Source organism: Bubalus kerabau, chromosome 11 (assembly GCF_029407905.1).
Source record: "Bubalus kerabau isolate K-KA32 ecotype Philippines breed swamp buffalo chromosome 11, PCC_UOA_SB_1v2, whole genome shotgun sequence".
Classification (NCBI taxonomy): Eukaryota; Metazoa; Chordata; class Mammalia; order Artiodactyla; family Bovidae; genus Bubalus; species Bubalus kerabau.
The window spans coordinates 94,863,227-94,935,315 of NC_073634.1; the positions used below are offsets into that span (position 1 = coordinate 94,863,227).

General features: G+C 44.9%; 1 long non-coding RNA gene across 1 annotated transcript; it reads right to left on the reverse strand.

The window, feature by feature from the left end:
• Positions 1–18,260: 18,260 nt before the first annotated feature.
• LOC129622569 (uncharacterized) lies at positions 18,261–58,745 on the reverse strand. The gene is made up of 3 exons (XR_008700070.1): positions 58,645–58,745; positions 57,823–57,975; positions 18,261–18,672 (listed from the first exon to the last, which is right to left on the reverse strand). It is a non-coding gene; the product is annotated as an uncharacterized LOC129622569 (long non-coding RNA).
• Between the last annotated feature and the right edge of the window lie 13,344 nt (positions 58,746–72,089).

The window sequence follows — 72,089 nt, forward strand, 5'->3', positions numbered from 1 at the left end:
GGATCTCACTGAATGAAAGGAAGGATCAGAGAAAAGCAAGCTGGTGAGTGTGTACTTGCCGTGGGAAGACGCCAGGAGGACAGCCAACAAGTGCATCTCATCTGGTGGAGTAGGAAACCCCAGAAGTGTGCATACACACGCGCACACACACGAACACTGGAGACCCCAGAGCTCACAGTCTGCTCTCCCCGCCCATGCATTCAACTTCTCGCAACACCACCAGTGGAAATGTTTATGTAAAACAGAACGTATTATGTCAGTCATATCAACCAAAAGAACGAGTTTTAAAGGTGAAAAGAGAGAAACAGAACCCCTCTTAGGGACAAGATGGAGCTGACATGTTTGGGGGGGAACCCCTATTGAGAACCCCCTTTTTCATCATGAATGACTTCTGTGCAACAGAAAGACTAGATTACAGAAGCATCATCATTATAAGCCAACAGTTCTCTGCCCACCTGAGGAAAACCTCCCCTGCTCCCACATGGAGACTGTACAGAACATTAGCAAACAATTCAAACAGAATAAATACCCAGGTGGCTCAGTCCTCTGAGAGCAAAAGCCCAGAAAATGCAGAAACAGAATGAAACAAATCAATCCTGAAACCTGGTGAAGAAGTTCCACAACAGAACATCTTCACAAAGCATTTTTCTGGGTTGGTCTCCGCCCCGAGTAGAGCTTCGGTAGGTGGTCAGCAAGGCAGCTCTGAAACCCGGCGGCTGGACAGTCTGCGCGAGATGTGAGATGTTTCCATGGGAGCAAGCAGTCACGGAGGAGCTGTTCTGAAAGTGCTTTCAACGTGCATCCTGAGCTGGCATCAGACCCCACCAGGCCTTAGTTTCCCTGTGTGAAAAACTGGGCGATACAGTACCTGCCTCCTAGGTTTGTTGTAAGAACTGTATCAATGTCTGTAAAACACTGAGAACAGCGCTTGGTGCAGAGAACGCACTCCTGTCTCTAGCATATTCTTCCCGTGTCGGAAAGACTCTTTCTTCAAGGACAAGTTGAGAAGTTTTGAGAAGACTGAAGCATAAGTCAAGAAAGCACTCTGTGTGACACTGTAACGGTGGATCCGTGTCGTTAACATTAGTCCAGACTCGGAGAACACACACCATACAGCAACACCAAGGGTGAACGTGATGTAGACGGTGGACGCGGGGTGCATGTCAGTGCAGGTTCACTGACTGTGGCAAGTGTACATCTGGTGATCCCCAGATGGAGAGTGAGGGGAAGCTGGGCGTTTATGGACTCAGGTAGATGGGAAATCTGTATTTTCTTCTCAGTTTTGCTATGAACCCAAAATTGCTCTAAAAAGTTAAGTTAAAAACCAAAAGTCACCTCTACTAAATTACCTTGACCAAATCAGAATATATTGCCTAGAATTAAGAAAAAGTAAGGAGACTGGTGTGTGTGTGTGTGTGTGTGTGTGTGTGTGTGTTTAAGAGACAGAGAGAGAGACAAACTCATGAATGGACTCAGATATTTCAAAAGACGGGCTCCCACATCCTGAGCTGTGGTACCTTCACTGGTGTGGTTCCTGCAAAACAATGACAACTCTGAGAAGTCCAGAAGGACAGGGTTATTTTACAGTCATGGTGGAACAGAGGGCCATGAGATGTGTCTTTGGGATGCATTCACTTAGTTAATGCTGTTCATTTGCTTAGATGCTCATCTGGCTTCCTGGATGCTACTTCAACTGAAGTCTTTGGGGACAGGAAAGCGGATGAGGATGAAGGATGGCTTCAGCAGCCTTTGACTGCAGCCCTTGGAGAGAACTTGTTACATTCATTCATTAACCAGCATTTCAGGCATTTCATATGACTGCTGCTAAGTCACTTCAGTCGTGTCCAACTCTGTTGGACCCCATAGACGGCAGCCCACCAGGCTCCCCCTTCCCTAGGATTCTCCAGGCAAGAACACTGGAGTGGGTTGCCATTTCCTTCTCCAATTTCATATGACTGGGCACTACCCATGGAAATGAAAAATGTACGACCATGTCTTCAGAGAGACCTAATGGAGGAGACGGACATTAAAAACCCATGTTCTGTGGATCAAAAGGACAACCACAGAGGCATATAACATGTGCAGAAAGACAGAGGACTGGACTGGAGGTGTGGGCAGGGAAGGCAGCAAGCCAGCAAGCCGGGCCTGAAATACTCTCAGTGAAGTAACAACTCAGGGAGTTTAGGGACGTGAGAAAAGCAGTGGTGTGTGTATCAATATGTAGCAATCACAGTGGATGGAATGGCCAGAGAACAGCCCAGGGAGAGACAAACAGCCTGAAGAAAGGAACAGGCAAGGGCTGCAGGGAGGGGAGAACTCTGAGTGACGGGGGCCAGCTCAGAGAGACAGAGAGGAGGGAAGGCAGCCCCGAGGAGGTAGCAAGTTGGCTGTGCTTGTTTCAAAATAATTGGCTTTGTATTGTTGGAGTCACATCTTTTTTGTCAGTAAATTATTGAAAAGCTTGCTCTCCTACGTTACTGTTGAGAACAGTACTAGCCAAAGTTTGGCTCCTTTTCAGATGCTATCCTGGCAGACATAAGTTTGCTTTGTTATTAAAATGCCTTCCCCCTTCTCCAGTGTTCCATAATAATCTAGACCATTTACGGGGCACTTACCTCCACGTTAACATATGACATCAAATACCTTTTGGTCAGCTTTCCATTCTGCCTCCAAACTGAAAAGTCACTTCTGCTAATAATGAACAACAATGAACCCATTTTTGTATGCATCTTTGCTAACTGGTTTATAGCATTCATGGTTTAATAAAACACTTCTGACATGTGCAGCTTATTAAGATGCTTAAATCCTTAGATACCACACAAGGAGGAAAAATTGCCACAGAGTTTCAAGAAAATAATTTCATCCGTTTAAACACCAAATTCTCAATGACTTTACTCATTTCTCCTGTCATTCTTTATTTGATCCGTAAACAGCTCAGGTTAGGGGCACCGACCCCCATGTCTGCTAAGCCGCTTCAGTCGTGTCTAAATCTTTGAGAGCCCCTGGACTGTACCCTGCCAGGTTCCTCTGTCCATGGGATTTCCCAGGCAAGAATACTGGAGTGGGTTGCCATTTCCTCCTCCAGAGGATCTTCAAGACCCAGGGATCTAACCCATGTCTCCTGCATCTCCTGCATTGGCAGGCTGATTCTTTACTGCTGACCCACCAGAGAAGTCCCATATAGATAAAAATTCCAATTCTACTATTTCTGCCTCAAAAAGAAAAGAATTGGCACATGACTCACTAGAGGGCAGGAAACTGAAACAATCAGGACTCAGACCTTAGCGCTTTAGATCCCTCAGTTTGTAGCCTCTAATAGAACACAAGTTTTCCCCCACACTTAGGTAAGTTAAGATTTATAAAATGAAAATAAAGAGACTATATTTATTGAAAAAATATGCATAGAAGTGGACTCATGCAATTCAAAACTCTTGTTGTTCAAGGAGCAACTGTATTCTTATCACTGGAGTTATTGATAAAAATAAGTACTTCTCATAGGACCCAAGATGGCTGAAAAAGCAAATGTTAGCCAATGGGGTGAGTGGAAAGGTCCAGAGAGAACTGTAGTGGTTGTTGTTCAGTCACTCAGTCATATCTGACTCTTTGCTACCCCATGGATGGCAACACGCCAGGCTTCCCTGTCCTTTACCATCTCCCAGAGTATGCTCAAACTCGTGTACGTTTAATTGGTGATGCCATCCTACCATCTCATCCTCTGTTATTCCCTTCTCCTCCTGCCTTCAATCCTTCCCAGCATCAGGGACTTTTCCAGTGACGCAGTTCTTCCCATCAGGTGGCCAAAGCATTGGACCTTCAGCTTCAGCATCAGTCCTTCCAATGAATATTCAGGATTAATTTCCTTTGGGATTGACAGGTTTGATCTCCTTGCCATCCAAGGGACTCTCAAGAGTCTTCTCCAGGACCACAGTTCAAAAACATCAATTCTTCAGCTTTCTTTATGGTCCAACCCTCACATCCATACATGACTACTGGAAAAACCATAGCTTTGACTAGACAGACGATTGTCGGCAAAGTAATGTTTCTGCTCTTAACACACTGTCTAGGTTTGTCATAGCTTTTCTTACAAGGAGCAAGCAACTTTTAATTTCATGTTCAGTCACCATTAGCTGTGAATTTGGAGCCCATGAAGATAAAGTCTGTCACTGTTTCCACGGTTTCTCCATCTATTTGCCATGAAGTGATGGGACCAGACACCATGATCTTCATATTATTTGAACGTTGAGTTTTAAGCCAGCTTTTTTCACTCTCCTCTTTCACTTTCATCAAGAGAGTCTTCAGTTATTCTTCGCTTTCTGCCGTAAGAATGGTGTCATCTGCATATCTGAGGTTATTGATATTTCTCCTGGCAATCTTGATTAAGAAGAAGTGGCAAGAATACACAGAAGAACTGTACAAAAAAGATCTTCATGACCCAGATAACCACAATGCTGTGATCACTCACCTAGAGACAGACATCCTGCAATGTGAAGTCAAGTGGGCCTTCATAGGAAACATCACTATGAACAAAGCTAGTGGAGGTGATGGAATTCCAGTAGAGCTATTCCAAATCCTAAAAGATGATGGTGTGAAAGTGCTGCACTCAATATGCCAGCAAATTTGGAATTCAGCAGTGGCCACTGGACTGGAAAAGGTCAGTTTTCATTCTAATCCCAAAGAAAGGCAATGCCAAAGAATCCTCAAACTACCACACAATTGTACTCATCTCACGTGCTAGCAAAGTAATACTCAAAATTCTCCAAGCAAGGCTTCAACAGTACATAAGCTGTGAAATTCCAGATGTTCAAGCTGAATTTAGGAAAGGCAGAGGAACCAGAGATCAAATTGCCAACATCCACTGGATCATGGAAAAAGCAAGAGAGTTCCAGAAAAACATCTACTTCTGCTTTATTGACTACTCCAAAGCTTTTAACTGTGTGGATCACAGCAAACTGTGGGAAATTCTTCAAGAGATGAGAATACCATATGACCTGACTTCCCTCCCGAGAGATCTGTATGCAGGTCAAGAAGCAACAGTTAGAACTGGACATGGAACAACAGACTGGTTCCAAATGAAGAAAGGAGTACATCAAGGCTGTATATTGTCACCCTGCTTATTTAACTTGTCTGCAAAGTACATCATGTGAAATGCCAGGCTGGCTGAAGCAAAAGCTGGAATCAAGAATGCCTGGAGAAATATCAATAACCTCAGATACACAGATTACACCATCCTTACGGCACAAATTGAAGAGGAACTGAAGAGCCTCTTGATGAAAGTGAAAGAGAAAAGTGGGAAAAGTTGGCTTAAAACTTTTCATTCAGAAAACTAAGATCATGGCGTCTGGTCCCATCACTTCATGGCAAATAGATGGGGAAAGAATGGAAACAGTGAGAGACTTCATTTTCTTGGGCTCCAAAATCACTGCAGATGGTGACTGCAGCCATGAAATTAAAAGACACTTGCTCTTTAGAAGAAAAGCTATTACCAACATAGACAGCATATTAATAGCAGAGACATTACTTTGCCAACAAAGTTCCATCTAGTCAAAGCTATGGTTTTTCCAGTAGTCATGTATGGATATGAGAGTTGGACCATAAAGAAAGTTGAGCACTGAAAAACTGATGCTTTTGAACTGTGGTATTGGAGAAGACCCTTAAGAGTCCCTTGGACTGCAAGGAGATCCAACCAGTCCATCCTAAAGGAAATCAGTCCTGAATATTCATTGGAAGGACTGATGTTGAAGCTGAAACTCCAATACTTTGGCCACCTGATGCAAAGAACTGACTCATTGGAAAAGACCCTGATGCTGGGAAAGATTGAACACAGGATGAAAAAGGGACAACAGAGGATGAGATGGTTGGATGGCATCACCAACTCAATGGACATGAGTTTGAGCAAGCTCTGAGAATTGGTGATGGAAGGGAAGAAAAGATGTTGCAGTCCATGGGTTCACAAAGAGTCAGACACGACTGAGCAACTGAACTGAACTGATGGGACCAGATGCCATGATCTTCACATTTTTTGAATGTTACATTTTAAGTCAGCTTTTTCACTTTCTTTCACTTTCATCAAGAGGCTCTTCAGTTCCTCTTCTATTTCTGCCATAAGGGCGGTGTCATCTGCATATCTGAGGTTATTGATATTTCTTCCTCCAATCTTAATTCCAGCTTGTGCTTCATCCAGCCCACCATTTTGCATGATGTACTCTGCAGACAAGTTAAATAAGCACGGTGACAATATACAGCCTTCATGTACTCATTTCCCAATTTGAAACCAGTCTGTTGTTCCATGTCTAGTTCCAACTATTGCTTCTTGAGCTGCATACAGATTTCTCAAGAGGCAGGTCAAGTGGTCTGGTATTCCTACCTCTTAAAGAATTTTCCACAGTTTGATTCACACAGTGAAGGTTTTAACATAGTCAATAAAGCAGAAGTAGATGTTTCTCTGGAGTTTTGAGCATTAATTTGCTAGTGTGTGAAATGAATGCAATTATACGGTAGTTTGAACATTCTTTGACATTGCCTTTCTTTGGGATTGGAATGAAGACTGACCATTTCCAGTCCTGTGGCCACTGCTGAGTTTTCCAAATCTGCTGGCATATAAAGTGCAGCACTTTCACAGTATCATATTTTGGAAAGTGTGGGTACACACCCAAATAACTGTGGGCAACCACTCCTGACAGATGGGTTAGAAGACATTACTCAGGCCTTTTAACTGACAGTCAACTTAACAGTAAAGTACTCCTAAAGCAGATTAAAGGGCTCCCAGAGATGAGAAGAGGCAAGAATTGTGGACAAAATAGAAATGACAGCAGAAAGCTTAGGAAAAAGTAGATACAGAGCATAGTACCAAAAGGTGGGTTTTAATCATCTAGCAAAAGCACCTACTTTGAGAACCACCTTCATCAGCATTGCAGAGTACCAGGGGGCCACTCAACCTGCTGGTGTACAAATGCATACACATGAGCAGCAAAAGGTAAACGTAGCTCCATGTCCACAGGGAGGAGACCAACTGGGCACACGACAGAGCCCTGTTGATTTACCCTGGTGAGTGTTCATTATCTGTTTGTATTCATCTCTTGCTGACATTTGTCTGCATTCATTTCAGCATTTGTCATCACAAGGACCATTAAGAGTCAATACGTTCATAGACTTCCACTTGCAAATATGGTGATCTTTGTGTTTAAACTAAGAAATACCTTCCTAATTCAGTTGGCCTGGAATACAATGTTGGGATGAAAGACCAGTGCCAAGGAGACCAAGCAGATAATGGAAGGGAGCAGAAAGGGGAGGTAAATCCACTCTGAGAGGGAGAGCTGGAATTTGAAGAGATGGCCAGGAGATGATCTGGTGCCAACTGAGAGTCTGTGTGTAGGGGTCAGCTATGGGCTGAGTGCTGTGTCCCCCCCGCAACAAAAAAAAGTTATATGTTGGAAGCCTAACCCCATATGCAGATACCAGGAGGTGGGATGTTTGGGGGGTGATTATGTCATCACAAGGGGCACCCATGATAAGATTAGTGCCCTTGTAGAAGAAGAGGAGACATGAGATCTGCTTCTCCACAAGGTGAGGACACAACAGGAAGGCTGCCAACTGCAAACCAGGAAAACATGCCTCCCCCATCACGGGAGCTGCCCACACCTGCATCTTGGGCTTCCAGACTCCTGAACTGTGAGGGCTACATTTCTGTCAATTAAGTCGTTCGGTCTGCAGCATTTGTCACATCTGCCTGAATGGACTAAGGCAGTGCCAGTGCCCACCAAGTCTACAGATTTAGATGGAAAAGGTATGTGAGACCATTAAGATGATTTGAACAGATAGATTATATATGGGTATCTTTTTCTTTTAAATTTGTTTGTTGCTGCTCAGTCATGCTGTTTTTTGTTGTTCACTAAGTCATGTCCAAACTCTTTGCAACCCAATGGACTACAACATATCAGCCTCCTCTGTCCTCCACTATCTCTCGGAGTTTTCTCAAATTCATGTCCATTTGTTAGTTGATTGATTTTTGTTTAAATCCTTACTTTATTCCATAGAAGCTTTTGAAACAGCTTAAAAGAAAAAAGTGTTGGTCACTCATTCATGTCCAATGCTTTGCAGCCTGACAGACTGTAGCCCACCAGGCCCCTCTGTCCATGGAATTATCTAGTCAAAAATACTGGAGTGGGCTGCCATTTCCTACTCCAGGAGATCTTCTCTATCCAGGGGTCAAATCTGGGTCTCCTGCATTGTAGGCAGATTCTTTACCATATGAGTCACGAGGGAAGTAGGTGGCTTGAAACAGCTTGCATGTATGCATCCCCAGTCACTTCAGTCACATCCAACTCTTTGCAACCCAGTGGACTATAGCCCACCAGGCTCCTCTGCCCATGAGATTCTCCAGGGAAAAATATTGGAGTGCCCTCTTCCAGAGGATTTTCCCAACCCAGGCATCAAACCTGTGTCTAGGTGTGTCTCCTACAAGGCAGGCAGAATATTTACCACTGAGCCACCAGGGAAGCCCAGTGAAAAGTGAAACAGTTCTTAAGAAATACAAAATAATGAGATTTTATTTGGCAAAGAAGCTTCGCTAACTGCACATGTATTTACCATAGTCAGTTTAGAGGGAAAGATTGATGTACTAAAATGTATGTTTATGATGCCTCACAATTACTAAAATGGGGCAGTTCTGAACCTCCCCAGTAACAAGTGAAGAAAAACACATTTACGTCTTAGAGGATGTTCATCAAGTTAGAACATGACATGGAAGTTGCAAGTAGACTTGAGGGAAAGAAAAACTCTAAGGAATAAGAGGTGGTATTTAATAATGAAAAAGGGAACAATTCTGATAAAACATAACAATGCCAAAGAAATGGGCACAAAACAAGAGAGCATGAAAATATGCAAGGTACAAGCTGATAGAACAAGGAAACTAGACAAATCCACAATCTAGTTGGAAACTTCAACACTCCTCTTTCAGTAATTGGGGCTTCCCTGATGGTTCAGAGGGTAAAGCATCTGCCTGCAATGTGGGTGAGCCGGGTTCAATTCTTGGGTCAGGAAGATCCCCTGGAGAAGGAAATGGCAACCCACTCCAGTATTCTTACCTGGAAAATCCCATGGACAGAGGAGCCTGGTGGGCTACAGTGCATGGGGTCACAAAGAGACAGACACGACTGAGCGACTTCACTTTCACTTTCAGTAATTGATATACCAAACCAGCAGAAAATCAGTAAGATAGGGCTGACCTAAGCAACACCACCAGTCACTTCGATCCACTGACATGTATAGAATCCTCAGTTCAATTAGAACACACACATTCTTCTCAAGCTTACTTTGGAACATTCTCCAAGACAGACCACATTCTGAGGCATAAAACACACATTAACAAGTAGAAATCACATGAAATATGATCAGAGATCACAGTGGACTTGTTAGAAATCAATACCAGAGAAAGAGCTAGAAAATCTCAGGTCACACAGGTCAAAAAGGAAGTTTCACAAGAAATTTCAAAACATTTGAACTAAACAAAAATGATTACATAAATTATCGAAAACTCCTATAATGCAGCAAAAGCAAAGGCTAGAGGAAATTTGATAGCATTAAGTGCATATATTAGGGGGAAAAACAGTTCAAAAATCAATAACCTAAGGGTCTACCTTAAGAAGCTAGAGAAAGAAAAGCACTTTAAACAGAAAGAAAAGAAATCATAAAAATTGGAGTATAAATCAATGAAATGGGAAATGGGAAAAATAGTCAACAAAAATCAAAAGATGTTTCCTTGAAAAGATAAATAAAATTGATAAAACTCTAGCCAAATGAATGGAGAAAAAGAAGAAAAGACATAAATTACCAGTACCAAAAATGAAAAAGGGGCCATCACTATGGATCCTATGGACATTAAAAGAATAACAAAGGGACTTCCTTGGTGATCCAGTGGCTAATGCTCTGTGCTCCCAACACAGGGGTCCTGGGTTCAATCCCTGGTCAGGGAACTAGTTCTCATGTGTCACAACTAAGAGCTCACATACTGCAACTACAAGACCCAGTGCAGCCAAATAAATAAACTAAATATTTTTTAAAAAGAAATAACAAAGAAATGTTCTGAGAAACTTTATGCCCCCAAATTCATGAACTTTCAATTATTTGATAAACACAAATGACCAAGTCTACGAAGGTGAAATAGATCATCTGGATAGGTCTATTATCTACTAAATAAATTCACTGGTAAATTCTACCAAACATTTCAGGAAGAAATTACACTGTCTTCACAATATCTTCTACAATATCTTCACATTTCATGCAAAGATGGGCACAATAAAGGACAGAAACAGTATGGACATAATAGAAGCAGAAGATATTAAGAAAAGGTGACGAGAACTATACAAAAAAGATTTTCATGACCCAGATAACCACGATGGTATGATCACTCACCTAGAGCCAGATATCCTGGAATGCGAAGTCAAGTGGGCCTTAGGAAACATTACTACGAACAAACTAGTGGAGGTGATGGAATTTCAGCCAAGCTATTTCAAATTCTAAAAGATGATGCTGTGAAAGTGCTGCACTCAATATGCCAGCAAATCTGGAAAACTCAGCAGTGGCCAGAGGACTGGAAAAGATCAGGTTTCATTCCAATCCCAAAGAAAGTCAATGCCAAAGAATGCTCAAACTACCGCACGATTGCACTCATCTCACACACCAGCAAAGTAATGTTCAAAATTCTCCAAGTGAGGCTTCAACAGTATGTGAACCAAGAATTTCCAGATATTCAAGCTGGATTTAAAAAAGGCAGAGGAACCAGAGATCAAATTACCAACATCCGTTGGGTCATAGAAAAAAAAGAGAGGTCCAGAAAAACATCTACTTCTGCTTTATTGACTATGCCAAAGCTTTTGATTGTGTGGATCACAACAAACTGTGGAAAATTCTTCAAGAGATGGCAATACCAGACCACCTGACCTGCTTCCTGAGAAATCTGTATGCAGATCAAGAAGCAATAGTTAGAACTGGACATGGAACAACAGACTGGTTCCAAATTGTGAAAGGAGCACCCCAAAACTGTATTTTGTCATCCAGCTTATTTAACTTGTATGCAAAGTATTGGACTGGATGAAGCACAAGTTGGAATCAAGATTGCTGGGAGAAATATCAATAACCTCAGATATGCAGATGACATCACCCTTATAGCAGAAATCAAAGAGGAACTGAAGAGCCTCTTGATGAAAGTGAAAGAGGAGAGTGAAAAAGCTGGCTTAAAACTCAACATTCAAAAAGTACAAAGATCACAGCATCCGATCCCATCACTTCATGGCAAGTAGATGGGGAAGCAATGGAAACAGTAACAGATTCTATTTTCTTGGGCTCCAAAATCACTGCAGATGGTGACTGCAGCCATGAAATTTAAAGACACTTACCCCTTGGCAGAAAGGCTATGACAAACCTAGACAGCATGTTAAAAAGCAGAGCATTTACTTTGTCAACAATCATCTGTCTAGCCAAAGCTACAGTTTTTCCAGTAGTCCTGTATGGATGTGAGAGTTGGACCATAAAGAAAGCTCAGAGCCTAAGAATTGATGCTTTTGAACTGTGGTGTTGGAAAACACTCTTGAGAGTCCCTTGGACTACAAGGAGATCAAACCAGTCCATCCTAAAGGAAATCAGTCCTGAATATTCATTGGAAGGACTGATGCTGAAGCTGAAACTCCAATACTTTGGCCACCTGATTGAAGAACTGACTCATTGGAAAAGACCCTGATGCTGAGAAAGATTGAAGGCGGGAGAAGGGGATGACAGAAGATGAGGTGATTGGATGGCATCACCAACTCAATGGACATGAGTTTGAGTAAACTCTGAGAGTTGGTGATGGACAGGGAATCCTGGCGTGCTGCAGTCCATGGGGTCACAAAAAGTCAGACACGACTGAGTGACTGAACTGAACTGAACAATATATTCGAGAAAAGAGAAGGAAAAGGAATCATTCATAACAGCCTGTGAGACTGGCACTACCCAAATACTAAAATCTGATAAAGATATTACAAGAAAGAAAAATTGCAGACCAAGACCCAGATCCTTAAGCTTCCCAGGTGGCCCAGTGGCAAAGAATCCACCTGCCAGTGCAGGAGACTCAGGAGACACAGGTTCCATCCCTGGGTCAGGAAGATCCCCTGAAGAAGGAAATGGCAACCCACTCCAGTATTCTTGCCTGGAGAATTCCATGGACAGAGGAGCCTGGCGGGCTACAGTCCATGGGGTCACAAACAGTTGGACGGGACTAAGCTCACACACACAAAACCCTTATGAACAAAGACAAAATAAAAGAAACCTCAGTAAAATATCAGCACATCAAATTCAAAAAAGTAAAAAAAGAATTGTACACTAAGACCAAGTGAATTTACTCCAGGTCTGCAAGACTGGGTCAGTTTTTGAAAATAAATCACTGTAACCACATCCAGAGGCTAAAGAAGAGACATCATAGGGTCACGTGTCAATTGATGTAGGAAAAGCATCAGACAGAAGTCCAGCAGCACTCAGGATAAAATTTCTCAATGATAGTACGGGGGAATCTTTTCCTCTTGCTAAAACATCTACCAAAAAAATACACTTTGCATCATGCTTAATGATGAGAAATTGAACACTTTCTCCCTAAGATTAGGAGCAAACCAAGCGTATTCTCTCTCACCACTTCTATTTAACATCAGACTGGAAGACCTAACTAGTGCAAAAAGACAGTAAAAGGAAACAAAGAAAAAATAAAGGAAAATAAAAATAAACTATGACCAAGTTTGGCTTATCCCAGGAATACAACATTCCTCTACCATTTAAAAAGCTATTAAATAATTAATGACATGAAAGTAAGTAGCCTTCAGTTAAAATAAATAAATTAATTTTTAAAAAGAATAATTAATAACATGAATCAATTTATAACAAAATAAATTACAAACCCCTTCACTATCACCATAGATGCAATGAAATAAAATTCAATATCCATTCAAGATAAATATTCTTAGCAACCAGGGAATAAATTAACGGAGAATGCTAAAAACGATTGCCTCAAAGAAAAATCGACAGGAAAATGTTTAAAACATTCTCTTTAGGAGTAAAAATGAGGTAAGGATACTCACGTCTCCATTCCTATTCAATATTGAACTATAAAGAAAGACAGAAAAGAAAAAAACTGAAAATATATAAAAGGATGGAAAAGTAAGAAGATTGTACGTAGGAAGACCACAAGAACAACCAGTTAATTTATTAGGATTAATAGAAGTTAAGGTTTGCTGGGCATGAAATCAGTATGTAAATGTCAGCAGCATTTCTGTAGCCAGCAATAAACATTTGAAAATATAAACCTGTAATTCTCTATAGCAACGAAAACACATAAAGAAAAAAAATTTAACAAAAAATGTGTAAGGTTTTTATGGAGAATATTAAATGCCGTTGAAAGACTTTGGTCATCTTTTTGTGATCTTTTTGTGGCTATTGAGAAAGATATCATTTTTGAAATCATATATTCTGAATGTGTAAAACACCTAATAAGAAGAGGAGAATGTCCATATTCATGGATAGGAAGGCTTGACCGTATAAAGTTATAAATTCTGCTTGATTTATCTCTCTTCAAAACAGTCTCCCTCAGAACCCCAACTGGCTTTTGAAGACCTGGAAAGCAGTTATAAACAGTGAGCGGGTCCACTTCGGGGCTCTGCCTGCTGCTCCCTGGACGGATTTTCTATCCGTGAACCCGGATCCTTCTCCTAATTGCCTCAGCTTGAGTGTCCGATGGGGTTGGTGAAGGAATTCCTTGTTTTTCAAAGTTGACTTGAATACTTGTGGCATGTTGTGTTTCACACACAGACGCCATATGTTAACTCCACTCCCACCAACAAGTGAGGGCACATTCCCCTCTCTTGAATCTACAAGGCATCCTGTGATGGACCCACCATACAGAATGATGACTTTCAAGGCTGGTTGTGGAAGAATGCAGCTTCAGCCTGGCTCTCTCGGGACACATGCTTTGGATCCCTGAACCAACATATAGACAGTCACGCTACCCTGATTAAAGGCAAAAGGAGAAGAGGGCAGCAGAGGATGAGATGGTTGGATGGCATCACCAACTCAATGGACATGAATTTAAGCAAACTCCAGGAGATAGCGAAGGACAGGGGAGCCTGGCATGCTGCAGTCCATTAGTTCAGCTCAGTCACTCAGTCATGTCCGGCTCTTTGTGACCCCAAGGACTGCAGTACACCAGGCCATGGGGTCATAAAAAGGCAGACATGACTTAGCGACTGAGTAACAACACCCTGATGGTGTGTAGACCATGTGGAGAGATTATGTAGAGGGAGGAACTCAGGAACACCACCTGGAGAAGCACTCAGCAGATTGCATCTGCCCAGCCTAGGTGCCCTGGGTGAGCCCTGGAGCTGACACCAAAGAAAGGGGGAGATGACCCCCACCAGAACCCACCCAGATCACAGACTGGTGAGTAAGACACATAAAGCTTGCAGCCACCGAGCTTCGGGGTGGTTTGCAGCACAGCCATTGTAACAAGAATGACATTCTCAGCCCTTTGCGTTCATCAGCTTAGTACATTCCAGGAAAAAACCTTGCAGAGCATTTAATAGAAATGCTTTGAATGGGGGATGAACGTGGACATCTTTCCAACACCGAGTCTTGCCATCAGGACGTGTGCCACGCCAAATCCTTTTCTCTGCGTCTATTGAAGTGATATACGTTTTCCTCCCACGAAATCACTGAAATGTGCTGAATTGCATATATGTTTTTCCTAATGATAAATGTCTTTGCATTCCTACCATAATCCCCACTCTGTCAGAGGTACTTTTATGTATACTTCTGGAATTGATTTGCTAATATTTTACTTACAGTTCAGTCTATGTACATAAGAGGGATTAGGATATGATTTTTTTTTTTTTTTTTTTTTTTGCTAGGACATCAAGGTCAGAGCAAGCACGTAAAATGAACTGCCCCATTTTTCTTCTTACTCAGCCAGCTGTCCGTGGGGCTGAGGTCGCACTGGCTGCCCCTGTCCTGGAGGAAGGCCTGAGTGGACTGAACTGACTGGGGGATGGGTGTCTGCTGACTCGAGTCAGCCCAGGCGCCCCCATGGGTCTCCATGCTCTCAGTGCATCCAAGGGCACAGCCGACTGAGACACAGATGGGCCAGGTGTGGGCAGGAGAATGACTCGAGGAGCCCCCACGCAGGTCCGTCCAACTTGGGGGCAACATCGGCTGTGAGGCAACTTGGAGTAGCACCTGCTTATGTCCTGGGTCCCTCTGGGTTCTTCCAGGTTTGGGACCACTTCCAGAATAAACTACAAATAATCATTCTCTCTCTAAAAGATGTTATCCCCGTGGGTAAATAATCTTTGGGGTAAACCCCAGAGTGGATTCAATATTCTTTTCTTAACACACGTTTATTTATTTGACTGCACCAGTCTTTGTTGCAGTATGTGGGATCTAGCTCCCTGACCTGGAATTGAACCTGTGCCCCCTGCATCGGGAGTGCTGTGTGTTAGCCACTGGACCACTAGGGAAGTCTCCCAAAGTGCGTTCAATGTTCTACCAGCAGGGTGACTTATCCGCTCCACCTTTGCACATGTGGAGCACCAGAACGAGGAATGTGAAGGGGAGGTGGGAACTGCTATCTCTCAAGCAAAGCCATCTGCCACTCCTCCCGTCCTGGGCTGTTTCTGATGCGGACTGGACCACAGGGCAGTGCCATCCCACAGGCTGTGTGCCATCCACCCTGCTCCACAGACAACGCAGCAAAGCTCGAGAGGCTGTGGAGCTCACCCAGAGCTGGTGTGAAATGATGGAGCCAGGACGCAAAGCCAGACGCATGGCTCCAGCTCCTCCAACAACACCACCCTCTGGACGAGATTCAGGACCTGTCATTGACCAGACCTGTCACTTCATTTTTCTTAGAGCCTCAGTTTGCTCATTTGCAAATGAATGTGTGCTCTGTCGTATCTGATTCTTTTCAACCCCAGACTCCTCTGTCCATGGGATTTCCCAGGCAAGAATACTGGAGTGGGTTGCCAGTTCCTTCTCCAAGGGATCTTCCTGACCCAGGGATTGAACCCACGTCTCTTGACATTCCTGCATTGGCAGGCAGGTTCATTACCACTAGCACCACCTGGGAGGGAAGATAAAAAACCCCACCAGACTTGTTCAATTTGAACAAGCCCCTCGAGTGTGCATATAAGATGAGCCGGGGTTGTTCACACGGGGCAGAGGGGCCTGGCAGATGGTCCAGAGGTGGCCATGGCTCCTTCCTGGCCCACCTGGGTAGGTAAGGAGGCAGGAGACAGACAGGAGGAGCCACAACCTGCAGCCTGGAGAGCAGCTCTCTGTGCAGGTGCTGACTTTCCGGCCATTACAGCAGCTCTGAGTGCATCATGCCAGGATGGCAGAAGAGGCACAGGGTGACGTCAGCTCGTTCCCAGGAGAGGTCATGAGGGGACGTCACACGGTGAGCTGGCTGGAACGGCTCTTTCTTTGTCCCTCCAGGACGGCCGCTGCTGAGGGGAGATCCGAGGCCCCTGTGTCTGGATCAGAGTCTCCCCGGGACCAGTGGACTGGTGACCATTCTCATCAGCAAAGCTGTGGCAGCAGAGATGGTCAGATGTGCGGAGAGCCAGCCTGTCTGAGTTTTGGCCTGTACACCAGCAGACATGCCTGCATTTCTTATAAAACATGGAATGTCTTTATTTCTGTGACTGTTGATACAGTTTCCAGCCATGAACAGGCCGTTTGCACTTGCCTTTAGCATCCAGTCTGGGCCCCTCCTCTTCTCTGTCCAAAATCACAGCCCCCAGCTCTGTGCTCACCACTCCCGGGCCTGCACCTGCCCATGGCTGCCCTGAGAACATGTCCATGAAGGAAGAACAGCATCACATTTTGAGCACTCACATCCTATCCCTGTGGTTGACATCTGATTTACCCAGACAAAGGTGGGTTTGCCCATCTCTTTTGCATGGTGGTGGTTTAGTCGTGAAGTCATGTCCTATTCTTGTGACTCCATGGACTGTAGCCTGCCAGGCTCCTCTGTCCACAGGATTCTCCAGGCAAGAATAACTGGAGTGGGTTGCCATTTCCTTCTGCAGGGGATCTTCCTGACCCAGGAATCAAACCCGAGTCTCCCGCATTTCAGGCAGATTCTTTACCCACTGAGCTATGAGGGAAGCCCCCTTTTTTGCGTATCTACTGTTTACGTTCAATTGCTAAGTCATGTCCGACTCTGCGGCCCCATGGACTGCAGCACAGGCTCCTCTGTCCTCTACTGTCTCCCTGAGTTTACTCAAATTCATGCCCCCTGAGTTGGTGATGCCATCCAATCATCTCATCCTAAGTCATCTCCTTCTCCTCTTGTCCTCAATCTTTCCCAGCATCAAGTTCTTTTCTAATGAGTAAGCTGTTTGCATCAGGTGGCCAAAGTATTGGAGCTTCAGCTTCAGCATCAGTCCTTCCAATGAATATTCAGGACTGATTTGCTTTAGGATTGATTGGTTTTATCTCTTTGCAGTCCAAAGGACTCTCAAGGGTCTTCTCCAGCACCACAATTTGAAAGCATCAAGTCTTCAGTGCTCAGCCTTCTTTATGGTCCAACTCTCATGTCCGTACAAGTCATAAAGACGATCCTAACATTGTCCCAGTGATCTACACACGAGCTCATGTCACTGCACTGGAATGGAAAAACCTACCTCCACCCCCACATACCATTCTGCATTCCCAGCGGTAGAGTTTTAAATAATTTGACAATGTGGAAACTTGAAAGGTGATATTTCTTTTAGATCAAGAACACGCTGCTAGATTGAAGACAGAGAGAAAGGAAATGCACAGACTGTTCCATAACATTTTGTAATATTTTTCCTATTTCTTCCGATTTGTCTCTTTCCAATGGTTCTAAAATATATTAGGCTGCTTATTGGTCATGATGTACTTATATAAAGAGCTTTCATATCTTGTGGAGATCAGCCCAGCTCCAGCAGAAATCTATTCGTTGTGACTAAGTAAGTAAGAGCGATATTTTTGCCAGGGAGTACCTGCTACATTGCATTAGCTTTATTTGGAGAAAAAAGGCATTTTCATGTCTGAATTGTGGTACTTTTGCTTTGCTCAGAAAACAGATTGACTGATGGATTTAAGAAATGTTCACAGAAGCTCAAGGGATTAAAGCAAGAAATATCTATATATGCCTGCTATGAAAAAATAAATTAAATAAAGCCATGACATTGGTTACTTTTGATTTAACAAAATTTCTCTTTTTTCAGAAATTTTGTATTTCTTTAAAATGAAGATTGAATAAATATAATTTACATGGGGGTGTGTGAGTGCTAAGTCACTTCAGTTATGTCTAATTCTTATAGTCTGTAGCCTGGCAGGCTCCTCTGTCCATGGGATTCTCCAGGCAAGAATACCAGAGTGGGTTGCCATTTTCTTCTCCAGGGGATCTTCCCGACCCAGGGATCAGACCCAGGTCTCTAACATCTCCTGCAGTGGCAGGCAGGTTCTTTACCATTAGCAAATGCTTCTAAAATCAGAAAAGGTTAATAGAGAAGATATGGTATCATGACTCCACAAGGTATTACCTACATGAAGTTTAACCTTTAGCAATTCAAGAATCCTTCTCAACAGTAAAGACTCCACTCAACACGGTAAGACACTGCTTCAAAGAGGCTGAAATAGAAGAGACGCAGCATATCAGTAAAATCAGAAGACGTACCAGGTACTTACCTGCAGGTCACTCATGTGGCCCTTCTGAGCCTCCCCATCCCCAACCTCATCACCATGGAGACAAGAAAAAACACAGGTGACAAAGAGTTCATTCAAAGGTGCTTGTTATTTTCTTGGCATCTTCGCTGCTACCATGATGATGACTAAACTCAAACAACAGAGACATAAAGAAAGAAAAGTGCACTGAGCCCGCCTGCTGGGCCCACCGCCACTCGCTAGAGCCCTGTTGCTGCTCCTGTGTGAGGCTGCCTCCGTCCCCCTCCCCGGGAGGCCCACCCTAAGCTGTCCAGAAGCTGGGGTTTCCTCTTTATTAACTTTTATTTTATATCAGAGTAGAGTTGATTTTGGAGAAGGCAATGGCAACCCACTCCAGTACTCTTGCCTGGAAAATCCCATGGACAGAGGAGCCTGGTGGGCTACAGTCCATGGGGTCACAAAGAGTCGTACATAACTGAAAAGACTGAGTATGCACATACATGTATCTATTCTTTTTCAGATTCTTTTCCCAAGTAGGTTATCCCAGAGTGTTGAGTAGAGTTCCCAGTGCCATACAACAGGTCCTTGTTGATTATCTATTTTACAGCCAGTATTGTGTGATTTCCTCCATAACACGGTATCATTTCTCTTCCGGGAGCATCTTCATCTTTCTTTCGGGACATCAGCCCAAACTGAGGGAGGTAAGGATGCCTCCTGTCCAGGTTGTGTGCAGCCGGCAGGACAGAGAGCATCCTGGGAGCCCCAGCCCCACCCGCCAAATGTACTGGGGAGATGTGGCAGAAATATCCACTAGGCCAGCTTTAGCTCCTTGGGAAGGAAAATGCCTGCCACCCGCACCTGGGAATGAGAACTGTCTGGAAGCCATCCCTCCCTCTGGGTCTCTCTCCTCCTGGGCTCTGCCGGCCTCATGTGACCTGGAGCCCATAAGCCACTCAGTGTCTTTGGTACCAAGACCTCTCCAAACCTCCCCCCATCCTCCCCAAGCCTCCCTCCCACCCTCCCTAAGCCTCCCTCCCATCCTCCCTAAGCCTCCTTCCCATCCTCCCTGGCCCTCCGCCTCTCAGGTGCCCTGGGCCCCTGAGCCCTCTCCCACCGCCTCACTCTCTTGTGCTCCACTGAGCCCCCTCGTGTCCTGCTCCAGGGTATCATTGCCGTAAACCATGTGCTGCCAGAACTCAAGCAGGAAAGAAGGTGAGTCACGACCTGTCAGATGACTCAGTGCCACACTGGAGACAAACACCGCTCAGCCCTGGCTGCTCCCACCAGGCTGGGAGCCTCACAGCAGAATGCATCCCAGCGCTGACAGCGAGCACAGTGAGACCAGGAACCAGTAGTTTCACACACGAGCTATTCCCGGGCTGAACAAAGCACTTTATGTGAAATTATCTACTTTAACCGCTCTGTGAAGAGGCTGGCCTGGGCAACCCCAGGATGGGGGTGCCCTGGTGGGTACCCCCAGCTTGTGGCTTCCCTAAAGGAGACTCGTGAACAGGACGGTCTGAGTTGGGCCCCCTCTCTGCTTTCCCAGGGGAGCAGAAGAAAGTGACAAACAATAACCCCCATCTGGGCGTCAGCCCGGACAAAAGGCCTGAGGTTGTGGGCAAGTCGCTCACCCCTGTTACTAAATTGCACTGTTAGTGAAATTACACTAGAAAAGCTTCATGGTTTATTTTTATAAGGCTTCTAGGTCTTTGGGGGCTTGTACTTTATATGGAGAGAGTTTCACCAAATGAGATGTCACTGTCTTCCCTTGAAGCAGAAACAACCCTCCCCTTTCTGCAAACGTAGGATGGAGCTTCCTTCCTCTCTGAAGCTAGACAAGGTCACCTGACTCACTGTGACCACTGAACTGTGAACAGAGGTAGCTGTGCTCCCTCCAGACAGATACCTTTGAAAATGAAGACTGGATTCACCATTTCCCCTTCCCCTTCATCTCACAGGTGGGAATGCCCCAGAGCCACCATCCACTGGGTTGGGACATTAGCTTGAGCAAGAAATATACCTCTGAGAGTTGGGGTGGGGGTGTTTGTTATGCAGCATGATCCAGACTGCCTGGCCAATACACTGAACATCTTTCATGCCCCAGGCACAGTTCTAGGCTCATGAGATGCAGCTGTAAACAAAGCAACTGGTTAAACCAGCTGTTGTCAGACAGAAGCAAGGCTGCCTGGACAGAAAGCAGCAGCTGGGGTTTTCTGGAGGCTGGTTGAGGAACTAAAGGAGGGGGAAGAGACATCCCAAGACACTGGGCTTGGAGCGCTAGGGTCAGAAAGTGTCTGCACCCATGTGAGGCCAGCAGAGAGAACCCAGCTTCCTCTCCATGTCACACTGCTCAGACAACACACTACACATTCACTGCCCATGTGTGGATGGCATGTACACTGGCCAGTCCATCCACAAAGAGGAGAATAATGACTCGGATCAGGCAGGAGGGAAAGGCTCCTGTGAGAGGCAGTTCTTAAGTGCAGTCCGGAGATACTCCTCCGAGTGGGTCATCTCCTGTGCATAGAACAGGCCTGAGCACACCTTCACCAGAAATGAAACCAACTACCTGGACAAAGCACTCACCCAACCATGATGCATGTTCTCAGGTCCATGATGCACAGCTGTTGGCTTATCAAGCCTGCAGTTCTGAACCTGGGCCAAGACCCAAGAAGAATTGATGCCAATGAGAAGAGTAAGGAAACTGAGCAGAGAGTAGACTGACCACAGCTGCCCTGGCCCCACACCTGCATGTTCGCTGTGGTGTCAGCTAACCCTGGACCTCATCCATTCTTTTATTAAATATGTATATTTATTTAAAGCCTCTAGAAATCTCTCACCCCCTAAATCACTCACTTGGCACAACATACCATTGATAAGGCAGCAGTTAAACAACTAGCATTTTGCATCCTAAAATGAACATCTCAAAATGCACAGTCCTTTCTAATTCTATTTCTAATTATTATACTATATACAACCCAAGATGAGGGTGAATTGATAAAATATTCAAACAAGCCAACGGTTCATAGAATACATTAAAAATTCCATTTAAACTGTTAGTTAGGCTGTACACATTTGTAAACATAAACATTAACCCTCAGGAAAAATATTTTTTGAAGTATAGTGTGTATATATATATATATATATTTAAGATTTAAATACATTTTCTTTTTTTAATTTTTTTTTTACTTTAAATTTATTTATTTTAATTAGAGGCTAAAAAGAGCAAGGATCGTTCCACAGAAGGGCACCCTATCTCTGTAAACTTAAGAACACTTCCACAGGGTCTCTGCTGCTCTGAGTCTCTGGAAAGCCCTGCTTCCATTCTCTCCTCCACACAGGCATTGTGTGTGCCTCTATTGTCTAGGAGAAGGCTGTGCCCCAAGGCCAAAAGCCAGGCTCGCTCACCTCAGCACTCCTTCCTATGGCCCAGCTAGTCCTCCTTCATGTGGCGGGAGCTGAGGTCAGCTGAACTGACTGACATTCAGCAGTGTGCAGTTAAACTGGGCTGGATGAAATCAAACCAAAACAGTTTACACATTGTGCTCTGACGCCTGTGGATTTCCATCTTAGAAGCTAAGTACATGCATGTGAGCTAAGTCGCTTCAGTCGTGGCCTACTCTTCACAACCCCATGGTCTGCAGCATGTCAGGCTTCCCTGACCTTCACCATCTCCCAGAGTTTGCTCAAACTCGTGTCCGTTGAGTCAGGGATGCCATCCAACCATCTCATCCTCTGTCGCCCCCTTCTCCTGCCTTCCATCTTTCCCAGCATCAGGGTCTTTTCCAATGAGGCAATTCTTCACATCAGGTGGCCAAAGTACTGGAGTTTCAACTTCAGCATCAGCCCTTCCAGTGAATATTCAGGGTTGATTTCCTTTAGGATGGACTGGTTGGATCTCCTTACAATCCAAGGGATTCTCAAGAGTCTTCTCCAGCACCACAAGTTGAAGGCATCAGTTCTTCAGGACTCAGCCTTCTTTATGGTCCAACTCTCACATCCATACATGACTACTGTACTGGAATATAATACTCAATATTAAATACAATATTGGTGATCCTCCAGTCACCAATTCTTGGTACATTCTTGCCACTTTCCTTCTATTTATTTCCTTACATCACTTTTACTCTATTCTCTACTGTCATTCATTGGAAATGGACACAAGTTATTTTTTATAATAAAGATAAATAATTAATAATCAAAACAGAACAAATATTTAAATTATCTTAGAGCTGCTGGGCAAGAAAAGCTGTGGTGTATATCCAAATGTTGTGATAAATCTCATTGTTTCTTCAGATCATGTCAAAACACAAACTAAACATGTGTAATAAATTATATTGGGAGGAGAAGGCTACATTTTAAAATTGAGGAAAGATGGATTTGACAAACAGTATTAAAGAATTTCCCAAAGGCCAACAAATTAATGATCTATAAATAGGATCCACAGTCCCATGCTTCATCAGATTCTCTAATTAATTAATTAATCCATCTCTCTTCATGAGATAGATCAGTTAATAAGAAGGACAGAGGAAGGAGAAGGAAGGGAATTCCTGTGATGTGAGAATACACTGTGTACAGTAGTCCACATGTCGTAACTCTAGGGAGTAGGTTTCATCATTCTCACTTTATAGATGAGATCATTTTACTGGAGCTCAGAAATAAGTGTCTTGGCCAACATCATGAAGTCATAAGAAGTCATCCATGTTTCATCCAACTACAAGTGATTTCCTCTGCAAACTCCACAGTGCCCATTAAATCTATAGTACTTTCAAATGTTCTAGATTCTTCAGATTTTTATAATATCTCATTCCTCCAGTGAATTAGTCTATCATGTTATTATTACCTCTATTAGTTTCCTAGGACTGATGTAACTGTGGGTAGCAATCAGCATAGGTTTTGCCCATTTGGAGAATAAAGAAATTGGGGTCAAGAGATTTAGGTGCCCAGGCTGGGTGCAGCCCTGTGTTGCAGAGCAGAACCAGATTGTAGTGACTCTTTGGTAAAGACCCTGATGCTGGGAAAGATTGAAGGCAGGAGGAAAAGGGGGTGATAGAGGATGAGATGGTTGGATGATATCACCAACTCAAGGGACATGAGTTTGAGCAAGCTCCAGGAATTGGCGATGGACAGGGAAGCCTGGCGTGCTGCAGTCCATTGGGTCACAAAGGGCCTGACGTGACTAAGGGACTGAAATGAACTGAATTGAACTGTGCCCCCAAAAGCCCACCTTCCTGCCGCCCACGCCAAGAAGGATGGGACTGAATACGTCTGACGGCAGGTTATGCTACCCAGTGTTCTTATACCATAGTCCATGCCTCCTTCCCCCACTCTGAAATTACTCAGCGATTCCATTTTAAAGATTTGAGTAAGTCCTCAGGATTAAATCCAGAGTCCTCTCCCTCAGATGCAATTCTAGTGTTTCCAACCCGTGCCCCATCTCCTCAGCTTTATGAAAATCCCCTGCCTCTTGGCCGTTCAAAAGATAGTAAAGTCAAGAAAATCTAAAAACTCCTGGAAATAGGAGGTTAAGTGAATGTCTGATGGCCTCCAAAAACAGTAAAGACTCGAGGCAAGTTCAAGTCGCTGCTGAAGCTGCCTGTCCCCAAGTCCCTGAAAGCCCAGTGCTGCCCCCACCTCGATGCAGGCTGACATATTTCCGATGACGACGAGGATGAATATTCAGCAGCGTAAACACCATTGGCATTTCCTAAATCAATATTAATGGAAGCCCTCAGGCAATCGATACACAAAGGGGAAAGCTAGAGCAATGCAGCTTCTGCTACAAATAGCAGCAGCACCCCCAGCCTCTAAGGAACTCAGATGTCCACAAACTCTCTTCCTTGACATGAGTTAAACCTTCAAAGTGTATGAGTAGGATTTCCATCTTTTCATATGTAGTCATTCTCACAGAGGACCACTCTCAACACCCCTATCACAAATACACCCAGCCTGCCACACGCTGGAGACTTTGGTTAAACTACCAATAAGCTAAGCGGGCTGTCACTGCTCTGTCTCTTGTTCGTATATTTAACCAAGTTCTATGAGCACACACATAGAACTTTTACCCACATCTATGAGCAGTCAAGTGGGTAAAACAAAGGCCGCAGAGCCAACAGGAGCTCACCCAGACTGCACAGGTAACCAGCTGAGGGGTTCCTGTGGGCCCTTTAACCTCCCTGTGTGCCCATATCCTCACCTAGAAACTAGAGATTGCTTGGAGCAGCTCGCAGGGCAGCAGCGAGGGATAAATGAAACTGTGGAAACAGACTTGACACAGGCCCTGCACAGAGGAAGGGCTCAATTAGTAGCAACAACTACTGTAAACCTGTCTGGAATACACTGACTCAGGAAACAGAAGTGATTTTTTTCCTCCTCATTTTATTTATTCATTTATTGGCTTTCTTTCTTTTTAAAAAAAATTTTTTTTTTTTTTTACTTTACAATATTGTATTGGTTTTGCCATATATTGACATGAATCTGCCATGGGTGTACATGTGTACCCCATCTTGAAACCCCCTCCCACCTCCCTCCCCATCCCATCCCTCTGGGCCATCCCAGTGCACCAGCCCAGAGCACCGTGTATCGTGCATTGAACCTGGACTGGTGATTCGATAATATACATGTTTCAATGCCATTCTCTCATATCATCCCACCCTTGCCTTCTCCCACAGAGTCCAAAAGACTCTTCTATACATCTGTGTCTCTTTTGCTGTCTCGCATACAGGGTTATCTTTACCATCTTTCTAAATTCCATATATATGCTATATTGGTGTTTTTCTTTCTGACTCACTTCACTCTGTATAATAGGCTCCAGTTTCATCCACCTCATTAGAATTGATTCAAATGTATTCTTTTTAATGGCTGAGTAATACTCCATTGTGTATATGTACCACAGCTTTCTTATCCATTCATCTGCTGATGGACATTTAGGTTGCTTCCATGTCCTGGCTATTATAAACAGTGCTGCGAGGAACATTGGGGTACAAGTGTCTCTTTCTATTCTGGTTTCTTCACTGTGTATGCCCAGCAGTGGGATTTCGGGGTTGAATGGCAGTTCTATTTCCAGTTTTTTAAGGAATCTCCACACTGTTCTCCATAATGGCTGTACTAGTTTGCCTTCCCACCAACAGTGTAAGAGGGTTCCCTTTTCTCCACACCCTCTCCAGCATTTACTGCTTGTAGACTTTTGGATAGCAACCATTCTGACTGGCGTGAAATGGTACCTCATTGTGGTTTTGATTTGTATTTCTCTGATAATGAGTGATGTTGAGCATCATTTCATGTGTTTGTTAGCCCTCTGTATGTCTTCTTTGGAGAAATGGCTGTTTAGTTCTTTGGCCCACTTTTTGATTGGGTCATTTATTTTTCTGGAATCGAGCTGCAGGAGTTGCTTGTATATTTTTGAGATTAATTCTTTGTTACTTCATTTGCTATTATTTTCTCCCATTCTGAAGGCTATCTTTTCACCTTGCTTATAGTTTCCTTTGTTGTGCAGAAGTTTTTAATTTTAATTAGGTCCCATTTATTCATTTTTGCTTTTATTTCCAATATTCTGGGAGGTGGATCATAGAGGATCCTGCTGTGATGTATGTCAGAGAGCTTATTGCCTATGTTCTCCTCTAGGAGTTTTATAGTTTCTGGTCTTATGTTTAGATCTTTAATCCTTTTTGAGTTTAACCACTTGTAAAAGAATGAAACTAGAATACTTTCCTCCTCACTTTAAAGCCAATGTTATGATATGGATGGTGTAGATGGTGCGGATGGTGTGAGTGGTGTGGATGATGGGGATGGTGTAGACAATGTGGGTGGTATGAATGGTGTGGATGGTGAGGATGGTGTAGACAGTGCGGGTGGAGTGAATGGTGTAGATGGTGTGTATGGTGTACACAGAATGGGTGCTGTGAGTGGTGTGAATGGTGTGGATGATGAGGATGGTGTAGACAGTGCGGGTGCAGTGAAATCTGTGGATGGTATAGACAGAGTAGGTGGTGTGAGTGGTACAGATGATGTGGATGGTGTACACAGTGTGGGTGGAGTGAAATGTGTGGATGGTGTAGACAGTGCGGGTGGAGTGAAATGTGTGGATGATGTGAATGGTGTAGACAGTGTGGGTGGTGTGAATGGTGTAAACTGTGTGGATCTGGGAACAGTGTGAACGAGCACCAGTCTTACAGAGGAGGTGTGGGGAGGAAAGAGGGCAGGGCACGTGCTGACCAGAAACTGTCATATTGGCTTCTTGTTTTCCACAGGTCTTCTCATTCACATCCTTGGTCTTACACTTTGGGGAAATTTCAAGAAAGAACTCCCATTTACAAGATGTTGTGGCTCTCCAAGGAATGCTGAAGTTAGGGTAAAAAGCATTAAAAAGGGGGTTCAATTACATAAACCTGAGGCTCCTGCTCATCTTAAGATTGTCATTTTCTAGGTTCTCTGCTGCAGCAGTGAACTCCACCAAGATGATATAAATGTCATTCCGTGCGTGTGCTCAGTCGCTTCAGTTGTGTCCGACCCTCTGTGACCCCATGGACTGTAGCCCGCCAGGCGCCTCTGTCCAGGGGATTCCCCAGGCAAGAATACTGGCTTGGGTTGCCGTGCCCTCCTCCAGAGGATCTTCCTGACCCAGGGATCGAACCCACATTTCCTGCATTGCCCGCAGATTCTTTACCACTGAGCCACCAGGAAAGCCCAACAGTGTTGTATGAAAGTTATATATGAAAGTTCACAGTATTGAATTAACTAATGTTGCTGTTTCCAGGATGAATTGCAAGATAGCTCTTGTGTTAGCAAAAAAAATTTCTTTATGGGGATAAAAGAAAAAAATGCACCAGTTCTCGATCTAAATTGTTATGAGGAGAAAATATCCTGAATTGAATAACTCAGGACCCACTCTTTTCCCAAGAGAAAGCAGGTTACTTATGAGAAATAAGTTTGAAATCTCTGCACCTGGAGCTGCTTCCACAGGCTTTGTCCTGACCAGGTGGTGGTTGGAAAAAAAGGGAGGGGAAAAAAAAAAAAAAAAGCTGATCCTCTGTTGGTGGGTAAACAGCGACATCCAGTGGCCAATTAAATTTACCAATCACATTCTTGCAATTGATTCAACTTCATAGAAAAAACTGAAGTTGGTTTAAAACTCAATATTTTAAAAAAAATTAATATCAGGGCATCCAGTCCCATAAGTTCAAGGCAAATAGAAGGGGAAAGTGTGGAAGCAGTGATATATTTTCTTTTCTTGGACTCTAAAATCACTGCAGATGGTGACTGCAGCCAAGAAATCAGATGATTTCTTCTTGGAAGGAAAGGTATGACAAACCTAGACTGTATTAAAAGCAAAGATATCATATCACAGATAAACGTCTGTATAGTCAAGACTACGGTCTTTCCAGCAGTCGTGCATGGATGTGAGAGTTGCACCGTAAAGAAGGCAGAGTGCCAAAGAATTGTTTCTTTCAAACCATGGTGCTAGAGAAGACTCCTGAGAGTCCCTTGGAGATCAAACCAGTCAAGCCTAAAGGAAATCGACCCTGAATACTCATTGGAAGGACTGATGCTGAAGCTGAAGCTCCAACGCTTTGGCCACCTGATGTGACCAGAGGACTCATTGGAAAAAAAAAAACCTGATGCTGGGAAAGACTGAAGGCAGAAGGAGAAGAGGGCAACAGAGGATAAGATGGTTGGATGGCATCACAGACTCAATGGAAATGAACTTGGGCAAACTCCAAGAGATGGTGAAGGACAGGGAGGCCTGGCATGGTGCAGTCCATGGGGTCACAAAGTATCAGACAGGACTTGGTGACTGAACAACAATTTTGTTATCTGACAGATGTTTAGAGAATAACTAGAAGATGCAAGATGCTATGAGACATTGTATAACACTCCTCATGCCTACAGAAACTTCCTCCACCAAAACCAACCCCTTGTAGGATAATTAGGGAGTTTGGGATGCACTTGAGCACACTGCTATATTTAAAATGGATAACCAACAAGGTATGGCACAGGGAAATCTGCTTAATGTTATGTGGCAGCCTGGATGGGAGGGGAGTTTGGGGGAGAATGGATATACGTATATATGCAACTGAATCCCTTCACTATTCACCTGAAACTATCACAGCATTGTTAATTGGCTATATCTCTATACAAAATAAACATTCAAAAAAAAAACCCAACCTCTTGTCAACTACAAATTGGCACTTGCCGTGGGTGGTTGCCATCTATCTCTATGAAAATTAAATTATGAACTGCTACAGCTGCTGACTTTCAATGCCCCCTTTAGGAGTTCAGGGTGGAGAGTAGAAATAAGGTGCTCTGTGCTTGGGGAAAAACTGGCAGGACAGGTCTTCAGATAGTTAGATATTCTCAGGAACTGACTTCATGAGCCCACTTCTTGTATCTCCTCAAATCTAGAAAAATCTCTAAAATCCAAGATGACAATTGCTTCTCATGACTGGCAGAAGCTTCACAAGACCAGCAGAAACTTTCTACAAAAAATATGTGCTTGATTTCATGGACTCCCCCTTCACCAAAATCACATATACACCGACCTTTCCCACTGCCACTTTGGAGTAGTTTCTCAGAGCTATCTGAGGTCCTGTCTCCCAGTCTGCAGTCCTCATTTTGCCCCAAATAGAACTTAACTCACAACCCTCACGTTGTATATTTTCTAAGTTGATGACCTAAAGCAGAAACAGGAAATCTGGAATCCTGAATCTTCTTCAAATGCCCAAGGTGACCTAGCCAGAGAGGTCAGTGAACTGCAAGGGAATTGAAAGGCTTTGTCTGGGTTCACCACCCACCCCGAACACGTCAACTCAAATAATAGCCGTGTGCACATGGCAAGTATTAATCTCAGGACATGGAACAGTGGGCTTAGTTCTCCTGATTTCCCCAACCAGTCTTTCCGTAACTTGGTAGAGCTGCATTAGTTTCCACTTCCGGGATGAGCAAACCATCACTTTCACAATTGTGTTAGAGCTAATTCCCAGGAGTAAAATAAACCCCAGAATCGTGGATTCATCGTGGGCACAAACTTGGCAGCCTCAGGCAAGATGTTAACCTCAGTAAGGCTGAGGCTCTTCGTTATTAAACAGGGTCATTCCCTTCACTTCACACGCTGTGAGGACTGGATGAAGTTGTCTCTCTTCTCCTGGAGTCATGGAGCACTCCCGGGGACTGGGCAGCCGCCTGGCTTTGAGCATCCCATGGGGCCATCACTCAAGGCGTGATGCTGCTCGCCCACTCCATGCCCCAGTCTCCTGGCTCAGAGTCAGCCTCCCTGTAAGACGTCCCCAACTGGACCAGCTGTGCATCTCCAGAGCTCCCTCACTCACGTCTGCTGCAGCTGGAGCAGAGCCAAGAGGCCATAAAGGGCACACATCACTCCAGTATTCATCATTACATCCAGAAGCCTGTTTCAAACGTAAGGATATGAATCATACCAAGGCATTGAGTCACAAGATGCTGTGGTTCCTAGACTTTCTTTTTGAACTTGGTGTTGCATGGAACTTCATTACGTCCATTTTAGATCAGGCATGCCTGGTTCAAGACTGTTGTGCCGAAGAACCCACAATTATTCCAAAATTAATTCTGTAATGACTTCACCCAAAACAGGAACCAACTCAATAAACATTGCTCTTTTCTCTGATTTAATGAACTGGACTGGAGTCAGTATGCAGAATGAGTGTATGGCATTTGCAACATGGGGGTCCTCTGTCCTCACCACACTGAGCCTGCCCTCAGAATCAGACAGCGTTTGCTTATTCCATTTGGGAGGTAAGAAAACACGAAAGTAGTACACGTGACATTTCACTGTGGTTGTGTCCTCACTCTAAATAAAAACATCATGAAAACCCTGCCTTTAAAAAAAGAGATGATCAAAAAAAAAAAAAAAAGAGATGATCAGATCTGAGACCTCCATAATTGTTGAATTTCAACCAACATTTTTCAATTAAACTTGGATTAGGACTGCAGGAGATGCAGTTAATATTTTTAAATACAGCAATTCTTTATCTAAGATGAGAAGCATTAAAGATTCATGTTATATATTATACTTATTCCAATGAAAAAAATCAGTGGAGACCTTTAGATATTCAAGAATGAGGTTCAAAGAAAAAGATTTTCCATTAGCCAGTTAGCCAGAAATTAGGTAAATTGGAATACACTCTTCTCTAAGAATTTTGGGGAATCTGGGTATTTCTACCTTATGTCTTTTTTGTGAGCCCTCAAAAAACTGTAGCTAACAATGAATAGTATTGAAACTATGACATTTATTTTCTGAGACAAAAAGTCCTGTCAAGGGAATCTCTTGTGTATTTTTTAGTATGATTCCAAGGCAAACACGTGAGTGGACTTAGTACACTGAAAGCAAAGCAGCAGCAGCACCTGATGTTCATATGACATCTACGATTCAGGAAGTTCTCCCCCACCCCACCCCCTGCTCATCTTGAATTTTCCCTGAAACCTACCAGGTGGACAGGGAGGTATTATTATTAGCTCTGTTTTTCAGATGAGAAAATGGAGGCTCAGGGCGGGGGAGTCATAAGATGCTCTGTCTTCTGGGATCTGACCAGTATCGTCACTAAGTACTCAATGCTTTTCACACCGAGAAAATGGAAAAGTGCCCTGAGATACCCATGCTGAGTGCTAAGGGTGTCAGACTGGCCAGTCCTGCCCCGAGGGTGGACGACTCTGCTTCCTGTCAGGCCAGCCTGGTGAGCATCCTTGGGGCTCGTGGGGTGAGGCCTGAGCGGGGAGAGCAGGAATCTGACTCATTTGCTGTAGTCCTGAGCCTGGAGGACAAGAAAGACAGGGAGAAACAGAGAAGGAGCTGAGAACCGTTCACAGTGGAAGTCAAAACACAGGCGGACCCCAAAGGCGGTCTTTTGAGTGACAGGGAATATGTGAGCAGACGAGGAGGAGCCCGCTGTTCTGAGCAAGGGTATTGTATTGTGCTGCTGTGCTCAGTTGCGTCTGCTTCTGCAGCCCCATAGACTGTATGTAGCCCACCAGGCTCCTCTGTCCATGGAATTTCCCAGGCAAGAATACTGGAGTGGGGTGCCATTTCCTTCTCCAAGGAATCTTCCCAACCCAGGGATGGAACCCCTGTCTCTTGCATCTCCTGCATTGCCAGGCAAATTCTTAGCAAAGATGTTCTGAGCAAAGATGATATGTTTTATAGGAAGGACATCAGGGGAGGGAGCCTTCTGTCCAGCATGACCAGAAGAAGTTTCAAGGAATAAGAGGGAAAGCACGCCCCCAAACTCAGGCACACCTCCCAGATCAAGCAAAGTGAGTGTTCATGACACAGAAAAGCTGAGCCTCTTCATTTGGTTCTTGAGGCCAGAGCCATTCCTCCCGGTCCATGGAAACTTCACGCTCTCTCGTTTTCTCATTTCAGGTTTTGCATTAATTTTGACTCGTTCAAGACATTAAAGCATTAGAGAGTTGAAAAATTCTTGGAGGTCTCCTTTCAAATTGCATGCCAAGGCTTCTAGCTAGCTTTTCTATATTTAATCAAAAGAACCCAGTGCCTGCTTTCAAAGAAGTTGTCACCCAGAGCCCTACCCACCAGCGGTAAACTGCAGCCCTTCAAAGCACTGGGCAGGCTGACCTCCAACAATCAGACATTGCTGAGAAATCTGGGAGCTTCTCGGGGCGAGGACTGAATGCTGAGTGAATGCTCCATGTTGTCTGTAGCTGAATCCAGCCATGTCATGGGCACTGGGGTCATCACCTGTGACACGTGAAAAGCAAGACAGAAATCTTTTCTCACTCACTCCTTGCTGTTTTCTAATCTAATTGACAAAAACCCCACAGAAGTGCAATAAGAATTCCTCTCTAGTCAATAGGTGAAAATCTATTATTGCGGGAGAACTATCAAAAGGTGTACAAGGAAATGAACAGGAATGGGTCAGAATAACCTCAGTTTGAGAGGACGGGAACATGCCGCAGGCAAAGAAAAGTAACAGAGAAAACGGGAGGAGACGCAACATGTGGCTGAGGGCATCCGGCTGCCGTTTCAGGAAGGAAACACATCAGTGCTGCACTCCAGGTGTTTAATTATGAATGGCCCGCTTAATTCTCCAAATTTACTACTGTTTCCTGAACGGCATGGATTTCTGAATTGAAATGCATCAGTGAGTCATTTCCAGGGCTTGGCAAAGCCTTCCATATGCCGTCTCACCCAGACCAGCCCAGCTCGGGACAGCATGCCGCCCTCCCCGTGAAGGGTGACCGGCCAATGCCAGGGTCACAGCGTCAGTGACACGTACAGACCCTCAATAGGTTATTTCAAAATGGTGAATGTTAAAGTGTTTGAAATTATCATCAACCATCATCCCGAGAATCAGGAAGTGGGTAAAAGAATTCTTCTGTGTTCTCATAATAAAGCCAGAGAGTTAAGAAAGATTTCTTGCCTGACTCTGAAATAGAATTAGGACATGAAAGAGGGAGGTCTTGTGATGTCTTTTCAGAATATTCAGTAATAACATGGCTGTGTAGTTTCATGGAGAAAGCAAATGCTTTCTGTAAATTTAGTTGACATTTTATATATACATATATATACATCCACATATATGTGCATATATATATATATATAGAGAGAGAGAGAGAGTAGGAAATGGCAACCTACTCCAGTATTCTTGTCTGGAAAATGCCATGGACAGAGGAGCCTGATGGGCTATAGCCCATGGGGTCTCAAAAAGTTGAACATGACTGAGCACACACACGCATGTGTATATATGTAGCGGATGTTTTGATGATGGCAATTCTGACTGGTGTGAGGTGGTACCTCATGGTAGTCTTGATTTGCATTTCTCTAATAATTAGTGATGTTGAGCATCTTTTCATGTGCCTCTTGGCCATATGTATGTCTTCCTTGGAAAATGTCTATGTAAGTCTTCTGCCCATTTTCTGATTGGGCTGTTTAGTTTTCTGATGTTGAGCTGTAGGTCTGGGGTAGAACCAAGGAATGTGTCTTTTCCACCTGCATTCCAAATGACTCTGATAAGTATGGAGGTCCACCCACGCCACACTTTCCTAATCACTATTGTGCTGATATGTGGGTTTCTTAGGTGTTGGTGGAAACTGTACCAAGTATATATTTGGAAATTTTCGCCTTGGAATTATGCGAAAGTGTTGGAAGAAAGGTGAATTTTGTTTCCCCCTTGAAAAAAATCCAATCTAACATCAACTCTTTCTTAAGCCCTCTCTGTGTGCCAGGATGTGTGAGGGGCGTTTTTAAATGACCTTATTTAATTCTCACGGCAGCGACCCTACAGAGCAGATGTTGTTACCACCACTTCACAAATGAGGAAACACTCAGGACAGGCATGCTCAAGGCTGCACACAGTGGTACTGGAAGGGTTCCTTTATTATTCCTCTCTTCACAAGCCAAAGATCAAAGATGCTTCTTTTATTTTCCACTAGGTTGCGAAGCTTCATTCTTGTCACAGGATACATTTCCTCCTGAGGAGCAGGCTACACCATGCGATTGTCCTCTGTCTCAAAGATGAAAAATGGGCAGAGATACATTTACCTCGGCCAGCAGAAGAAAAGATGTGCAGAAAATAGAGGCTTCACAAACAATTTTAAAGGAAAGAAGCTAAACACAGTGGTTCACCAACTAAATAAAGAACTCTAGGGCCAGGTCCAGAGGAAACAGGATACGGTGGTCAGGCCATCCATACACATACAGATGGGAACATGGTAAAAGCAGATGGAGATGCAGTTTTCAGCAGAGGCCTACCTGGGAGCAGGCAGGGCCTCCTGGCTTCTTGACCCCGTCGTGAGCACAAAACACATCAGAGCAGGCGGCGCCCCTCGGGGAGATTTTTTAAAGAGCTGAACATACCTGGGACTGGAGTGAAACACAGCCCCGGGAGACAAGAAGAATATGCTCCCCTAAAATGAAGACTGTGGCACCTCAGGCAACTGGAAGAGCTCTGTGCGGAACATCCAAAGGAGACCGAGGGCCAGAGCAGGGCAAACGACCAGAGGGACACCAACACAGCCCACAGACACGGCACCCGGATGTCGACGGAGCTGAGGTCAGAAAACGTCCATCATCCCCCACTCAAGACTGGAAAAGCGCACGCGCCTGGATCTTAGAGCTCCAGCTTCAACTCATCCTCCTCCAGATGATGTCACTTCCGTGTTCCTCTGCCTCCGGCATGCCGGACCATATCCTATCCTATCGTCTCTTTGCAGACTACCTTAAAACCTTGGGTTCTTTTGGGGTTTTTTTATTTATTGTCTTATTGAAGGATAATTGCTTTACAGAATTTTGCTGTTTTCTGTCAAACCTCAACATGAATCAGCCATGCTGCTGCTGCTAAGTCGCCTCAGTCGTGTCCGACTCTGTGCGACCCCATAGACGGCAGCCCACCAGGCTCCCCCGTCCCTGGGATTCTCCAGGCCATTTCCTTCTCCAATGCATAAAAGTGAAAAGTGAAAGTGAAGTCGCTCAATATGCACATATCCCCTTCCTCTTGAAACTCCCTCCCATCTCCCTCCCCACCCCACCTCTCTAGGTTGATACAGAGCCCCTATTTGAGTTTCCTGAGCCATACAGCAAATTCCCATTGGCTATCTATTTTACATATGGTTATGTAAGTCACTCTTTCCATACATTTCACCCTCTTCTCCCCTTTCCCTATGTCCATAAGTCTATTCCCTATGCCTCCATTCAGTTCAGTTCAGTTCAGTCGCTCAGTCGTGTCCAACCCTTTGCGACCCCATGAATTGCCGCACGCCAGGCCTCCCTGTCCATCACCAACTCCCGGAGTTCACTGAGACTCACGGCCATTGAGTCAGTGATGCCATCCAGCCATCTCATCCTCTGTCGTCCCCTTCTCCTCCTGCCCCCAATCCCCCCCAGCATCAGAGTCTTTTCCAATGAGTCAACTCTTTGCATGAGGTGACCAAAGTACTGGAGTTTCAGCTTTAGCATCATTCCTTCCAAATAAATCCCAGGGCGGATCTCCTTCAGAATGGACTGGTTGGATCTCCTTGCAGTCCAAGGGACTCGCAAGAGTCTTCTCCAACACCACAGTTCAAAAGCGTCAATTCCTCGGCGCTCAGCTTTCTTCACAGTCCAACTCTCATATCCATACATGACCACTGGAAAAACCATAGCCTTGACTAGACGGACCTTTGTTGGCAAAGTAATGTCTCTGCTCTTCAATAGTTATCTAGGTTGGTCATAACTTTTCTCCCAAAGAGTAAGCATCTTTTAATTTCATGGCTGCATTGCTACATGGTAAAATAAATTCTTCAGTACCATTTTTCTATATTCCATATATGTGCCTTAGAATATGATATTTATCTTTCTCTTTCTGACTCACTTCACTCTATATAATAGGTTCTAGGTTCATCCACCTCATCAGAACTGACTCAAATGTGTTCCTTTTATGGCTAATATTCCATTGTGTATATGTACCACAACGTCTTTATCCCTTCATCTGTTGATGAACTACCTTGAGTTCTTAACACATTCTCCTCCCAGGAATTGTAAGATGTGAGCAAGAGACAGGTAAAAAGGGCATCACCACCAAGGAGAACTCAGCTACAAGCCTCTTAGTTTATGAAACAATTCAGAAAGTTACAGTACTGGGACTTCCACTGCTGTTTCATAAAATTCATACTGATATGAAGAATTACAGAGATTTAGAGAAAGGGGACAACAGAGGATGAAATGTTTGGATGGTATCACCAACTCAACGGACATGAGTTTGAGCAAGCTCCAGGAGATGGTGAAGGACAGGGAAGCCCGGTGTGCTGCAATCCATGGGGTTGCAAAGAGTTGGACATGGCTGAGCGACTGAACAACAACAAGAGACTTCAACTCATTTTAAATGTCAAAGTGCAAGGATATAATGACATATCCCCCTGAATCACCACCTCTCATAGGAATCCTAACAATTTCCATTTTTCACATTGACATTTTTATTTCACATTCTTTTCATTTGTGACTGAAGCCTTATCATGAACTGGCAAATTCCTAAATAGCATACACGTTTAAAGAATCCTTGGTAGTGAACATGATCCCATATCATTTCATCCTGGTAGGGAGTTCTCCAAAGTGGCCTGACTTTAGTTTCAACCACAGATAATTTTTGGAATACACAGTTTCTGTAGAACTGTGTAAGACACCGTACAAAGAGTAAGCAAAGCTCGACCTCATGGAATTTGTCATCAAGGCTGTCTTTGTTGCTACTAATAACCGTGAACTAATTGAACAAGTGAAAAAAAAAAAGCCATTATAAAGGAAAAACTCAATTTTTTCCCTCCTACACAGGGAAAAAACCTGTCTTCCCTTCTACCACCCTCACCCAGAGCACCACACCTCTGGGCACTGGGTGGTCAGTTCTCTGGGACAGCAAGTGGGCATGCAGCCATTTAATTCAGTTCTAACGTGGTCATCCTGAAGACCTCATCAGATCCCAGATCCCAGGACTTAGGGGTTCAGCCCTACAGGACTGCCCCTCACCACCTGAGATGTGGGTCATCACCTGTGTTTCTGGTTGACCAGCTATGAGTTTGGAGGTTCCAAAGGCCACCTCCAAATCAGGACGCCAAGAGCAAGTGCAGGCCACACTGCTGACCAGCCGGCGACAGATCAGAGGCTCCCATGACCCCGCCATGGGTTCCATTAACTTTCGAGAGCAGCTCACAGATCACAGGGAAATGCTTCTTGTGTTTACTCGCGTCTCAAAGGACACAGATGGACACCCAGATGGGGGAGACACTTGGGGAGGTGTGGTGGAGCAGTTGAGCTCCCCTGCATTGTTGGGCAGACCTTTCTCCTAGCACCTCCACAGGTCCACCAGCTCAGAAGCACTCCTGTACCAGACCCTGCCCCTGGGGGGTGGCTGGAGGCTCCACTGTGCAGGGACGATCCATCATAAACTCTCCATTTTCAGCCCCTCTCTCTTCTCAAGAGAAGGTGGAGGGCGGAAATGAAGTTGCAAAGCGTCTAAATGTGGGCAGTTGTTTCCTGAGACCATTCCCATCCAGGAGCCACCCAGGGTCAGCTCTTTAGAACTAAAGACTCTCCTATCACCCAGGAAGCCACCAGAGTCTCAGGAGGCTTGTGCAGGAGTTGGGCCAGAGACCAACACATGTTCTTCATTATCTCACTGCTATATGTAAAGACAGAGAGAGCAGTACTAACTGCCAAGTGAATGGTACTGCCACTCGGATCTTAGGACTTAGGAAAGGAAAACCCAAATGTGGGAGCTGAATGGGAAGACCCGTGTCACTGGGATGTCACCCACCCTTGCTTCCAGCCCCGCCCCCTCCAATTCTGCCTCCCACTGCTGTATAACCTGGTGTTCTAACTGGTCATTTTTCTACCTCAAACACTCTCATCATTTTCTGTCATGTATAGAGACTAGCCACTTAGCCTGGCCTAGAGGCCCTGAGGACGGGACCCTGCCCTGGCTTTTCCAGGGAAACCTTTATCCCTCCACTCCCTCTTTGAGTGACTCCCTTTGTCTTCCACACAAACTTCTATTCATCCCTTAGAACCCTCTCTACAATATTCCTTACCTCTGAAAACAGACTAGCACACTTCTCCCTGGGTCAGCACCAGGCCTCAAGCATATTTCATATTTAAACTGCAGTGGTTGTGTTTGCCTCCCTTTCAACCCTATGGAGGCATGTGTGTGTGTATGCTTGTCCATGTGTCTGCCATACACCCGCATGGCTGGGTAGATCACAGACGTCCCAGGTGTCCAAAGTAAATATTAGTGGAAAAAGGAATCTGGGCAAGCCCTTGGAGGATGTAGAAAAGCTTTGAGACCTGGATGCTGGAAACATGAATTCTCTTCCAGGGCTCAGGTGGGTGTGACTATGAGATGGCTCAGGGAACAGGAGAAAAAGAAGAGCTTGAAAAATCATGTTGACTCAAATTCTGGAAAGTCTTGCAGGTCAAGTGAAAGAACGTGAACTTCATCGGCATTGAAACTTTTAGGTAAAGGTGTGGTGTGATGAGCACAATATTGGAAAGATGAACTTAGCTGTGGGGTACCATGGATAATGCATTACTGCAATCACATTGTCATTGTCATGAGGGAAAGCTAGATTCTGCCATGAGATGTGGTAGAAATCATGAAAAAAATCCCTGAGGTCTGCCCTTTGGACGGTATTTCAGATGCTTTCTGCACAGCAAAAGCATCATGAGGTGAGCTGTAGTGAGAGGCTGGGGTATGTCTGAGTGAGAGAAGAAAATGCATTTACAATAAAATGCTTCCTGGTTGCTATTTCCATGGTTGTTTCCACATTGGACCATTGAATGTAATTTTTCCAGGGCTTCAAATTTAACTAATATGTAGAGTACATCATGTGAAATGCTGGGCTGGATGAAGTACAAGCTGGGATCAAGACTGCTGGGAGAAATATCAATAAACTCAGATATGCAGATGACACCACCCTTATGGCAGAAAGCAGAGAGGAACTAAAGAGCCTCTTGATGAAAGTGAAAGAAGAGAGTGGAAAAGTTGGCTTAAAACTCAACATTCAAAAAATGAAGATCATGAATCCAGTTCTATCACTTCATGGCAAATAGATGGGGAAAAAATGGAAACAGTGACAGACTTTATTTTCTTGGGCTCCAAAATCACTGCAAGTCGTGACTGCAGTCATGAAATTAAAAGATGTTTGCTCCTTGGAAGAAAAGTTATGACCAACCTAGAAAGCATATTTAAAAGCAGAGACATAACCTTGCCAACAAAGGTCCATATAGTCAAAGTTATGGTTTTTCCAGGAGTCATGTATGGATGTGAGAGTTGGACCATAAAGAAGGCAGACACAGAAGAACTGGTGCTTTCGAACTGTGGTGTTGCAGAAGACTCTTGGGACTCCCTTGGATGGCAAGAAGATCAAACCAGTCAATCCTAAAGGGACTCAACCCTGAATATTAATTGGAAGGACTGATACTGAAGCTGAAGCTCCAATACTCTGGCCACCTGATGCAAAAAGCCAACTCATTAGAAAAGACCCTGATGCTGGGAAAGATTAGAGGCAGGAGAAGGGGACCCCAGAGGATAAAATGGTTGGATGGCATCACCAAATCAATGGACATAAGTTTGAGCAATCTCCAGGAGATTGTGAAGGGCAGGGAAGCCTGGCCTGCTGCAGTCCATGGGGTCACAAAGAGTCGGACACAACTGAGCATCCGAACAACAACAACAAGGGCTTCAAAAGCTCCCAAGGGGCTTCCCCAGTGGTGTTAGTGGTGAAAGAATCTGCCTGCCAACGCAGGAGACACAAGAGATGTAGGTTTGATCCCTGGGTCAGGAAGATCCCCTGGGTCAGGAAGGAAATGACAACCCACTCCAGTATTCTTGCCTGGGAAATCCCACGGATAGAGGAGCCTGGCGGGCTACAGTCCATGGGGTTGCAGAGGGTCGGACACAACAGAGCAACCAGGCACACACAAAACCTCCCCTCCTCCTGGCCAGCCCTCTGGATGCACTGTTGCAGTGCACACGGGACAACCTGATCCGACAGGGATGGAGTTTGGATACGTGCCTTTTATTCAGAGGAGCACCGAGTGAGTCAGCATTCACGTGAAGGAGGATGGTGCATCTGTTCTGAGAGGCAAGTCATAAACCAGCCTGTGACACCGCAGCGCAGGACCTCAGCTCTGACAAGTGTGAGTGGGGTGACTGTTTCAGTGCAGAGGACTCAGGAAGTGCCCACGGCTGGCTCCAGAACGCTAGAACACAAACATCAAATTTATGTAGTGCATTTAAGGGCTTTCATAACAGAGATTATTTACGTGTCAGGGACCATCCATCATCAGAGTGCATATTTACAAAACTAAAAATGCACATTAGCTACCTGAGATCCTGCCTGCAATAGCAATCTTGAAATTACTGCCATCTGTCATGTATACATGGAGGGTCGGATCTTTTTTGTAAATGTGTATTATGCGTCCAGCGGAGCAAAACCGTTTTGTTGGAGCCCTCCTGGTCTGTTTTATTTGTCCTCATAAATCAGCAGTTAACCATCACTTCATTTCAAGACATGTGACAAGAGCAGCATGAATGGGATCAAACAGCCTGGACCAGCCTGGGACGTGACCAGCGGCGATGGTTCAGCCCTGCTTCCGTTGCTGCTGCAGTTACTATGACACCCTCACAACCCGCCAACGGAGCCTTCCTCTTCAGACTCCCCTCGAGAGGACACCTCGCTTCCTGGAGGAGTTGGAGGTGCTCCCCCGTCTCGGCCTGGGAGCACAGAGGCTCAGGGAGGACGTGGAAGAGCCGGTAAAGACCGATGGGTGGTTCTCCCCTCGGAAGGTGATCTCTCAAGAGTCCCCAACTGAGGGTTGTGGTGTGTGTGTGAGAGTGCACAGCATGTGAGTGAGTAGGGGTGTGTGTGGGTGTGTGAGCACGTAGGGTACATATGTACCTCCCCATCCCATCCCTCAGGGTCATCCCAGTGCACCAGCCCTGAACACCCTGTCTCATGCATCGAACCTGGACTGGTGATCTAATTCACACATGGTAATATACATGTTTCAATGCTAGTCTCTCAAATCATCCCACCTTCACCTTCTCCCACAGAGTCCAAAAGTCTGTTCTTTATATCTGTGTCTCTTTTTCTGTCTCGCATATAGGGTCATCATTACCATCTTTCTAAATTCTATATATATATATACGTTAATATACTGTATCCACCAGGTGTTTTTGCTGAAGTGAATTTTCTAAAGGAAAAACCTATGAACACATGTCTATATTCCTACTTCTATGGCACAACATAAAGAAGAACATGTTTTCTTTTCCATGGTTTTTGGGTTTCTTTACAGTTAAGAGTTTTTAAAAAAAAATATGTAACTCTTTGGTTCATTGAAAATTCTTTTTTAATGTTTTTTATTTATTTATCTTGGATGTACTAGGTCCTTGTTGCTTTGCAGACTTTCTCTAGTTGCCATGACCGGAGCTGCTCTCCAGTTGCGGTAGGCGGCCTTCTAGTTGAGATGGCGTCTCTTGTTGCAAAGCACAGGCTCAAGGGGGTTTCAGCAGTTCTGTGGCTCCTGGGCTCTAGAGCACAGGCTCAGTAGTTGTGGTGTGTGGACTTAACTGCTCTGAGACATATGGGATCTTCCCTGACCAGGGATTGAACCCGTCTCCCGCATTGACACATGTGTGTTCTTTACCAACGAGCCACCAGGGAAGCCCTGTGATTTTTGGTTTTTGAAATCAAATATCAAAGTTGCCTTTCTGAAGCCGTGAACCTCAGCTCTCAGCTTGCGACTGTATTTGATCAGATCCAGCTGGTCTACACCACCTGATGCCCCAGAGAAGTGTCTGGGGCAGCAGGGACAAGGGAAGAACCAGCACTCCAGCGTCTCCGTAGAGGAGCACTCAAGTCCAGGGGCCAAGAGGTTGCAGAATAACTAAGTGATTAAGAGTCTGTGTGTTGGCATCTGACTCAAGCACCACTGACCACGACTTCAAAGGCTGTACGTGCGTGCTGCTCCCCTGGGAACCCGGCAAGCGCCTCAGAGCACCAGGCGCTAACCTGGAAGGAACTTGCTTGAGCAGGAGACAAACACCGTGGGCATTTTTAACCTTGTGAATAAGACATTATAGCAAGAGCCATCAATGAGCACTTTCATTTAGTCATTTATGGCTTGAGTCAGATGCCAACACAATATTCAAAAATCCACCAGGAAACCATGAGAATTGTGGAGAATTAAACTTTACACTCAATTGTCCCTCCTTTCTCCTTCAAACGCAGCTTCGTGTTTGCAAACAGACCACTTCCATCAGAGTCTGAGCAGATGCGATGTCTCCCAACCACAAAAGGAAAACAAGACGTCTTAGAATCACAGCCTTCTTCCTCCTCACACTCGAACAGCTCCCAGGTCCTTCAGGCATAAGGAGGAGGCTTGTTGTTATTGTTCAATCACTAAGCCTGTCTGACTGTTTGCAGCACGCCAGGCTCCTCTGTCCTCCACCATCTCCCAGAGTTTGCTCAAACTCACGTCCATCTAGACAGTGATGCCATCCAACCATTTCATCCTCTGTCGCCACCTTCTCCTCTTGTCCTCAATTTTTCCCAGCCTATTTACCTCGATACCCAGACCTAACATTCCAGGTTCCTATGCAATATTGATCTTTATAGCATGGGCCTTTACTTTTACCACCAAACACATCCAAAGCTGAGCATCTTTTCTGCTTTGGCCCAGCCTTCATGGATCACAGCCTTGTCGTGGCAAAGGGGCTTGAGTAACTCAATGAAGCTACGAGCCATGCCATGCTGGGCCACCCAAGACAGATGGGTCAGAGTGGAGAGTTCTGACAAAACATGGTGCCCTGGAGGAGGGAATGGCAAACCACTCCAGTGTTCTTGCCTCAAGAACCCCATGAACAGCATGAAAAGGGAAAGGCTAGTTGTTATCAATCCTGTAAAACACACTGAGAAAGTTTCATGGGTGGACTCACCAGGAGCCTCTTAGAGTCTAAGGACTGGACATTAACGTGTGAAATGCCAGCACAGTGCTTGGCTCAGAGTAGGGGTGCAACGAAGATAAGCTATTATTTACACTTGCTAGTTTTCATCTAAATAATCTATTCCAATGATCACTTCACCATTGATAGTCTATTAAGCTAAGCAGCCTTGAAAGGAAAATATGGGAAAATTCCACTCTCTTTGCCACTGAAAAGTACAAATTAAAAACAATCATAGTGAAATGAAAGTCATTTAGTTGGGTCTGACTCTTTGCGACCCCATGGACTATACAGTCATGGAATTCTTCAGGCCATAATACTGGAGTGGGTAGCCTTTCCCTTCTCCAGGGGATCTTCCCAACCCAGGGATAGAACCCAGGTCTCCTGCATGCAGGTGGATTCTTTACCAACTGAGCCACAAGGGAAGCCCAACCATAAGAGGACAAATAATTTTCCCATACCAAAATATTACAGATATATATATTAATATATATGTCTGCAGTTTAAAGGAACCAGATGAACAGTTCATGGATGATGCTTGTAACCATATGCAGGAATGAAAATGAGAGAGGGATGATCCTCTCCAATAGTCTCCAAAACAGGAAAAGAAAATGAGATGGGGAAATAGGGAGACACAGAAAACATGATATTATTGTGAAAACAGTCAATTTATGGGTTCCTCAGCTTGTCATGTGAGTTTGGAGAAATTACTAATTTGTCAGTGAAAATGCATAGTTAGCAGGGTGGCGGCGGGGGCTGACCTGAAAACCATGGTTGGAGTGCTGTTTGACAACGTAATGTTTCAGGGGGCCAAGGGGACCCTGCAGCCCCCGTGGAGAAGCACCCAGGCTGTGTCTCAGCCTGCAGCCGCCCCCCCGACACACCGGCCGCCTGCTCGTGAGCTCACATCTCCCACTCTGGGGGGCGGGGAGCACTGTGTGCAGCCTGGTCGTGTTCCTCTAGGACGATGCCCATCTTCTCTTGAAACTTAAACGCCAGCAGCTTCGTGGCTTAAGTCCTGATCATGCTATGCTAAGTCACTTCAGTCGTGTCTGACTCTGTGTGACCCCATAGACGGCAGCCCACCAGGCTCCCTTGTCCCTGGGATTCTCCAGGCAAGAACACTGGAGTGGGTTGCCATTTCCTTCTCTAATGCATAAAAGTGAAAAGTGAAACTGAAGTCGCTCAGTCGTGTCTGACTCTTCGCAACCCCATGGACTGCAGCCTACCAGGCTCCTCCGTCCATGGGATTTTCCAGGCAAGAGTACTGGAGTGGGGTGCCATAGGATTGGTTATTAAAAACAATTTTTTTTAATTTTCAAAATAAGTTGGGAACTCTGCAAATCAGCCAGCCCACACAAGCTATCGAGCTTAAAAGAGACTAAAGAGACGTGATAGCACCTGATCCTTAATTGGATTTTTTAAAGACAGCTTTAAAGGACATTATTGGATTAACTGGAGAAATGCATTAAATATTTGCACTATAATAATGCTAAATTTTCTGTGATAGAATAATGGTCTCTATGCTCAGCCTCTCAAAGGTGTTCATATCTAATCTTCCTCCCCCTGGGCAGCAGACTGGAGACACCTGCCTGAAGAACCTGACCAGCCAAGGTGACTTCGTAACACCATGCTGGGGTTCCCTCCAAACTGGCCACAAAGGCCAGCCTGCAGTGAAGCCACTCAGGAGCTCAGGGTCTCTTATCATCATCCTGGTGACACTCCAACGTTTGAGAAATATTTTAACATGAAATACATATTTTAATATGGAAACATCCCCTATGGTTTTATTAACAGTATCAGAGAAAATGAAAAGAGAGTGTATCCATTAAGCAGGCTGTTCAATAAATTTTTTTGAGGAATATATGGCAAATGAAAGATTTGGAAAACAAAAGTAGCTCTTGTGATTAATAATATAAAAACAGAAAACTTTTAAATTCAGCAGGAGAGTTAGAAGACAAAGTAGAAAAAACTGTGTGCCCCCATTTTTCTGTTTCCACAGTGACCAGCCACCTGTTTATCAGCTATTTCAATGTGATCACAGTCCAAACACCCTGGCCAGGGCCTCAGGGTCACCATCTCTGGAAATGAGGGTCTGGAACCTCGGTACCAGCTTCAGTCAGTGCAAAAAGCATGAACACCCCACTAAGGATTGAACTTAAGATGACAGAATCTTTTTAACTTTTTATTTTATATTGGGGTAGAGCCGATTAACGAGTCATGCTGTGACAGTTTCAGGTGAACAGTGAAGGGACCCAGCTGTTCACACACATGTATACCTTCTCCCCCAAACTCCCCTCCCATTTCAGGGTGACAGAATCTCGAAGTGTAAAAACCAGACCCAAAGGTGGGCAGGAGAACAGAGCAGATGCTGGAGCGGGTGCTGAGGACCAGCCCACAAAGCTGGGGATGCACAGACACAGGAGCTGAGGGTCAGCAATGTCCTGCCACCGGCGCCCTGGGCAGAAGAGGGGCAGCTGGGGCAGTTCCTTTGGGTAACTCTTCTGTGTCTGGGCCCGTGCCTGATCTGATCCGTTCTGTTTTGGTTTTAAGGTTTACCTATCAAAAGTCAACCTGATTTTGGCCACTTTCATCCCAGTATTATAGGACATTTTAAAAACAAATCACTACGCTTATAATGGAGAAGGCAATGGCCACCCACTCCAGCACTCTTGCCTGGAAAATCCCATGGATGGAGGAGCCTGGTGGGCTGCAGTCCATGGGGTCGCTAAGAGTCGGACATGACTGAGCGACTTCACTTTCACTTTTCACTTTCATGCATTGGAGAAGGAAATGGCAACCCACTCCAGTGTTCTTGCCTGGAGAATCCCAGGGATGGCAGGGCCTGGTGGGCCGCCGTCTATGGGGTTGCACAGAGTCGGACACGACTGAAGCGACTTAGCACACTTATAAAGCAAGGAAATTTAAATATATTGATAAAGAAACTTATTGCAACCATAATTCACTCTCTGGGACCCTTCACACCGGTAAGTTTCCTTTTCACTGACTTCCACCCAAACACACATGCACTGCTTTAGTTCTTGTCTAGCATTTCCCCTAGCCCCCTGGAAGTTTTGTTGGGATGGCCCAAAACAAAGTGACTATTAATAGTTCTCATCTTCACTTTTGGGATGCATTTTTGTCTTATATGTCCATTGGTTATAATTAACACTTTCATTTAACAAGAATCTATCATTAAAAGTATATTTCCATTTCATGGATTAATTTTCCTATTAAAAACCATTTTTAATTTGTCAAGTTTGAAAGAATTACAATAATACCCACATTAAGTAAAAGCTATTAGCCATTTTCTAATTACAGAAGTAATCAAAATAACAACTCCAAGCTCGAATTTGCATTACTTTATAACCAGTGCTTAAATGTCACTTATTGGGTGCTGTTTCCTCATTATTCTCTCATTTGAGACACTGACATCAAAGGTGGGTGCTGTTGGCAAGCTGCATCTTGAAAATTCGTCTTTGGACCCCAGCCTGCTGGTGAACCCAGGGGTTACCCATGTCCCTTCTGAGTCTAGCATTCAGCAATTTGCTTACTTTTCCTTTTAGAAATTGTCCAAGTCTTCCCAAAGGATGTAGAATCCCTTAACCTGAAAAATATTTTTTGTGGGATTTTGATTTGCTCTAAAAAACCTTCAGTACAGAAAAGGCACAGGGAGGAGTTGGTCCCTCAGGGCCCCCTGGCACTTCCTATGGTGAGAAGACAGACGGCCGACATGGGACACACACTTATACTAAAAATGACTTGCCATTTATTCAAAATTCAAATTTAACTGCATGCCTATATTTGATCCGGACCAAGATGCCTGCTTCCAGTCATGAGAAAGTGGCAGGGTCCACAAACACACTCCAGTCATAAACAACTGAAAAACCAGCAAACTGCATGAAATGAGCATTCATAGCATTGGACAATGCAAGACGGTGTTCCCTGAGAGGGATAACCGGGGAGAGGGAACCCTGCAAAGCCCAACTTCCCTTCATCCCTCCCGCCACCCTCCAGCCATTCATAAATCCAACTCTGGCCTCTGCCCTCCCTCCCCCTCCCAGGGCAGGCAGACTCCAGACACATTTAGTGTGTTTCTCCAAGATAAGCCCACCTCATCCTGCCAACCCAGCCTGTGCTCCAGGGAGCTCAGGCCAGACCTGGCCCTGTACATGGCTGATGTCCTGCCCGGCATGGCACACCTGCCCCCAGGGGTGTTTGATGCCCCGCCTGGCAGGGGCAGATGTGTAAACTCAGCGACTTAAGAAACTGCAGATAACTGCAGGACTCCTGTGCTGTGAATCTGGGACACGGCAGACTCCTCCTTCTCCACAGTGATTATGATGGGAGCTTTGTGAGGCAAACCACTCAGTTTCATCTAAAAACCAACAGGAGTGTGTGTATGGCTGAATCCCTTTGCTGTTCACCTGAAACTGTCACAACATTGCTGATCAGCGATACCCCAATACAAAATAAAAAGGTTAAATTAATAATAAATAAAATAGCAACAAAGAATAAACTACTGGATGATACAAAGACAAGCCTGAACAGGATTGGGTAAGTTATTACTGTTCAGTCACTAAGTTGGGTAAGACTCTTTGCAACCCCAAGAACTGCAGCACACCAGGCTCCTATATCCTCTACTCTCTCCTGGAGTTTGTTCAAATTCATGTCCACTGAGTGGGTGATGCCATCCAACCATCTCATCCTCTGTCGCTCCCTTCTCCTCCTGCCCTCAGTCTTTCCCAGCATCATGGTCTTTTCCAATGAGTCAGTTCTTCACATCAGGTGGCCAAAGTATTGGAGCTTCAGCTTCAGCATCAGTCCTTCCAATGACTATTCAGGACTGATTTTCTTTAGGATTGACTGGTTTGATCTCCGAGGGACTCTCAAGAGTCTTCTCCAACACCACAATTTGAAACCATCAAGGATCTGGGTGTATGAAGTGATTTTGTCATCGTGAGTGGCACCTGCATTCACAAGCCCATGGCCACTGCTAATTAAAGCTGAAGGCCCCTAAGTGCCTATGGTGATAAGAATTGTGTAAAGGGGAAAAGTCTTATTTTCTTCTCAGAATCGCGCCGTTTGTTGTAAGAGTTGCATGGAAACCTCTTCAGAAACTTGTAAATGTAAAGCTATAGACACACACACAACTACACAAGCAAATCACAGAATAGACTTGCTCTAGTCAAATATTTCCATTTCTCTAAAATTTCACTAATTGCCTTGGTAATTGCATTTGCTAGACTAGGAGATGCTAGTGCAGACTAACCCTTTTAATTCCATAAACAAAATACGAAGGGACATTTGAGAGACGGAGGGGAAAGAGTGCAGCACCTTATGCCGTGTCTACATCCGGGCACCCCGCCTGCAGTTGCATCACCGACCACTCACTGATTTATTTTTCACGCCATTACAAGCAGGAAATTAAACTATATAACAAGTTTTAATACTAATTTTTCAAGCTGGCATTTTAATGCTTGGATATTAAGAAGTGGCCCACTTCATGGTCACATTTTCTTCCACCCTTCCAGTAACTGGAATGATTGGATTACAAAAAGATATCCAGTGCTAAATGAAAATACCCTTGATCCACATCACGCTTTACAAGAAGTTCCTGCTCTTTGCTCTCAACTTAGACCCTGATGACAAAACGTGATTTGGTCCCAAAAGAAGCTAGAACGTTGGCAGTGAAGGTGCTATATTTTAATCTGATGGAAGCAGAGATAGAAGAAAAATCAACTTAAAATCTGTTTGTGACAGATAACTTTTGGAGCCACCGAGTTGGGACAAGCAGAGAGAGTGGAAATTAGTGTCATGCTGTGTTTGTATGGGATTAAATTTCAGAGTCCTGATCTATCTTTTTTAGAAGAAATAACCCAAGGCCTTTGATTTTCTGGCATGCCTTGGTGTGCGGAATCACTGTTACATCTTTTTCCAACATCTTTACATTTGAGTGCACATAAATTCAGATTTGATGGAGGTCAGACCCTCATTAATTCACTTCACCAGGCTGGAAAACTGCTCTCTAAGAAAGGGTGAAGAAAAAAAAAATCATCCCCTTCATTCACAAACAAGGAATTACCAACATAATATATACCAGGAAAATCAGGCCAAAGAAAAAGTAATTCAACACCAGACCCACAATTTTCATCCAGGTTCTACCACAATCCCAACGTAATTGGTAAAAAATAAGTTAAACATGTTTTATGATCAAATGTTTCCTTCAGCTACAATTTAGAATGCTCATAAAATCATGAGCTGGCATCCACTGTCCTGATGAATCTTTAAACTTGGAGCAGACCTCATATCATGAGAGTAAATTATGACCCTGGATTTCAAAATGCTCATGTAATGTGATGGACTCTCTACAAAGACCCCAAAGAAATAAATATTCCAAGCCTTCGAGCCAAGGTCGCCCTATTGATTGAACAGGAAAGGGAGTTCTAGAAGGGCAAAGCCTTTTCAAAAATTAACACTACACAGATGCACCTGAATGCTTTTAAGAAATGTCTTTGGCAAATGGAACATCAATCTAAGGACTGGAAAAAAAAAAAAAAAATCAGCTCATGTTGAGAAAAAGAGAATGATACTTAGAAAGCACAGTATCCCTTCCAATGCAGTGATCCTGCCTGAAAGGAAAGGGGGAAAGAAAAGAGAAAAGGAAGGAGCCAAGCTTTCTCTAGGGATTAGAAAGTCACCATGCTTTAGTGGGCATTGAGCTCCCAGGGGTCTTAACATCGGAATGACAGGAGAACGCCAAAGGTCATGCGGTCTACCGAGGAGGTCGTGACCTTCGGAAGAACAGCCTCCACTTATAAATAGCTGTCTATTGAGTGAAATGAATGGAAACCCATTTATATTTTGGAAAATGTAATTGGGCCAATGGACTATGAGGAGAGGGGCCCCGGAAGAGAAGGGGAGGAGGTCGCTGCCGCCAACGTGCTGGGTCAGTGAGTAGGGCAAACGTTCCGGCAGGGCCGCGGGGTTGGGGGCAGGCAGGGCTCTTGGCACCCTGTGCAGAGAACTGACTCTGTCAGGCACATTAAGCCATCTTCCAGGGGCTGCTTTCCCAAAGCCAGAAGTGGGGTCTATGACCAGGGCTTGCCTCTTGCTTTATGATTTCCGTTTTCATACTAAATAGCAAATTTCCACTGTGAGAGGAGGTTCTGGGTTTCTGTTTTCATCTCATGGTTAATTTCCCCAATCCATCTTGCTTACTGACGTCTCCTGGGATTTCATGCCTGTGGTTTGCAATACGATGATGAGGCAGGAGTCTGTTTTCAGGCGTTCTTTTGCTGGGCACATTATGTTCAGATAAAACTGGTAAGAAAAGTCACAGGGGTGTCTCATCGAACATCACATGCAAATCTGCTGGCTTCTATTCTGCGTGGCCTTTTAAACGGAGTGCTGGGGTCATGTGCTGCCCATCACCCCTGACTCTTTCAGAGAGGTCAACACTAGAAGAGACCTAGGTGTGAGCATCACTGTAATGAGCTTCTCGGATCAAACTGCAGTGGCACTTCAACCAACATTCACTCAGCACCCAACATTCACCAGGAACATTGCTATGAGCTACAAAGCATCGCTGGGAAAGTATATTCTCTTTGCTGGTAAGGAGTTTACCGTCTTCTGGGCCAGTAAATCCTGGACCCACAACGCTACTCTCACACAGGTTTTGGGAATTCCAGAATATCAAAACCCCAACTGAAAGATTCCACAAGCTTCAGACAGCTTGATACACAAAATAATTCAAGTCAACTGATCAATGGAGGAATAATCCCCAATCACAAGTCTTTCTCCTCCTATTTTGTGTTCATTCAGCTTGAATTCGAAGGCAAAATGTTAACAGCTGACCCAGGATACAAGCATGGAGCTAACGCTCTCGTTGTTACCTTGAAATTCCTAAAACTTCTGTAATAGGTGTGGGACAAGGAAGTTTGATACAGGGTCCAGTGACACCCAGGAGGGTTAGCTGAGAGCAAACCACCTGTGAAGAAGCGAGCAGGTGGACCATGAGGATGGGGGCTCTTCCGCTGGCCAGCCCCCTGCCAACCCCCTGAGCCCTCCCCAAACCCCTCCCACCAGACTAGGCTAAGTCCCAGCACTCGGAAGGTCCTCCCAGCAACATTCCTGCTGGGAAATGTTGAGATTTATAAGCAACGACATTGATTCAATTCTGTCCACTTAGCATGAGTTAAGAGCCAGGGTGAAGAGAAGAAAGTGGGGGAGGGTGGAGGAGAGAGAGAAGGAGGGAAGGAGGCAAGAGAGGAGGGAGGGAAGAGGGGAGGGAGAGAAGAGGGGAGGGAGGGAGGGAGTGAGGAGGAGAATGGGGGCAGCAGGAGGAGAGACACCTCCAGGACCCGCGGCTTCATATCCAAACCAGCGAGGGCCCCTGGAGCAGCTGGCAGTGGAGATGCCCTGTGAGCCACAGGTCCCTTCCTAGTGTTGTGGGAGCGAAGCAGGGTAAGAGGTGGAGTTCACTTTGATGGGAGGGTTTACTTAAGCTGATACAGACAGAAACACGGTCATGTAGACATGAAGTCAGTGCAGAAATTACTGACCAGCTGCTTTACACCCCTTTCTCCTGACAAGTCTTGGACCCCGATGCGTTTCTCACTCGAGGCCCCTCAGTCAGGAAAAGTCACGTCCATGTACTTGGAGACCATATGGGTCCAGCCCAGGTGAGAGAGTCTTGGCCCTCTTGGGATGCGAACCCCTGGAGAATCGTGACATGTTAGATGAAACCCAGGCGCTGCTTCTGAGCTGAGCCACCTCCTTTTTCATGAACAAAATCCTTTTTCCTGAACCTGTAATACTGGCTCTATTTGAACAGGATCGCAGATCTTACTAGAAATGTGAAAGGCTGCCTCTTTCCCTAACCACAGGGCGACAGGACCCGTACTCACTCAGACCTGCATCTGAGCGGCCAAGGTGTCCACTCGTCCCTGGGATCCTGGGCAGAGGCTCTCATGACTGGCCTCCGATGTGCTGGATTGAGATGCACCTCTGAGGTCCCCCTCAGTTCTCTTCTGCTTCTTCACAACATCTCTCAGTAAAGGGGTTCAGTTTATGTATCTTTCCTCTTTGCTGATTTAATTAGTGTCTGCTGTATCTCTCGGGGCCCATGATGGACAAGTCTGTGGGTACAGTGGCTTTTGTCTCCCAGGCCTGCCTTGCCGCAGGACCAGATCCCCAGGCCTTCTCGCCCTGGGGAATTTCATTTATCTTCCTTTTCTCCTAAGAAAGCCAGTAAGTCCCACATGGCTTTGTCTCTGCCTGATGCCAACAGTGTGAAGCTCTTGTGTTAAACACCCTTGCTGAAATAATGACACTGTATCCTAAATTCCAACGGCATTGGCTCTGCTCAAAGAACTTAGAGCTCGAGTAAGATTAACCAAACTTCCATTTCGTGGCAGGGAGCTCCTTGCAGGCAAATGCAGGCAAGTTCTGACGGCAGAAGTTTTAACCTCAGCGCTGAAGGGCCTTTGGACACTTCCCTCTGAAAGGAGACACGACAAATACACACGACAAAGGAGGAGCCGGGTACTCTGCTGATCATCTGCCTCACTGCAGGCTGTAAGTCTCACCCACCCTCAACAAATACTCTCAAACTGAATCCAACAATACATCAAAAAGATCACACACCATGATCAAGTGGTGCAAGGATTTTTCAGTATCTGCACATCAGTCAATGTGATTCAATACACCACATTAGCAAATTAAAGAATAAAAACCATATCATCATCTCAATAGATGCAGAAAAAGCCTCTGACAACATTCAATACCCATTTATGATTTAAAAAAAAACTCTCCAGAAAGAGCGCATAGAGGGAACATGCCTCAACAAAGCCTCTGACAACATTCAACACCCATTTATGATTAAAAAAAAAAAAAACTCTCCAGAAAGAGCGCATAGAGGGAACGTACCTCAACATAATAAAGGCCATATAAGTGACAAGCCCACAGCTAACAGCACACCGAAAGCTGACAGCCTTATCTCTAAGATCAGGAGCAAGACAACGGTGCCTATTCTCACCACTTTTGTTCAAAACAGTTTTGGAAGTCCTAGTCCCAGCAATCAGAGAAGAAAAGAAATAAAAGAAATCCAACTTGGAAAATAAATAAAACTGTCACTGTTTGCAGAAGACATGACACTATACACAGAAAATCTTAAAGATGCCACCAGAAGATTACTAGATCTCAGCAATGAAGTCAGCAACATTGCAAAATACAACACTTATACACAGAAATCTCTAGGCACTTTATTTTTTAATTACATGACTCTAACCTAGCAAAAGGAGATCTTTGCCAATAATATTGCAGAGGTAGTTGTTCTTAGCTGTATTTAAGGACAGTCTTATATTTAAGAAATACAATATTGAGAAGAACTCAGATAACAGCTTCTGGAATTTCTGATTCTTTTCGTAATAAGCTAACCATTCTGCTCCTCTCCCAGGTCGCAAGTGAACAGCACTCACCGTGACCACGGCAGACCTCCCTCCCTGGTCGTGGGACTGAGTCAGACAGGGTGTAAAACTGTGTCTGAATCCCTCACTACAATCAGCACCTCCCAGCAGGAACACGGCTCTGAATATTATCTATAGGAGGAACGAAAGGTCCCTGACATTGTGTAATGACTAAACTCTTATTCTTTGGTCTCGTTTGACTGTTTCCCTTTGTTTCTGCATGTTCTCAGCTCTTTGACTAAACTTAATCTTTGGCTACAGTTTTTCTACAGGCAAAAGGCAGGCTGAGGACTCAGGGGTGGGGAGCAAGGGCCATGGGGTCCTGCTCCATTTCACATCAAACCAGGACAGCAGGCAAAGTATTAGGAACACTGATCAGGGTTTCATTTCAAAATAATTCATCAACTAAGGAATCAGTCTGTGTGTGTGTGTGTGTGTGTGCGTGCTCAGTCACTCAGTCGTGTGCGACTCTTTGTGACCCCATGGACTGTAGCCCACCAGCCTCCTCTGTCCACGGAATTCTCCAGGCAAGAATACTGGAGTGGGGGGTGCCATTTCCTCCTCCGGGGATTTTCCCAACCCAGGGATCAAGCCCACATCTCTTTTGTCTCTGACACTAGCAAGCGGATTCTTTACCACTAGTGCCTCCTGGGAAGACCCACCAGCCTTTACCTCTATCAAAAACTTCTCTGATTCTCCAGGTCTCTTCCATCAAACCTGGATCCCACCAACAGAAGGTTGGAAAAGTTGCCCCCAGCTTGGGAGTTTCTCAGGATTCTCCCTACACGTGCAAAGAGTATTTGTTCTCTAACAAAGGACCAGGCCTCCGGTGGGCACCACGGCGGATGGGAATCCTGGAGACAGGGGTCCTCCACCCCCGGGTCGTGGGCTTATGCTTGTCTGAATCCTTCACACAACCCCCCTCAGGAAGCCTGGGAGGTACGCACTTTAACTACCTCAGGGTTAACATAAGGACAATGGAGATTAACAAAAAATAACAGAAAGTTGTTTTCATAGCCCATAAAGTCACCTCCTCTTTGTTACCCTGTGTCCTCTCAGTACCTTCAGAAGTGGCCCGGGAAGGGGTGTTTTCCATCCCTGACACATACCGCGGTAGTGAAGGCGCCAGGAGGAGAGGACCGCGGCCCGGGTTTCAGGTGGACACGCGGCCCCCACAGCACCTTAGAGAAGATGTGAGAGCCGGACAGGCTCAGCCATTGTGCAGACGGCCAGAGCCAGCGCACTCGGAGCTCTGCCCTGTGCCTGCATATTTCCTCCCACCCTTAGGCTGTCAGGTCCAAAAATACGTTCAGTTGACCTTGAATAACAGGGACTGAATGGCGTGGGTCCACTCACACGTGGATATTACAGTGAGTTCATCAGGGAAGCAGCTGGTTAAACCCACGGATACAGAAGCTCAGATACTTAGGACCAGCTTGGTTTTCCCCACAATTCCTTCATTGTTCAGTTGTCAGTTATCAGTTGTATTTGTTGTGTGTTCCATCCAAAAGACAAATTCATCTTTGAAGACAAAAACAAAAACAAAAAAACACTTTCTTATTTAGGTCTGATTCCCCCAAACCTGGCCCAAGCCCAGCACTTGGGAGTATTTAATGAACTCAGGCGTGTGCATGAATTGGGGAATGACTGAGCCTTGCACTCAGGAATCCAGAGGACATTAAGGCCTTTTTAAAACAACCCCTGTGTCTGATAAGCTGTTTCAACCAGACTCAAGTAGATGGTAAGATGGAGTCCACCCAACTACAGTTCCCACCCTAAGCTGTGCCATGCCCAGACTCACCTTCCGGAGACTTCATCTCCAGATCACCTTCCAGAGACCTCATTTCCAGATCACCTTCCAGAGATCTCATCCCCAGATCACCTTCCAGAGATCTGGAAGTGCTGGGGTACCCACCTCCTGGGCTCTAATGACCGGAAACTCCTCCTAGTTTTACAATCTGTTGGGGCCCACGAGTTTTGTTGCTTTGCAGCATGTAGGATCTTCCCGGACCAGGGATCGAACCCCCATCTGCTGCATTGGCAGGCAGATTCTTTACCACTGAGCCACCAGGGAAGTCCCCTGAGATCTTACTGATACATGAAGATGCCACCGAGACCGAAACCAAGAGCGCGGCTGCTCTGGACAGGCCACCTCTTCCTCCAGGCCTGCTGTCTCGCAGTGAGCACGGCTGAACCAGAGCGACTCCCACACCACCCGGCAGCTGGGCAGGGCAGGGAGTTACAACAGCGCCGTCCAAGGGGAAGAGAACGTGGGAGCCACGGACGGGAGCCACGTGTACAATTCCAAGTCTTCCGGCAGTCACATTAAAGGAAGTAAAAGGAAACAAGTTTTAATAGTATGTATCGTGTTGAGCTTCATAGACCAGAATATTCTGTCTTCCGTGTCAGCCATCATAAGATATGAGTGAGACACTTCACTGCAAGTCCAGCGTGTGTTTTGCGTTTACAGTGCCTCTCAGTTTGGAGGAGCCATGTTTCAGGTGCCCGATAGTGATGAGTGGCTGGTGGCTGCCACGCTGGACACTGCGGTGTCACGGCAGCTGTCGAAGGTCATGCTCTTTTGGGGTGAGAGACTCGGGCCATCTTTGGACGTTAGAGGCTGGACACCCAGGATTGGGGAGGCTGAGTGGCCGGGTCAACCACTAGGGAGTGATGTACTGTGTATCCGTGTGCATCTCGAGAGTGCACCTGTCAGAAAGGGGGCACCACGGTGATGAGGAGGGGGAGGACGGTGAGGGGAGGGTTTTGCAAATAAGGAAGTAGGCTGGGAGCTTGTGTGTTACACAAAGGCAGGCATTTAGGACATGGGGAGTCTGACCCGAGGCTCTTTTCCCTGGTCCCCACCATATCCTGCTGCCCTGCCCACTCGGGAGGATAGGCGGGTGGGGGTGACCTCTAACAGTTTTTGTAACGCTAGCACTGCACACGGATGTGTATTTCCACCATCTGTGGCCCAAAGGATGCACATGCAAACACGCTGTTTCACAGTAAGTCTTCCACACTCACAACAGCTGGGAGCTTGGGATCTCTGCATTTCCGTAGCTCCAGTGTTTGGCTGGAGGGATGATTAATGATAAAAGCAGAAAACAAATGGTCTGAAATCCAGATACTCCAGCCAAGTCTCAGATGGCTAAGTCCCAGTAGCTATAAATAATAAAATAATGACATCACTCTTCTCTGTGATCCAATATGGTGTGAAAGGAAAATAAATTGCTTATCATTTGCGAGTCCCGGCTATATTTTATATTGTTTCACTCCTTCTCTGTGTGTTTTTCTCAGTTGCTTCAACACAAAGAGCTGTATTCCTGTCAGTTTTACCCCCACTTTCAGCCTGGAAAACATTCCTCAGCTCACTTAGAGATACCTTTAACTCGCTTTTCCAATTGCTGCAAAAGCTCAGAACACACCTGGAACCTAAGCACCTGCTTCCTCATGCTGGTGATGGAGGAGTGGGTAGGGCAGGAAGAGTTGATGGGGGGCAGGTGGAAGCGACGATGAAATGAAAGTCCAGGAAGGTTGAAACAGACACAAAGTGGGTGCAGTGGGCCAGACCACGGGGGACTGCTGAGCCAGGAGGAAAGACTGAGTGGGGTTGCGCACAGCCAAGGCCAGACCCCAGCAAGGCAGGATGGACACGCGGTGTCCACAGTCCAGGTCACGATTGTGCCAGAAGGTAAAGCAGCTGCCTAATTCATTTTCTAGAAACCAAACTGCGTGCCCATGACTTTTATAATCTACAAAGGGAAACCCCCTCCACACCCACTTAACTCAAGTTATCAAATTAACTTGGCCACTGGTATAACTACTTTGAAACCTGGACAACTGCCTGGCTATTCGAGTCCAATTCCCTATAAAACAGTTCTTCTTTTGTCTGGCATTCTGGCATTCTTTAATTCAGAAGTTTGAGTAAATGGGCCATTTCTAGAATAAACATTCATATTCCATTACATTCCTCAGTAGCCATCCTGTGATCGCCTCAGCTGCACCCAGGCAGCCACCACCGACTCTGAGAAACCCAGAGTTCAGATCCAAGACCTCAGAGGGGCCGCGCCCGCCACTCAGACCAGGAGGACCAGAGGATGGGAGGCCTGCGGAGGAGGGTGGTCTTCAGATTTGAGAGAAGTTCCTTCTGCCCCGGAGTTGAAAGGACTAGCCTGTTCTCTTCTTACCTGAGCAGGGTCCATTTTCAGTGTCTGTGTGACCCTGGTCAACCTCCCCAACAGGGAGGCATCTGTACGCACGAGGGGACCACTGCCCCTAACAGGGAGGCGGTCATTTCTCGACCAGTCAGCATATCGGGGAACTCCGAGCTCGGCTTTATCCTACAACACAAAGTGTATCTGTATATTTATATGCATCTATGTACTTATATAATGGAGGATTTGGGGCCCTTGAGTGTTTAGAAGCATTACTTTCTTTTTTTTTTTTTAACTTTCTATCTTATACTGAAGTACAGCAGATTGACAGTGTGATGATAGTTTCAGGTGGACAGCAAAGGGGAGAGACATTACTTTCATTACCCACGTGGGACCATGCTTTTTTCTCTATCTAGAATCCAAAAGAGTGCCTGTAAAGCACACTGTGGGAACTCCTACTGGTTTCCTCGGCTGTCACAGTTCCTGGAATCACGTCACAGACCCTCCATGGCCGCCTGCACGGCCCACCAGGGTCCCTTCCTGCTGCTTCCGGCAACACCGAGGCAAAGCCAGGGACGTGCCAGGCCTACTGGCATTCCTAGCTTATCGGAACCCAGCATCTCAGCAGGGCCCATTCGAACCCCGTCCCCAGATGAGCCATATGGACTCAGCACTCCCTGAGCCCTCTGAGGCCACGCTCCAGAGGACAGACAGGGCTGGACGGTGGCCAAGCTTTGGCGACTCTGGGAGGAGCCCAGGGGCTCCTCCTGGGAATCACATGTTTACTATTCTACCTGTCGTGTGCCGCCTTCATCTCACGCTTAAATATGCCTTTGTTAACACGGACTTACTTACCAGCCAGAGGATCTCAGAGACAAAATATCGCCCTCACTCTTCGAATGAAGAAATGCTGGCTCACAGGCTCCAGTTGGTTGAAGGAGCATGTAGGGTTCAGAACAGGCCTCCCCAAGACGTGCCCTCGGGCAGGAGTATTATTCTGAACTTAAGGCAGTCAAGACCCTGCAGGTTCAAGAAAAATTCCTGTGCCCCTCCCTTAACTACCTAGAAGAATTTCAATTGTGGGTTTTCCCCAGAGAAGTGACTGCTGCAGTCCGATTCTGTGCGCACGGCCCTGCCTGTGTGGCAGGGCTGGCATCTAATCACCTAGCGCCTGCCACTCCCTGCGTTGTCCAGGCAACAGCCCTTCCAACCCTGGCAGCCCCAGGCCTGGCCTATTCCTGAGCTCAGGATGCTGTGCAAACCCCATTTTACCTTTCTGTGTCTGACTCCTTGACTATGTGAGGTTCCCATATATACAGATTAAATTAGATTTTCTCCCGTCCATCGCCCTATGCCTTGGGTGGTCACCTGCAGTCTTTCTTCACCACGGCCTCAGCGTCTTCCCCGCAGGTACTGCCACAGGGAATGCACCCAAGGGCCTCAGAAAGACCAGTCAAGGAATCTGTCCCCTACCTGGGAGGATCTGCCGGAGAGAATGGAGATTCTTGCATCATGTGCTACATAGAGTTGAAATGTGTCATTGGGAAAGGCCCTGATGCTGGGAAAGACTGAAGATAAAAGGAGAGGAGGATGACAGAGGATGAGTTGGTTGGATGGCATCACCGACTCTATGGACACGAATTTAAGCAAACTCTGGGAGATAGTGGAGGACAAGGAAGCCTGACATGCTGCAGTCCATGGGGTCGCAAAGAGTTGGACATGACTTATGGACTGAACAACAGCAACAGTTGAATGTAGCCTCTGCCCACATGACTCTGACCTCATGAAAATCCACAACACGAGCCAAACAGCTTTCTGGATTGCTCTCAACACACTAGATTTCATTTCTGGCTGGCTGAGGTCACTCCATTGGGCATTAAACATGAGCATCTCAACACATCCCCTCACTAGAAATGCAGTGAACACTCAAAGGAAGGAAGAGAAGGAGCAGATAGACATAAATGACCTACTTCAGACCATGGCCAGCAAGTTATCAGAGGTAAATTTTTTCAGAATACTTTCCATTAGCAAAACTAGGCATGTGTACAGAACAGCTCAAAGGGTGGATTTATTTGTAGACTTCTTTGACTTTCTGATCTGACATTTCTAAAGGTCTAGATTGATTAACTGGGCTTCCCAGATGGTGCTGATGGTGGAAGCCATCTGCCAATGCTGGAGACATAAAGACATAGGTTCAATCCCTGGGTCGGGAAAACTCCTCCTCCCTGGAGGAAGAAATGGCAACCCACTCCAGTATTCTTGCCTGGAGAATCCTATGGACAGAGAAGCCTGGCAGGCTACAGTCCATAGGGTCGCAAAGAGTTGGACACCACTGAGCGACTGAACACAGAATAACTATGTGCACGTTGTGATATTTTACAATGACCAATAACAAAGGGCTGGTTTGCCACTACCAGGGAATCTTTCTGGCTTCCTGCTTGCTGCAGTGGACTGCAACATCCAAGGAAACGCTGTATGAAGCTTGCTACCGCAATGAAGCCTCAGAGTTATCAATACTTTAATAACCCAGGGAGACTCATAATACCGATCCCACCTAGGAAATCATGGGGAACTGTTCCTGTAAGTTGTTTCCTCTGGAAATACTCTTTACCCTGCCTCTGTAGTCACTGCATAAAGGTAAAAAAGCTTAGACGGAACGGCAGGATTTACTGTCCTGCTGTTTAGTCTGGATGCAGATTCATGCAGCAGTCAGCATCTGAAAACTTTCTCCAGAGACGTGAGCCAGCTCCTCCTCCTGTCAATTTATTGTTTGTGTTGACAATTCACACTGCTGGTATCAAATGGCAGATTGAATGTCAGAACTAGCAACCTTGGGTGCTAAGCTAGATAGGGAAAAAGTCATCGAAAATTCGAGTGAACTCACATGAACCCCAAGAGTATGGGGGGAGATGGGCCAACCTGGAATCCTCACCGAGAACAACTGGAATCTGCACCATGGGAAAGCAGCAGGTCAGAGTGCATGGAGGTGAACCATGGGAAACCAGCAGGTCAGAGTGCGTGGAGGTGCACTCCCACCAGGTCTGGCTCAGCCCTGCGGCCGCTCTCCTCCCCACCCCCTTCCCACCAGAGAAGCCTGGTTCACACTCTGCCCTGTGTCCTCTAACCCCTCAAGCAAAGAGGCACGCCTGAGTGACACCTGCATGAAGGTGCGCGCTCTGCACCTGTGACATCGGAAAGGATGCCCTGCAGGGCAGGGGACCAGAGCACCCGGAGCAGTCAGGTGATGGGCTGACCGCATCCTCCCCTCAGGGGCACAGGCAGTGGATCCTGCCCCTGGAAAGGATGCCACAGGCCCTTCGCTGCCTGTGCTCTGATCTGGGGGAAGCATCACAGAAGAGCATCTTTTGTAAAAACTTCGGGGAAAACATAAAAACCTGCTCCAAATCAGTGTTGCCTGAAAAATTCTAAGTTTTCATCAGTCATATCTTTTTCAATAAAAATAAAAGAAGGACTTGCTTCCAGGAACTGCAGTCTGCTGTCAAGCTCACCAGAGTGTGTGTCCCACGGAGGTGGGTGTCCCCCGATTCCTCTTCCATCACACTCTGGAATTCATCCATTATGCAGAATTCCAGAAATATTAATACATCAAACTATGTCACTTGAGGAATAAGAAAAAAATGAAGCTCATCGATTTTCAAACTTTTAAAATTTTGAATATCCTTTGTGTGTTTTGTTCAGGAGTGAATTCATCTTCATGGGCATGTAACTTGTTTTACCACTGAAAAATACACAATGGAAACTTTATTCAAAGAAATGTCTGTTAGTGTCGCCAGTGAACAATGCCACCAGCACGCTACACCCAACGTTTTTTAATTCTTTGGGCAGAACCGCTCTAAACCTCAAAATTTACAGTCAAATCTCATATTCTTTTATAAGTGTTTTATTTCAGCATTTAAAGTGGGAAACTTGAGGGATAAACATAGCACCCTATGAGTCCATGATGTGCAATTAAAGCTGGGCTTTCTCTGAATTTTCAATTGTTTAGTTGAGTTATAAGCTGTGAATAATACTAGACACACCTTATAAATTGGGCTTCCCTTGTGGCTCAGCTGGTAAAGAATCCACCTGCAATGTGAGAGACCTGGGTTTGATCTCTGGGTTGGGAAGATCCCCTGGAGAAGGGAAAGGCTACCCACTGCAGTATTCTGGCCTGGAGAATTCCATGGACTGTATAGTCCATGGGGTCACAAAGAGTCAGACACCACTGAGTGACTTTCACTTCACTTCACCTTATAAATAAGAAGCAGAGATACAGCTTAAAATAAATCCGTAATCTTGGTGATAGGCAGCATTCTTCCAGCCAAGATACCATTTCCAGATACAACTTGTACCCACCTGTTTGAATTGATGGCCACATCACTAACACTTCATGAGAAGACAAGGTGCCTCTTTGGACAGCCACAGAAGGGCTGCAGCAGATGACCAGGGAGCCAACTAAAGGGATTATAGAATGAGCAAAGGTGGGCAACTTCTCTCCCTACCCAGACTCATATGAGACTCAGGAAGCAAGCAGAGGACAATGGAAGCTGGGGTCACCAGCACAGCATTTGTGCTTCAAAGTCATGCATTTTCCATGGACAAGAGCCCCAGCACTTACCACGGTCTCCAGTATTCTTGATTTGTAAGGCCCACAAAACACGTTTTACTATCTTGTTTCTAATCCATACTGGAATAAACATTTCTCAAATTTTTCTAAATTCTGGTTATAGTCTGTTCAAAATCAGTTGTAAGCTTTGATCAGATTATTCCACAAACAGAGCCAAATAGAGTGTTTAACCTTATTTTATATAATTGCAACCATATTCTATATAACTGCAAGCTTTGGCAACTTCCAGTTATTGAGGAAAAAACTTAAAACCTGGAGGTTCATTGAAATGTATCCTTAAAAAGGCAAAGCATGGGACTTCCCTAGCAGTCCAGTGGTTCAGATTCTGAGCTTCCACTGCAGGGAGCATAGGTTCCATCCATGGTCTGGGATCCCACATGCCACGCAGAGCAGCCAAAAAAGCACAGGAAGCATTCAACATATTGAATGATGAGAGTTCAAGTGGAGGATGTGATTGGAAATTCCATAATTTTCGTGGAATTTTCTCAACTGGTAGGAAGCTTATGAATAACCTATTTTTTAATTGGATAAATTTATATTTTATCACAATAACACAAAATTGAGAGGCTCTGTGATTCTGCAGCATAAAAATTTAACAAAATATTTTTAAAAATCATCAATAGAAACAACTTCTTTGCTGAGTTTTGCTCTGTAAAAATATTTGTCAACAAAAGGCACCCTGAGTGGAAGCAATGGGAAATGACTACAAAAATATTAGCCTGAAATAGTTTTTAATTTCAACATTTTTGAAATAGTATTGAGGATTTTCACACTTAGCAAAATTTGCTCTGAGTTTACCAGGTCCCTCAGCACCTGTAGATAGAGTATTTTCTGAATTAAAAATATAATAGTATGCACAGAAGATGCAATAATTAGACCATATTAAATGCTGATATCTTTTGAAAATACAGGGACATGGTATTAAAAAAATATAATTTTAGGAAGGCAATTAACATACATGAATATGTACCAACAGTGGTTATTCTGCTTTTTCTTAGTTCAGATTATCTATATCAAAAAGCCCTGTTTGCTTTAATGTACATGGACACTTTTAATTTTATACAAAACTTGCTTTCAAAAGTTTCAAAACTTGTTTTTTAATAAAACCATCTTCAGATGCAACTATGTGGTAAAAATTAGTTTGGAGGTCAATAACTCTCAGTGTATGTTTGTGTGTGTGTGTGTGTATACATGTGCAGCTGGGTATATGTCTCTCTCCCTCCCTCCCTTTATATACACATACATATATTAAATTATTTTAGTAGTGTTTCTCACTATCAAGAGTACCCTAGTTCAGATGATAAATTATAAGATCATCCTAATCATTGGCTTAATGGAGAATGCTTCAGCTTTTCCTTCCCTGCTTCCCTTTAAGTAGAGAAAGACTAATGCTTCCTCCCACATTTACCCAAGAGCTTCCCTGGTGGCTTAGCTGGTAAAGAATCTGCCTGCAATGTGGGAGACCTGGGTTCGATCTCTGGGTTGGGAAGATCCCCTGGAGAAGGGAAAGGCTATCCACTCCAGTATTCTGGCCTGGAGAATTCCATGGACTGTACAGTCCGTGGGGTTGCAAAGAGTCAGACATGACTGAGTGACTCTCACTTTCACTTTCCACATTCACCCGAAGTTAAGTGAAGGAAACTTCCACATGTACCAATTGCAGAGACTGAGAACTTCCAAGACAGAGGACTTGACATGTCATTCCCCAGTCTGGTGGTGATATGGGATTGCTGATCTGCTTCTCTGTATTTATATAAACCAAGAACAAAATTTAAAACATATGGCAGATGCAAAACTGAAGGGATCTGCGTTCTCACCAGTTGTCACATCAAGAATAATGCACGAGAAGCATTTCTGAAATAACAGGGTAAGGACCATCAAAAGTCCACTCCTTCATAAAAATAACAAGAACACTAGCAAAAAGGGTCAAAATCACTTTTTCAGTACTCTAGAAAATAATCAAAGGGTTGCAGGTATCCAAGGAGGCATTTATTCAAGAAAAGTAACTGAATCTCAGTAGGAACAGCAGGCTTTGTGACATTTTAACTTGACCTATTCCTAGCTCCCTCTCCCCTGATCAACAATCACCTTGAAAATGGATCATCTCACAACTGTGGAAACCACAGCTTAGCACCCAGGGGAGAAGGCAGAATAGGTTTGTGTGCTGGGGTGCATGCAGTTGTTTCAGTCATGTCCAACTCTGAGACCCCATGGACTGTAGTTCCTCTGTCCAGGGGATTCTCCAGGCCAGAATACCGGAGAGGGTTGCCATGCCCTCCTCCAGGGGATCTTCCTAACCCAGGGATTGAACCTGTGTCACCTGCATCTCCTGCACTGCAGGTGGATTCTTTACCCACTGAGCCATCTGCGAAGCCCAGAATGGGTTTGGAGACCTCCAAAATCTCATACCCAGAATCTCTGTCCAATCAATACTTGAACACTGAACTCAACAAACTCCAAGTTGGATAAACTCGAAGAGACATGTACCTAGACATATCATGATTGAACTATAAAAGCCAAAAACAAAGAGAGAATCTTAAAACAGTAAGAAAGAAGCAACTTCTCACATACAAATAACACGTGCTACTTCAGTGGAAACACAAATAGATTTATTTTACCATATATTTTTGTAAAAGAGAAATATGTTTCCACTCATTTTCCTTCTGATTTCCCTACTCAGTTCAGAAGGCTCAGCAGACATTCAAACTCTTTTTCTTACTTCTTCACTTCTCTCGTATACTCCAATAGGTTTTGACACATTTCAATGCACACCAACTTCTAAAGCATTTTAAGTATCAAATATAAGAAGTTGACACTGTCGAGCCTGTTACCAATGGTTATAACTATAATATCAATAAGTGTAACAGAATATATGCTTAAGTTCTCAACACAGCAATGCCCAGTATCTTGGAGATGACAATATTTAAATCTCTAATTTTGGTGGGAGGAAGGTTCAAGAGGGAGTGGACATACATATAGTTATGGCTGACTCATGTTGTTATATGGCAGAAATCAACACATTGTAAAGCAATTATCCTCCAATTAAATAGTAAATATTAAAAAGTAAATAAATCTCTAATTTTGAAATTTAACCTTGTTGATATCACATGATTTTTTTTTACCAAAATGCAAAGGTAAATAGCCTACAGCTTCTTTAACTATGACTAGAATACAAACAAAACATAGGCAACAGCTCTATGCGCTCAGTGAAACAACCCCCAACTCTCAACAGAGTGATTTGAAGGCATATACTATGTGCTGTAATTAAAATCTTTGCTAAAGAAAACTGTTAAATCTTTGCACTTAGCTATATGGGTATTACTTTTGTCATTAAGAAAAAGTAAATTTTAAAATCCATTTCGCAGCTCACCTTGGTAATTTTTTTCTTCCTTTTGGAATTAATCATTCAGCAGATAAAACATTTTCATGCTTTGAACTTCACATAGTGGAAGTTCAGATCCCTCTATGTGAGAACTTACATGTTGCATAAAAATGAAACCATACTTTTCAATACACATTCCAAGGGAAAAAAAAAAAAAGTAGTAAGGGGAAATGTGCAGACATTATTCCAAACCATTCTGGTTTTCTTAACTATCCCTGTGAGCCTTAATTTCACTCTTCTAAATGTTTACTAAAAAGAAATATCATCAAGAAAAGGAACCAGAACAACATGAGATCCAAGCCCTCATCTCTAGCACCTGAGGGGTACTGCTTGGGGCCTCGCTTCAGCCCAGACATGGTTTCTTGCTGTTAAATTGTCCATATGTGAGATGGAAGCACCATGATGGAAGAAAAATTGACTTCAAGTGGACATAAAGGTGATTTTTTTAATTTAATGGTTTCCACCTCAGGCCATCTGAAAGACATAAAAAAGCAGGTTAAAGGGAAAACTTCGTAAAGCTGTGGTCTGGCCACAGTCCACTCCCAGTTCTCATAAGAGCTGGTATGTCTGTAAAGTCTGGATTCTGGGTGATCCTCTGGGCCACGCTCTGTGTCGTGTGGAGAGTCCAGGATCTACAGCATGAGATGGGAGCTAACAGCAGTGTATCCAGGCAGCGGCTTGCTGCTGGGCAGGCACTGGTGCAGAAAACAACCTTGAAAATGTATTTCAAAATGATTCTGAAATTAGTTCAGGGTTAGTGGCCATCTCATTTCAGCTGAGCTAAGGAGACCCCTTGGTCTCCCTCCTGCCCCTTCTCAATCTTCTCCCCTCCCAGCTCCCAGCCCCCATTCTCTAAATGTGCTGAGCTGCTATGGCATCCCTTGATTTCAATTTTTTTGTTTGACTGTAATACTGAATTACTCCTCCAGCACCCAGACCACGCTAAAGTTAGGCCCCAAATGTGGGTATCATTGGATGCAGTATTTTCAAATGAAGCAGTATTCATGTATCCATTAAAATAAAGACTCCAGCTTATACCAGCACACTACTATAAATTTTAGAGAGTTTAGTTTCATTTGCCACTACAATAATTCTATACTAAGACAGATTAAATATTTGAGTGATTTGTATCTAAAAAAAATTTTTTTTAAGGGAGAAAAAAAGGAAACCATGAGTCCAAGTCCTACCCTGTCACCTATAAGCTGCACAGGTCACCTGTGCCTTTGGGTCAATTAACTAATCCCTATGGTGTAAATGCCATGATCTCTGGACTCACTCCTAGCTCTCACATCATCCTTCTCGCTTTACAGAAGACCAAAGTCAAGACCATCAGGCCCATAAAGGGAAAAATGGACTGGACCAGAGGTTCTTACCCCAAATCCATCTTCTTTCCACAATAACACACACCAGACACAGGAACAGAAGGCTTTGGCAAAAGGAATGGGACATACAGTTCTAAATTCCTTCTCATGTACCAAGACATATAGTGAGAAAGGAGCCAGGTCAAAATGGGTTCTCCATCAGAAATGTATCAATTAACTGAAAATATCTCAAGACAAGACGGAGATGGTTTCCATTTGATTACAATTTCCTTCTTAAGGTGTAACAAATGCTACTGTCAAGTCTAACAAGAAACCATGAAATGGTGAAATAATAGCTCTCCTTTCTCCTTCCACATGCAAATACCTAATTAGTAATTAGGTATTACTAATTAACAGATGATGAAGAACTGCTATGATTTTTGACTAGGGCTTGACAATCCTGAAATCCTTGTTGCCATCTTTGTTCTAGCAGTGGGGCAGCTCAGGTAACCCTCCTAAGAGTCAAATCTGGTACTAATCTTAGCAGAAACTCCAGCTTGTCTTCTCTCATTTAACAGAGAAGACAACAACCAAAATGAAATAATGGTACAGTCAAGGCTTTTAGTGCCTCCCATATGTTCATCACTGTTTGAAGGGCTTGTTATTAACCATTATCATTTTCAGTCACCCCAACAACCTGAGTCAGGCATTATTATTAGCCTCAATTAATGGATGAGACAAAGACCTAGTTCACATACTTAGTGAGTGGAGAGGTCACACTTGTGTAGTCTGACTTGAAAGTCCATTCTTCTCATCACCAAAAATACACCATTCGCTGGGGTTCTATTCCCTATTTCTGACATGTATGTGCAGGTATCTGTATATATAATGCAGATATGTTTGTGTGTAGATGTATATATCACATATATTACGTGTATGTTCAGTTGCTCAGTTGTGTCCAACTCTTTGTGACCTTGTGAACTGTAGCCCACCAGGCTCCTCTTGTCCGTGGAATTTTTCAGGCAAGAATATTGGAGTGAGCCATTTTCCTCCTCCAGGAGATCGTCCCAACACAGGGATTGAATGTGGGTTTTTTTGCATCTCTTACACTGGCAGGCAGCTTCTTCACCACTAGCGCCACCTGTATTATAATAATGTCTTAAATCACTTTTAAATAGGAATATTTAATTATGGATAACTATGCAAATATGTCAGAGAAGGCAATGGCACCCCACTCCAGTACTCTTGCCTGGAAAAATCCCATGGATGGAGGAGCCTGGTGGGCTACAGTCCATGGGGTCGCTGAGAGTCGGACACGACTGAGCGACTTCACTTTCACTTTTCACTCTTATGCATTGGAGAAGGAAATGGCAACCCACTCCAGTGTTCTTGCCTTGAGAATCCCAGGGACAAGGGAGCCTGGTGGGCTGCCATCTATGGGGTCGCACAGAGTCGGACACGACTGAAGTGACTTAGCAGCAGCAGCAGCATGCAAATATGTATCATTTTGGCATGGCTGAGTCAGTCACCCTGGAATGCCAGATATGGGTGAGGTTCTAAGAAAAAGGGATGATCTAGGCCACGTGACTGACATCCATTCAATCTCACCAACCACTCCCTCCCAGCTTTACACTCAGGGAACAGAAGAAAGAATTCCGGATACATTTAGTCTTAATCATTGTTTGAAAACTTTATGTCTGGGCACCAAAATATGAAATTCACAATTGTAATATCCTACTGGCATACCTCTTCAGCACCATGTGAAAAAAAAATGTCTAATGTTATTTTCATTTGCCTTTTGATCCTTTCTAGCTTCAAGCTGTTGTTCTTCACAACTACAGCTGATACTTTGTTTTCATGGGGCTTGTTGTTCTTCGTCTTCTCCCTGAGTCAGCTGTTCTCGGGATGGTTGTCCCAGGGATGACTGTTCAAATGATTCTTGCTTCCCAGGTGTCTGTTCTTCAGATGACTGGCCCAGGGGTGATGGCTCAAGCGATTTTTGCTTGTCAGTCTCACATCTGGTTGTCTTGGTGATGACTTTTGTGACTGCTGTCCCATAGGTGGCTCTCTTTGGTCTTCTTTTTTAACTGGGGTGTCTAGTTGTAGAGGTGTATTTTTTTCCTCTAGAAATGTCATTTGGTTCCTTTTCTTGTTTTCAGTAAACAAAATAAAACAAAATCACCAGTAAACATAGTGGCCATCAAAACCACATGAACTAAATCATAAAATGACAAGCACTGCTACTATATCACTGATTTCAAAATGACAGTGATAATATTGAGAAAATAGTTTTCACATGTGACATTACACTGACAAAGTGCTTTTACATGTTTTATCGCTTTTACTCTCATTCAGCAATGTGACCCATTCACTGTTTAAAAGTTGACAAGCTACTGGAAACACTGGCTTTTTTCTAAGAGTCACGGAGGGAGGGAAGGCACTTTCATGAAAATTAAAACAAAGCATCAGTGCAGGAGAATCCAGAGCCACTGTTCTCCAGAAAAGGCACCAACCCATGAAGAACCACCTAAGGAAAGCAGGGAGATTACTGTGCGCTTATCAACCTCTCACCAGCCAAACCGAGCTCACCAGCGCCAAGCGAATCCTACAGAAATAAAAGCCCTCTGTCGCCAGAAAGCAGAGGATGTTCCTAAAACATGAAAACACCACCACTGGAAATAGCCCGGGGAAAGACACCTTCAGCTGGAGCTTTGCAGAACCCCAGAGAAGCCAGGCGCCTCACAACTCGGCACGCTGATACCTTCCTTCCCCCAACTTGCTCCTGCTCTTGTTTGCGAGAGTAACTTTACACCAGAGCCCAATCCAGAAACCCCAGTTCCAGTGTCAGCCTCATCTCTCCTATCCTTTCCGCGGCCAGGTCTGGTCCATGTGGTCCTGAAGTCTGTCTCTCCTGTGCAGCCCTACTGCCGTAGTCCAGACACTGCCATCTAATAGACGATACAGACAGGAACGCTCTTACCTCTCCCGTCCCCGCCTCCTGCTGTCAGAGTGATGATTTTAAAACGCAAATCTGATCACACCATCTCCCTGCTTTAACATTATCTACAGGACAAAGACCAGGCCCCTAGAGTGACACCCAGGGGCATGGCAGCAGTGACCAGCAGACCCAGCTGTGCTCCCAGTCCTAGTGTCCAGCCGCCACGGAAGGTTCCCAGCCAGCTCGCACCTGGGATAGGGCGGGGGCTAGGGCCTCGTCCGACCACAGGGCTGTAACTGTGAAATCCCGTTCCTGGCTGACCTGGGGAGGGTCGCATGTAACCTCCTGCCTCACCCCTCCTCTGGAAGGCGGCAACATCACGAAGCCCCCAGATCCGAGTCAGCGCTGGGAGGGGAGATGCCCAGGAGAGCCTCCACCCCGCAGCAAGCTTTGTGCAGCTGAGAAATGAACACTGATACTTGGGGCTGATACCTTTACCGGCACATGGCCCTGCCTGCTCTCGGGCACACAGCAGACCTGGGTTAGGGCACCTGCGTCCCCGTCTCTTCCCCTCACATGGCCCCCGACGTCCTTCTGCTCCAGCTGCACCGCCCGCACCCACTGCCCCTCCACACGTCTGCACACTCGGCACCCTTGCCCTGACCCCCTTCTCAGCACTGCCCACCCATCCCAGTAGATCCCCCCGACCCTTCGCAGTCCACCTGCACAACCCCTTCCTTTGTCAGACCTCCCGTCGCTCCCTGCATCCTGTCTCCTGACCCCGAACGTCAGCAACTCTCTCCTCGGAACATTTCCAGGGTCTCCAGCACAAGCGTCTATCTGTGTCTGCGTCCATGTCCCAACCCGGGAGCAATGAGCTTCCAGAGAATGGCAAAGCGCCTCCTAGCTCACCTGTGTTCTCTCAGCACTCCGTGCGGAGCCCAGGGTGGGCAGCTCCCCACTATTCTGTTTCATTTTTGTAGGACGGTTTAGGTGGCTCATGAGTCCTTGTTCGTCTACCTACATTCAGAATAATCTTGGACAGATTGCCTTCTCTTTCTGGGTCTCAGTTATTTCTTTCTTGGAAAAAAAAAAAAAAAAACAGGTTAAAGTGTGGATCTTCAGAAATGTAAGATTGTGGTGATAAGTGATCGAAGGCCACCGTGAGCTGTAAACACCAATCCCTTCATGTCTGCGGTTCCAGGGACCCCACGGATGTCCCGTCCCTTACATAACAGGATGTGGTGTTTGCACACAACCTAGGCACGTTCTCCCGTATACTTTAAATCACATCTAGATTCTTAGAACGCTAATATAATGCAAATGCTGTGTAAGCAGCTGTTGAACGGTACAGTTAGACACACTGTAAACAGTCACCTGCACTTGGCCAAGTTTCGCTTTTGGGAACTTTCTGGAATTTTCTTTTCCTAATATTTTTGATCCGCAGTTGGTTGAATCCACGGATATGGAAGGCAAACTGTACACACGATACTTATTATTACCACAAAAAGTTTAAAGAGAAAAAACAAAGGAGGGGATTATTATAGAAGAAAGACTAAAAACCTTCACAAGGTAATAATCGATTATATGAAAATGAAAGGCCGAGGTGAGAGGCAGGAGGAGCTGAAGCTGCACTTGGCAAGCCCCCGGGAAGGCGCAGCTGCGCACCACTCGCAGCCGGCCTAGCCCTCCCTGCAGGCTCCCTCCTGCACCTGTAGGCGGGCTGACCTCTGCTTGGTCAGAGTCCCCACTTGGCAGCTGCCTGAGGGCAGGGGTTGTGCCCTAGGCATCTTTTTTCCCCAAATGCTCAGCTCAGCCTGGCACATGGAAGGTACTTGGAAAACATTTGATAAATGAAAAAAAGGGAATAAATAATAAATGGACCAGCAGTGCCTAGTCCCACACATAAAGGGTCCCTAAAGACATATAAAATTAGAATGTGCAAAATTAAAAATGGTAGTGTGATGTGAATAATAGATCACCATACTCTTTAATATAAAATTGCATTAAACATTAATATACAATAATATATGTGTGGTATTGATATGTAAT